Here is a 72,089-nt window from a genome sequence, read left to right as displayed (position 1 = left end):
TAGTTGTGCACACCAGGTTTACTTTGGTTCTAATTATCTTCCTACCAAATAATAGTATAGGGCTTTTCTATAAAACAATGCTACTAGCTGCCACATTTCTAAAATGATCAATTGCATGCCACTATTGACTATACTCTTGCACCTATGCTTGGTGCAAGCACTAGTATATAGTACTTAAGATACCACTGAATATCTAAATCATTGTTTTTCAAAGAAGCTGTAAGGCACAATTTGAGTGAATTTAAATACTTGAGGCAATTCCTGAGTGCAGATGTTTCAATTCCTCAGTGTCAAAACTTGAATATATTTCATGCTTATCATTTCCTCTAGCAATTCTTACGTAAAACATCATTAAAATAATTGTTCCCTTTGACAGTGTCAAAGAGTGTATATATACAATATTTTTGAAGTTGTTTTGTGCTAAATGAACCTTTTGTGATCAAGTCTTGTAAATATCTTGGTTGGTACAACTGCAAATTTCTTACTGGCTTTGTACTAGTACCCAAGATTAACATTGATGACATTAGTAGAATTCCAAGTTTTGCTCTTGTATTCCTATTAATTGTACTTGATTGTCGAATATGTTAAAGAAGAAACAAATGCCAGTTAATTTACAGACTGTAATTGACCTGAATTGCTTGATGTATTTTTTAAATGTTGAGATGCATATACTAAGAATTTTTTGTTGCTGCAGGCCAAGCCATAGCTGGCAGACAGGTCAAAGCTTCTAACTAGTGTGGATCCTGTGATTAAAGAGTTGTTGAACTTGAAATATCTCCAGCAAGTAAGTTGCATGCAAAATATTTCTTTTGAAGGGAATTGACATTATTTTTAAAAATACATTCAGTTTATACAATTTTACTCATGTTTTGGTGGATAAAAACTTAACATTCTTCCAGATTTCTTGCCCATTTTATTGCATATCTGAAATAAGACATAATCTAGCCATTTTCCAATAGCTAAATGTCTTTAACTTTGATTGGAATTTGGCATAAAATGTATTTTTTAGGTTAGATTTTCAGCTAGTTCTAGTTGATCGCCATTTGAAAATTAGAGGTGCTAATCCTTTCATTGAAGATAAAATTTATAGTGCACTACATATCATCACACTTACCCAAAAAAGTTGAGCAAAACATTTGATTATCTAGATTGAAAGTCATTGTCCACTTCATAATCTTAGCAAGAAGAACACCATAAGCACTTGTGAACCAAGTATTTATGATGAAGCAAGAAGGAAAGAAAAATAAAAAAATGTGTTGAGTCGAGAGATAGATATTGGAAAGAAAGCCATTGATTATAAAAAGTATTAAGATCAAGTTTAAAAATAATGTTTTAGTTTACAAGCACAAAGCAATATTAGTAGCTAAAGAGCAACAAATTTTCCTTGTACATCCGTGCACTATCTCCATGATTCCATGTTTGGTCCTTAGCCTCTTTGCAATAACCACATGATCGATGATTGCCAAATAGTGCCAACATAGTATGTGGAAAGGCCCTTTCTAGATCATATTTCAATGCAACAATTTATCAAATGATGGCGCTTTGAGGGGACAATGATCATCTTCAACCGTGTGACTTTGGCTCATTGCTTCAAATTTCTTAAAGGATATAGAAACTTACTGACTGTAAACAACATGTATGTTCTTAGAAAAAAAACCCATACTCATTGTAAACAGTAGGTATGGACTTAATGCATATTTCATGAGTTGTGGTTCATAAAAACCCATACTCATCAGCTTGAATTGTTTGTTTAATACCCAATGCATTGAGGTGACGCTTACAATTTGAATTCATAACAACCATTTCTCATCAACTTAAATTGTTTGTTTAGTACCCATTGCATTGACATGACACTTACAAGGTTGAAGTATTGCAACTTCCTAGAAGGCCTGCCTACTCAATTCCATGATTATCCAACTTTCCTTGATCCTTGGGAGAATGATGCAGGAGCATCAAGGTCAAGGTTGAAGGCATGAGAAGACATTAAGGTCTCAAGATAACCAACATGACCATGTTAGAACAGTTGATGTAATAAGACCCTGTGAAGGTCCTTTTTGATATGTTTGTAATCATTTTAGTTACATTTGAAAACATTACTTATCAAAAACCATATGTGCAGATATAAACATTAATCACAACATGTCCAATTTATTTGTAGGTATATTTTCCTGTGAAGAAAGACCACGCCTGACAATATGAATCTAGAAGAAAATAATGAGATAATGGCTGCATTGTGGGCTCAATTTCGAAGAAAACCTGATAAATGTTATTGTCCTTGCAAAAAGTGTAAGGGTTTAAAGAATCGAAGAATTCTAATCACAACAGCCCAGAATCATTGTAGGAAATATGGTCATGTTGAAGGGGACCATGATTTTTTTCCATTGCTAAATGTGGATTTCCTATTGGAGGAACATGGAGGTGTGAATATCCAAGTTGAGGATAACACTCCCATGGAAGAAGATGATAATGTGCCAGAGGACATGATTGAAGAAGATGGTATTGAGGCAAGTGATGAAGAGGCTCACAATGATGGTACTAGCGAATCTGATAATAATAATGCTACATTTGAGTATCTAGCATATTCAGTTAACATCGGAAGTAGAAAGGCTAAGTCTAGAAGAAGTTATGTAAGTTTTGGTAATGTTTGTTCTAAGATAGAGTTTATAGAGGCATGTTTGGGTAAACTTGTTATATCTCTTAGCAAATTTGATATATTAAGGATCAAGGTTAAGGACTTGGAGAAGACATGTTAAGGATGACATGGCTAAGCTCACTTGTAATAATATTATGTGTACAAAAAGTTATTCAAGTTGCAAGGTGGAAGATTTGTGTTATCGCTAAGTGTAACATGCTCTTAATGTGGTCCTATAATAATTAATTGAGAAGGATTAACAACCAAATCAAGGAATTGCTTAATGGACTTGGTATAAAGGAAGGATATTTTCCTTTATCATGGCATGGATATATGTGAATTATGAATGTTTGGAAAGTAGCAGAGAGTATGGAATGTGAAGTTGAGCAAGCAGTGCTGAAGTAAAGGAAACTTCATTGCCAAGGTTTTTCTGAGTGATCCAAGGTTTGGTATTTGGATTTGAGGTTTACGACCTGGTCTACAAGGTCTAATAGTAATTGGTCTTGTTGATAGGATAGAGGAAAGAACAAGCAGGGAAGATAAATAACAATAAATTACTTGTTTGAGCAATGAGCTCTTCTCGTAGTTGAAATTGCATGTTTTAGCAATGGGATCTTCTTGCATACATTATACCACAACTCCTAATAGGGTTAGCACAACTCCTAACAAGGTTGGAATCTCCTAACAAGGATTCAAAGTCTCCTAACAGGGACTAATTTTACTAAATGTTGTAACAGACTCCTAACGGGGTCTATACTCTAACAAGGAATATTTATATTAGTAAATAATCTTGCGGGCATCATTCCCACTGGGGTTTTCCCTCTGATCAAGGGTTTCCCTAGTAAACATATCTAGTGTATTTGTTTATGTGAATCTTTCTATTGTTGCTATTTACTTTGGTTGAATGGTTAAGTTTGTTTAAAGAAGATAAGTGTTTTAATTATTGGATAACTAATTCACACCCCCCCCCCCCCCCCCCTCAGTTATCTTGGTGGACTATTGTTTCTAATAAGCCCGAGGAGAAATTGTCAATAAAAACACTGGTTACCTTACCAACAACTACTACTCTTCTAAGTCAAGCACTTCAAAGGTCGAGTATAGAAGTGACACCATTATAATCACCAAGGTCTAGTACATCCAAGGTAGGTGAGGTTACATCATTTATTGATGTCAACTTGGATGAAGTGATTGTCCTACCAAAGTTTGACCTTGCAACAATCACAATTGAACAAATGGGCATACTACAAGATGCACTTGCAAGGAAAAAGCATCAAGAGCTACTCAGAAGGGAGCATAGGTAGAAGCAAGCATTGCAAGACATCAAGAATATATTTATTGATGCATTCAACCTGCCAGCACCTGAAGAAGACAAGCCTATCATGGAACAGTTGGTAATCATTATAGAACACATCAATGATGCAGACCTAGATTCAAATGTCAAACTACTTGAATGGTCTGAGAGAAAATTTCAAGGAAAGGTAAATGACAAGGTTTCAAGTTCTATTACACTTAGTCAGGTTGAGTTAGCAACCAAGACTAAAAGTGTAAATAAAATCTTAAAGAATATTTTCTTACTTTACACCAATTTGTGTGATACAAATTTATTCACACAAGAAGTACAGTACCATATTGACAATTTGGAGGCAAAAATGAAGCTAACAAGTATTACTCTACCCAATTCTCTAGCTTAGAGTTAGAAGCACTTCAAGAATTTGGTGAATTCCCAAGGTCAATTGGTTGACCTACATGCTCAAGAAGAAAATATTTGGGCCACACTGATTAGCATCCAATCCATGTTGACCCCACACATGGAAATACTTCACAAGGAGCTAGCCTTTGTAGAGACACTAATGCAAAAAGATCCCCATCTTTCTATACTAGAAGGCTTAGTTTATCTTGTTGCCAATTTGGCCATCCAAATCAAATCATTGGAGGTAGCTTGTGATAATTGGGATGTAGCTTTGAAGCTAATACTTGAGATCCATAAATCTTTTTTGGATAAACACACTATTCAGGTATAAACCTTTGACATAAGTGTCAAAAAGGGGGAGTAATAAGATAGGAGGAGAAATAAGAAAGGGGGAGCATATATAATAAGTTTTTTAGTGACATTGACTCCAAGTGATGAATAGATATAGTTTTGGGGGAGACAAAATAAAGGAGGAGTCAAAGACATAAAAAAAGTATAGCATATGCATATTTACTTAGCAATAGTATTGATTCAAGATTCAAGATATAATAATCAACTCAAGGGAATTTATAAGATTTTGAGGTATGATAGTAAAGTCAAGTTTTGCAAAATTTTGAAGTTTTGAAATTTTGTATTATACTGAGTAAAGATGGTGATTATCTAAGTTATGCTTATAAGTTAAAGATATTCATGCATGACCAAGTGTTTTTTCCACTCATGTCAAAGGGGGAGATTGCTAATCTCAAATTGGTTTTGACATATGAGTGTTTATACACTTAAGTCATTTACAAGATTAGTTCATGTCGAACAAGTAATACATTTGGAGCATAACATGTCAGATAGTGCATATCAAGTGAGATTCTTAATGTATGTTGAGTAAACAGTTGGTGCCAATCCACTCAAGTGTCAAGTAGATAGATGATGTTGAGTGATTCAAGAGTTGAGTAATCAAAGGATGTTGAGTTATTCAGATGTCGAGTTCTGGCATTGAAGTTGTAGTTGATGTTGAGCATCAGGGACTTCTAGTGTCAAGTTATATAGTTTTGACATAGTTGTTTGTAATGGCACAAACACCTATGTAAATTATTTTGGAACCAACTTAAGGATATATTTTGAGATCCTAGATGATAAGAATGAATCTTGATTGATTATCCCAATGCAACACATGCAACCAATCAGAAAAAAGAGAAGGATTAAGCAACAGGTGAATCACAATCGTTGATTCATACCTAACCCTAAGTCACCAAGATCTTCATAAGGAGGGTAAACCCTAATATAGAATGTAAGTAAGGAGATGAGTAGAGAGAGAATTTTGTGCATGCAAAAAGAGAATCAAGGTGTGACTAAGGAATTGTGATCTAGAGACATGAATTATAGAATATGTTAGAGGAGAACATAGTAAAGGAGTTAGAGGATATAAGCGATACATCTAATCAAAGAAGGATCAAGAATACATGCAAAGAGGTGATCTAACATCAAGTAGGAGTGCTAAAAAAGGATCATTGTTGAGACATTTTAATAGGTGAATCATTTAAATCTCTTAACAGAGTAGTCCTAACATGCTGAGATAAATCCTTGAATAGGGTGCTTACTTCATTGTAAGTTGAAGTCCTCTTACTAGGCACACTTCTAATAGGGTCTTGAAATCCTTTAATAGGGTAAGAAGTAATAGGCTTTGTAAGCCTTTAACAAGGCATACCTTTAACAGGGTAGATCATATTTCATGATCAAACATCAACATTCATTTGATATACTTTATAAATGTAGTAGTGAAGATGTATGGGTGTCATCCCCACCCCAGTTTTACCTTCTCATTAGAGGGTTTTTGGGTAATCATATCTTGTGTCATATGTGTGAATTTTTACTTACTTTCAAGCTATGAATAGTTATGCTTAATTTGGTATTTTAGTTTACATGCATAGATTGTGAGATGGATGTGTAGTGAATGATTTTAAGGATGAAATTTTCAAGTATTTTATTGGACTTAGTATTATCATATATTTATTGAAAAACCTCCCTGCAGTAAGTCAATTTCATCAAACACAAAACAAAAAAAGTAATGATTCACTTGACCCCATGCCACATGAATTTTGGGAAGGTTGGTGTCAGGTTGGGATTATAGGGACGTTAAGTGGATTAATGTTATTTGTATGGGGAGATGTATAAGTAAAGTAAAATGTAGTAAATAAAAGATTTGGCTTAAATATTGTTATTTTTTAAAGTATATAAGGGTTAATGGCTAGTGGATAGGGAATTAGTGGTAAAATTAGATAAGGGGTGGTAGGAAGTAAAGCAAGATGTAAGGGATAGTTATAGTATAGTTTAGGAATGGTTAGTAGAAAATGTTAGGAGTAAGGAACTGTATATCAGATTACTAATAGAGATTATTTTAATTGATTTAATATTCAAATACTATAAGAAAATAAATTAAACTAAGATAATATACATGTTTATATATATAATAAATATATATAATTAATCAATTTACAAAAAAAATAAAACACACAAATTATAGCATTTATAACTATTCACATAATTAAAAAATGAGTAGCTCAAATTAATATAAAGATAAATTAAAAATCATTTTTATCATTACAATACTAATTATTGCATATTCTCATTATTTAATTGAATTAATTTTATCTTAGATGCTAAATATTTATTATAATTTATAAAAAAATTGAAACTAAAACATGCAACATTACAAAGAGAATGGACTAAATTAATACACAAATCTGCACACTTATTTTTCAACTAAATTACTTATTTACAAGAAATTTTTTATCTACTCTACCTTTCGTAAATATTTCGATGGTCGTACCCTGTCATTTTATGTATAAACTATTAATTAAAAATAGTAGTAATATATAAACCCGCTTCTTTTGAAAGTTTTCTACTAAACTATTAAAATAGTCAACAGTCATTATCGAACTTTTAATAATATTTGATGTTTTAAAATCCAATTTTCACTGTCAGAGTACGTTTGGATCGAATAGGACTGTAATAGTACATTTGGCAGGTTAGAGTACGTTTTGTTTTGGATAGTTAACAGACAGAAATGTAACGGCACTGGCTAGCTGGTGCATTATCGGGCATTCGCTATATCGCCGCCGGCAAATTGCAAGTATTTCCTGTTAGCGACTTGGCGAATCGTCGGTTAATTTTGAACTCCGGTGAGACCACTTGCAATTTTTTTCCCACATGCATTCCTTCTTGAAACTGACAGGTCTAGGACGTATCACGTGGTCATAAGATTATCCTGTGAACACATTTTGCGGCATCGAATTCCACTTTTCAGTATCACAGGTAATTTTTCGTTGATCGCTATCTCGCTATGAGTAACATATGAGCATCTTGCCATAGCGAGTATGCGACAATCGTGGATTCAAATCGGATCCGACGGTAGGACTAAAACCCTTTTTCATAAGACTCAACCACGATGTCCAAATAGGTGGGAGAAGAATATCCATTCTTCGCCCCTTTTTTCAAAAAGAATTCGCGCTAGGGTAAATTTTAAAAGCCAAACCTAGGGTTTTTCACAGACTTTCAAAGGTATCAAAATACACTAGACAAAAACCTAAAACCCTATGACTTACCAGAGGATTCTCATCTGATTTTTTTTATGATTCAAAGAAAATTTGATACGCAAAAAATTAGACCAACATGAGCATTATCTTTTCTTATCATAGTATTTGTGGGAAATAATTGCCTGTGTGGCCTTCCACTATTCTCTAGTTCACGATTTGATTGTGTCATTTTGTTCGAAGCAAAGCTTTATAATTACAAATCTAGGATATTTTAATAGATCATTTACTTGTGTGATGGGATAAAACCCATTTTGGTGCCCTAAAATAAGATAACTATATATAGAAACTCAATCATTGAGACATTTCGTATGGACTTGAGCTATCTTGATCTAGGCTCAGATCTATTTCTATGCATTTTCTATAACTATTTATGGGCTTTAATCTACAATGTGAGATGCTTATTTTGTTGGCAGGTAATTTAAATAGGAAGCATTTTCTACCACTAATGTCTGAGAGTTTATTTTATAAATGATATCTAAGTTTATTATTATCAATATGATTGAAATCTTATAATAGGAGAATATTATCAATATGCATGAAATCTTTAAGATCATACAAGATTTGCTTTCATCTAGAGTTGCATAGGTGTTGAAACTCCTTTATTATATACAAGTTGTTCCTGGAACTAATTGTTTGAAAACATCATAATGTGGGTTATTTTCATATTGCAACACTGTTAGCCAATCAAAAAAGATGTAGATTTGAAATCTGTTTCACTTTTTTTTCATCCTAAATTAAAATACATCTACATTATTAATAGTCATTTTTTGTGTTTTAGGTGCAATTTATCAGATAACCCCCTTTTTGATATGTCTTTTGAGTTAGTCCTTTGCTCAAATAATAAATTAAAAGATCATTTTATTGTAGGGCCCTGAAGTCAGAAGTGGAGATCTACCACAGCCTATCATGCTCACAAAGGGCCAAGAGTTTACTTTCACAATCAAAAGAGGAGTGGGCTCTGAAGACTGTGTAAGCATGAATTATGATGATTTTGTGAATGATGTGGAGAAAGGAGACACACTACTTGTTGATGGTACGTTCTCTTGTGCTGGCTTGAAAATTCATTTATTAGTTGAAAAGAACATAGTTACTAATGTTATTCACAACATTTTCATAGCTTTCTATTTCTTATCGTTATTTGAATTTCTCTAGGGGGGATGATGTCACTACAAGTGAAGTCAAAAACATCAGATTCTATAATTTGTGAAGTAATCGATGGAGGAGAGCTTAAATCACGATGACACTTAAATGTGCGTGGAAAAAGTGCTACCTTGCCTTCCATTACAGGTTAAGACCATTTTATCAACTCTCAGGCATGCATAGCAAATTAGATTTTTGTTGCTTATTGACATGTACATCTCAATCTACTTCTTTCTTAGGGACTTTGATTTCATTGTGATTTCCCTTTTTTGTACCTAATATTGATTGATTGAAGTTACCTAGAATATAATTGAATGATATGTTTATCAATCTTGAAATATGTGTAATATTTGAATTTTTTTGTTACTTGTATATGTGATGAGTTGTTTTGACCAACATAGCATCTGAGATAGCTTAATTTGGTATTTGATAAAATCTATTTCTTGTCTTTTTTTTTTCATAGATAAAGATTGGGATGATATTAAATTTGGAGTTGAGAATGGCATAGACTATTATGTTGTTTCCTTTGTTAAAGATGCTAAGGTGGTGCATGAGTTGAAAGATTACCTTAAAAGTAAACCTTTGAAGCAAAATTTTAACTTTCCAGTGTAATATAATCCTTTGCAGACAGTATTGGGCTTGATATAGCATGTTCCCTTAATTTATATTTTAAATCAGAATTTAAAATGTGATAAAATATCAATGCATATGTATTTGTAATTATGTGAAGGTTGTGGTGCGGATATCCATGTGACTATGAAGATTGAAAGTGTTGATTCAATACCAAATCTTCATTCAATTCTTTCTGCATCAGATCGGGTAAGTACAGTCTCCCTAGATCAGAGGTTTTAGTTGGATAAGTTGTTACTTTATGATTGGTGATATTGGTTTGAATGGGGTTAATAAATTATGTGAAGTCATGCTTGTCAAGCATTATATAGAAAGTTAAATGCACATGCTACTTTGTTTACTATTTAGTCATGCATGTATTTGTTTGGATGTTGGTGCTTTTCCATTGTTGATTTTTGATGGTTTTTGTATGGCTTTGATGTAAAATACAAAATATAAAAGCTTTACTTGTGAATATGTTATAATCTTCTTTAAATTGTTGGCAAGGACTATGAGCTTCAGTAAAGATGTTTTTAAATCAATTTTTTTGATTGTCTATCATTCAGTGAAGTTAACTAGAATGAGACCATCATTTAGCTGCCTGACTGATTCCTAGCTATTGAGTTTTCAAATTGTAGTTTCCTTATAGAGCTCAAGATGGTTGTGTCAAGAAACGAGAGATCAAAACTTAAACGTGGATAGTAATATCTAAATTGACACTTTGAAAGGAGGGATAGATATATTCTTTATGCTATAATTTTCACATGAAATAAATTAATGTAATTTTTTTCCTGTGTGAGTAAAATCTGTAAGGCCATATAGCCTTTGGAGATTTTTCTAAATGCGACATAAGTTGGTTAAAATGGCATAACTCTCAACTGTGAAAATCTTGACATCTTCCTCATTCTGAGACTGTTTTCTTCTAATGGGCATTTTTATGTCATCACAACTTCTCATAATTGATTGTACTAGGTACATTCCCATGCAAGACTTGTTGGTATCTTATGCTTATGAAATTTTAGTGTATGTATTTAAACATGGCATTCTCTTCAAATTCTACTGTCATAATTCATAAATTTGACATTAGTTCAACCTCATAAATTATGCCTTTCTTATCTTCGTCCTCTCCATCTTTTAGCTTCACAACAAAGGTCTTAGAAGTTGTGAACTGTCAAGAAACATTTTTTTGCGAGAGGAAATGCACTTTTCCAATTCCTAACAAAGATGTTGTGGCATGCAAGGGCTATGGGTATTTTTGTGCAGCTGTCATACCATGCATGGGAAAAGATCTTCTATTTGCCATAATTTTTGTCAATGCTGCCTTGAGAAGAATTTAGGGTTAGCTTTAGGTTCATTCTAGCTATGATTCCATCTTGTCACCTTTTGTTTGGGTATGAGATGCCAGATTTTGAATACATAGGATACAAGCTAGGTTTTAAAAGCTAAGAAACATTGTCTTACAAGTTAGATTTCAACAGCTAAGAAATAATGATCTTATTGTTTTGTTAATTTTTACCTTTTGAACTTGGTATCCAAGATTTTTTGTTTTGTCTCTCATAAACACCACTTAACAGTATTTGGCTAGTCTCTAGCATATCTCACACACCCAGATATTCAATCAGCTTAGTTGAGGTTGAAAGATACCACCTAGAGGACTGACCAAGACAGTCTCCCAAACAACAACACCCTTGTCTAGTTTTGTCCCTATTCAGGTAAATATTTAGCTTTCCAGATGTCCAGAGTCCATATAGCAGTTTATATGTCAATCTGATTAAACTGTGAATGATCATGCATCTCTTAGTATTCAGGGCTCCACTATTTGTGCAGACACCAGTGTCAGACTGTAGAATTATCGTGGAGTAGTGTTTCTGCAAAATAGTTTGTGTTCTCGGTCTGTAGGATCTCCATTCTTTAGTACATGTGTCCAATTTTTTGATTTGCAGAGGGAAGGGCACCATTCTTTAATGCAAGTGTCCATTTTTGATGGCCATACAAGGTTGGAGCACCCAGATATTGTGCAAGTGACCTGTAGTGGTGAATATAAGTTGTGTGTCTTTGTCCTAGTCTCTGTCCTGCAGAAGCATCCATCTTGAATGCTGGTGCTCCATTTGATTCTCCAAAATAAAAAAATTCTTGGATCCTTGTTCTTGTGTTTCTATTCCCTTTTCTTCTATCTGCTACTACCTACAATATACAGTTGTATAAGCTTACAATTTTATGAAAGTACTTTGTTGGAGGTTTTTTGATATTTATATGCTAGTGGTCCCTTGGACATTATTGAATGTTTTCTTTCATTTAGTTTATTTATGACAAGCATTTACACACTGCTTGCATGTGAATGGTCATAGCCACCTTCATTTTTAGCCACACTCATTCAAGTTATGCATGTATTGATTTTTTTATGGTATTTGTATGTTGTTTAGGATTCTAACAGTTGTCTCTTCCTTCCTCTTCTTTAGGCTATGGTAGCTCAAGGGGATCTTGGAGCAGAGCTTCCTATTGAGGAAGTTCCTTTACTCCTGGTAATTTTATAGAGTTTTTTATCATCAGTTAAAATGTTACACATATCAATGAAATTCATTTCTTGAATTCTATGTTTGTAACCATTCTTATTGAATTCCCTGTTTACTACCCAAGATCAGGCTAATATTTCAAATCACACTGGGTATGATGCAGTCTTCCATGCTGACACAAGCAGTGTTAACTTGGAAGGGCTTTCTATGCTTCCCTTATCACAAGGTGCACCTTCTTCTGCCATAGAAATCCAACTAGATGCTCTTGGGCTTGGAATTCAATTAAGCTTCTTGACATTATTCATCTTACTTTTTAATTATTTGCAAGCCAAAAAAGAAAAGATGGAGCCCAGTTTCAAAGTGCCCTCTAATTTGTCATCTTGCTTGGTTTTTTAAAAACTTTTTTTATCCTTCATTGTACTCATAATGCAATTTCCTAAATAGAATTTAGTTTTCACTTGCTTGATTTGATAGAAGAGCAAAATTGAGTCTAGAAGAATATAATTTAGTGTTAAATTGTTAATTCAGCCAGCTGAAGAGAACTACAGATTACTTAGCAATCAGGTTTGGAAGCCTATCATTGGATCCATGATGTAACCTGCAAGAGTGAATGGCAAATTTACCATTTAGACTTCGATCTATATTTTAATTTATTTTTTACAATTTCTAAAATGAAAAGTACTTTTATCTATTTAGTATGTAAAGTTTTGATAATTTTTCATAGAAAGTTAAATTATGATACTTCTAGAACTAGAATTTAATTGTGTAGTTTTTCAATTAAATTTGTTGGTCTATTTTTCATAAGTAATCAGTGATAAGAACCCACTTAACTGATCCATAATAACTTGTCCATTTATTGCCTTCCTCTTTATTTGTCTTTTTATTGCATCCATCTACTACCATCATTCTCATCGGAGAGATTCTTGTATACAGCTACTCATGAGAAATGAGTTCATAAATTCAACTAAAAAGTCATAGATTTTTATATACAGTCGATCATTTATTCATGTAAATGAATCAATAGATTGGATTCAAAACTTATATAATTGAATCCTAATAATTGTCTTATAGTTGGAATATATTTATACATAAGTAGAAAACATCAGTCCATAGTAAATTGGTACATATGAAACTAAGTTTAACTATATAAAGCTTTGTGATGCACAATTTGTTTGTTAAATTAATATGTACTGAGAAGTGTTCTTTTTATTTCTTACCAGGCTAGTCTTTGCTTGAGAGCGGCAGGGGAGGTGGAGGAAAAGCTCATGGAGAACATCAATAAGCTAAAGGCAAAAATGGTGAAATTGGAGGAAGCGAGACACATGAAAAGACTAAGAGATTATAGAAACAGATGTGTGAGGATGAAGATTGTATACTATGATGCCTTCAAAGAAGTATTTTCAAGGAAGAAAAAGAGGAGCTAGATTTTCATGCCAACCTTAGCAGGCTTAACCTTGTTTCCTTTTATGATAAGTTAGAAGATATGGTGGAAACCCATGATCGAATGGGGATTATGAGTCATAACAATGGGGATAAATATGATGGGCAATGGCTTGATGGGTTGAAGCATGACCATGGAGTCTACAGATGGGCAGATGGGAGTTGTTATATGGGGACCTAGAGTAAGGGGCTCAAAGATGGGAAAGGTACATTTTATCCTGCATGTGGCAATTAGACTAGGCTATGCCACCTTTTGAAATCCTCACCTTCCAATGTGGATCAGCATGATGATCTCTCCGTTGATGACCAATCTTGTTGGAAGGAGAGAAGCTCTTCTATGTCTAATTTTGAGGTTTATTTGAATACTTCTTATTCCCCTAGCTTCGAAACAACATCCTCAAAAACCCTTGAATCCGGAATCGTAAGAACCTTTTCCTTTGATGGGATAAGAAGCTCAAGTAGTGAGGAATTTGATGATAATGATGAGGGTGTCAGAACTTGTGATCCCAAAATTTTTCCTGTGCAATCTGCTATCAAGAGAGAATATGTTCAAGGAGTTTTGATTAATGAGGTATCTAGAATAAATGTGCCTTCCAAGGCTGTGAAAAGAGGGCATAAATGGCAGCCAAATGAAAGTAAGAGACCGGGTGAAATTATCTATAAAGGGCACAGAAATTATGACTTAATGCTCAATCTGCAATTGGGAATCAGGTTCGCATATTTATTTGCATATTCATGCATATGACTAGCGACTTGCTCAATATTTTACATTTATATGGATATGCCTTGTAATGTTTATTGATTTTGCTAACAAGAAATTCAAAGTCAGACTAACAAGAGAATGAAAAATGTATATGTGTAATATTTGAATGATGAAAACAATATGATTTTAAAATGTGTATTTATTTTTAGTCAATTTCTTGTTATTGAAGAAGACTGTATTGAAATATACTGTTGAGTTTGTGTGTTTGTCCCTAGACATATTTGATTCACAAAATTTTTAATTTGCCACACTTGGTTTTGGGTGTACAAGAGATTTACATTTTAAACACCATGCATACTAATTTAGTCTCATCTATGCAATTTTTGCAATTAGTCGAAGAAAGTGGGAGTTATTGTTCTTAGTTTATTTGGCAATTTTTGTCAGCATCCTTGGAAATTGATGCATCTTTGTATCTTAAGATGCTAGCTGTAACTAAACGAGTCCTTTAATCTATACATTTAGGTGTGGTAGCCAACTAATGCTAGTTGTAAGGTACACAAATTTTATATTGTGAGATTCCTTAGTTTGCCTTAATGTTCCACAGGGTTTCAGCATCTTATTGTTTTTCTTTTCTTCATTGTTTACCAGTGTGACCATTTTACAGGTACTTCTTCGTATGCTGCCAAATTACTATAATCATGTTCATACTTATGAAAGACATTGATCACTAATTTTTTTGGTCTACATAGTATCAAAGTAGTAGGAGGACAAAAGGTATTTTCTATACCTTCTTACTCTGTTTTCCATTTAATCGTTGACATAATATGTCAATTTTTGGTAACTAGACGTTATTTTCAAAATTAAACATGGTGAGTGGGCTTAAAGTGGCAACTTGGTGGGGCAAGTTGGTGAGCCGACTTAGCGAGGCCACTTAGAGACGCGACATGGCAAGCTGACTTAGTGAAAAAGCTCGATGAGTGGACCTCGAGACTGACCTTGATGAGGCACTTTGGTGGGGTGACTTGATGACCGAACTCAAAGAGTCAAGTCGAGCATACTTGAACAATCGACTTGGTGGGGCAAGTTGGTGAGCCGACTTAGCGAGTCCACTAGGTGAGGTGAGATGGTGAGTCGAATTAAAGACTAACCTTGATGAGGCGCTTTGGTGGGGTGACTTGATGAGCAAACTTAAAGAGTCAAATTTGTGAGCATACTCGAACAGTCGACTTGGTGACATGACTTGGTGGGCTGGCTTGGTGATCCGACCTGGCGTGCGTACTTGAACAATAAACTTGGTGAGCTGACTGAAAGAGTTAAATCATTGAGGTGACTGGGTGGGAGTGACTTGGTGAGCTCACCTAGAGAGTTGACCTAGGGGATGGGCTTGGTGAGCAAACTTAAAGAGTTGACTTGGTGAGCACACTTGAATTGGCGACTTGGCGAGCAGACTTGGGGACTTGGTGGGACATGCAGGTGAGGTGACTTGGGGAGCTAACTTGGTGAGCAGATTTAAGTATTGACCTTGATGAGGCGCTTTGGTGGGGTGACTTGATGAATGAACTCTGAGTCAACTTGGCAAGCACACTTGAACAGTTGACTTGGCGAGCGTACTTCAATTGTTAGCTTGGTGAGTTGACTTGGGGAGTCAGCCTGGTGAGCTAACATGGTGAGTGGGCTTCAAGTGGCAACTTGGTGGGGCAAGTTGGCGAGCTGACTTAGCGAGGCCACTTAGAGATGTGACATGGCAAGTTGACTCGGTGAGCAAGATCGATGAGCGAACCTAAAGATTGACCTTGATGAGGCACTTTGGTGGGGTGACTTGATGACCGAACTCAAAGAGTCAACTTGGAGAGCATACTTGAACAGTCGACTTAGTGGGGCAAGTTGGCAAGCCAACTTAGCGAGTCCAATCAATCAAGAGGAAACAACTGAGAGCTTAGAGTGACACAATTTTTAGATGATCATATGAAATGAAATGGACGTGCGAGTAGAAATAAACTAGAAAGACATTGTGTACAAATGAAGGCATGAAATGGATGGTTTTGGAGCACTCAGCACAGACACTCAACATTCAGTACATATCATCATTTGAGATCAAATGAGTGTATGGGATTATATGCATAGTGAATAATAAAGGAGGGAATTTAACCCTCCTTGAGGCTCATAGTTGTTGAGGTCCACTTCAGCAATGGCCCTTCCTGTGAAATTTCCGTCTAAAATCTTTCTAATGAGATAATGTGTTATGAGCTCTTCATCAGTGGGATGGAACGTGAATCCAGGAGGTAGTTGTGCATCACCCACAAATTTTGACTAAGCATTGGTCAAAATTTTGACCAATGCCATGTAGTTTTCTACCAAGCATTAGTCAAAATTTTGACCAATGCCTTGTAGTTTTCCACCAAGAATTGGTCGAAAGTTTGACCAATGAATGGCAGAAAATGTGCTGGCAATCCCAACATTTTTCAACCATCGTATTGGTCAAAATTTCAACCAAAATTTTTTCGACCAAAGCCATCTAGTTTTCTACCATGAATTTCGGCCAATGTCCTGCAAATTTCTACCAAGCATTGGTTGAAAGTTTGACCAATGAATGGTAGAAAATGTGCTGACAATTCCAACATTTTTTGACCATCGTATTGGTTGAAATTTTGACCAACCTACTGGATGGTCAAATTTTCAACGAAAAAGTTTTTGACCAATGCCATCTAGTTTTCTACCATGCATTGGTCAAAATTTTGACCAATGTCCTGCAGATTTCTACCAAGCATTGGTCGAAAGTTTGACCAATGAATGGCAGCAAATGCCCTAAAAACTTCAACATTTTTCGACCAACGTATTGGTCAAAATTTTGACCATCCAGTAGGTTCGCCCAATTTTTGATCGAAAAATTATCGACCAATTCGTTGGTCAAATTTGGTCGAAGTTTGGTCAAAAAATGGGTCAAAATTTTGACCAATAAAGGTCAAAAAATGAGCCCAAATGTACTAGTGCAATATCCTTCAAATTTTTGTGTATGCATAGTCATAGTTCTGTATTCATGTTTCTGATGACCTTGTTTGTTACACTTATGATAGTGAAGCATGCTTTTATGCTTGAAATTCTGATTTACAATCCTGCTCCTGCACACATTAGCAGTATGTCCTTTCTTACCATAATTATGACAAGTAGGTTTAGAGTTCTTACCTTTGTTGTTCCTTTCTTCAACACTTTTGGATGACTCTCCTTCTTTAGTGTTTGTGTATCCTAGTCTGGATGTATCATTATTGGATCTTGGGGATCTCAATAATTGCTCAAAGTATTTGATGGCTTCATTAGGTTTATTGAAACATTCAGCAAATTCCTTTTCCCTTTTTAGGTCACTCTTCAATCACTCATTCTACAATTTCAATGTTGTTAGCTCAATGTCCTTGACATTCAATTCATAGTTGACATTCATCATTTGACTTAGAGTATCCAATTGCATGTTGGAAATCTTAGTTGGCTTTGATGATTTCTCTTCAAGTCTATTGGTCAAATTCATTTTATCCTCTTCAATCATGGCTTTATCTTCCATAGCTTTCTTCTTTTGTTCAATCACTTTATATAGCAACATGGCTTGTGATTCTTGCTCCAGCTTGAGATTTCTGATTTCTTCAGCTTGGACTCTATTCTTTTCCATTAGATCTATAACTATTACATCAATATCATTAGAGTCTCCATTAGCAAATAGCTTAGTAGTGTTCATTTCTATGTATTGTGTGTCATTCTCCTCAATAGCAATTTCCTTCCTTCTCTTCAAATATTTCTTTAGTTCATAGCGTTCATTTCTATGTATTGTGTGTCATTCTCTTCAATAGCAATTTTCTTTCTTCTCTTCAAATATTTCTTTAGTTCTTCTCTTGCTTCATCCAGTTGATGTAGAATGAGTTGTATTTCAATTCCTTGATTCTCAATGATCTTTCCCAACTTGTAGATTTCTATTTCAAGATCTTTCCTCAAAGATGCAAACTTCTCTTTCAGAGAACAAGGCTTTGATACCAATTGTTGGAATTACAATAGGAAAGGTAAACTTCTAAGGGGGGTGGGGGGTGAATTAGTAGTTTAAACTTTGACCCTTAAAACATTCGCCACACATACATCCCATACATTCACTAAGTAAATTGAAATACCATGTAAAGCATGCACTTCTAAATCACAAAAAATAGGTAAACATTCACACATATATGACACGAGATATGATTACCCAGAAACCCTCTAATGAGAAGGTAAATTGGGTTGGGGATGACACCCAAAAATCTTCACTATTGCAGTAATAAAGTGTATCCAATGAAGGTTACAATATTTTGATCATGAGACATGATCTACCCTGTGAAAGGGTGCCCTATTAAAGGCTTACAAAGATTGTTAGGTCTCGCCCTGCTAAAGGATTTCAACACCCTGTTAAAAATGTGCCTTGTTAAAGGACTTTAATTTAAAATTAAGTAAGCACCTTGCTAAAGGATTTTAATACAACTTGTTAGGACTACTCTTTTAAGAGATTTAAGTGATTAACTTGCTAGAATGATTCAAAATTGATACCGTGGTTAGCACTTGGTTGATTGATGATAGATCACCTCTATACTGATGTATTCTTGATCCTTCTTGATTAGATATCTCGTTGTTGTATGCTTTTCCTTTCATCTATTCTCCTTTAATTGATTCTACAATGTAATCTCAAATCACAACTCCTTAGTCACCATGAATGATCTACTTTTTTGCACACAAACTTCTCTCTTCATTCCTTCATGTGCCTTAGAAAGTTTAGAGTTTTTCCTCCTTAAGAAGACTTAGGTGACTTAGGGTTAGGCATAAGGATTCCAACTTAAGATTTACCGTTATCTTCAAAACATCATAATTCGATCTTTAAGTCAGCTAAAAAATGGTTTACATAGTCATTTGTGCCATTACAAACAACTATGAAAAACTATCTTGCTCGACATCTAAAGCCTTTGATGCTCGGCATATATTGTTCTCTATACTATGACTCGACATCTGTATCACTCAGCATGCTCTGCTTACTCAGCTCTTAAATCACTCGACATACACTATCTGCCTGACACTTAAGTGACTCAGCATTCATTGTGAACTCGACATGCACTATTATATACATGTTGTGCTCGGCATGTACCATTTGTTTGGCATGAACTAAATAGATGACATAAGTGTGTAGACACTCATTAGTCAAAACCGACCTGAGATCAACACCTTGTCCTCGATGAAAGAAGAGAAAGCCTCATATCATAAGATCAGGACTACAAGATCCATAGGATGCCAAAGATAGTCAGGATATGACTATTAGCCTTTATCTTCAAAAAAAGGAGAAAAGAAAAGAAGAAATGAATGTTAAAAACCTTGTTTGGTGATGAATGTATTGATGGATTTTTATGAATGTTTCTTATTAATGGATTTGTATGAATGTTTCTTATTAATGGATTTTTATGAAGGTTTCTTATTGATGATGAATGTTGATGGATTTTTATGAATGTTGATGAATTTTATGTCATGTTATTGAATATTGTTTTGTGATTATAATGATTGACATGTTCACAAATTATTGATGAATGTTTATAGGTATTAATGAATTATATGTTGCGCTAATGAATACTATGTGAATATAATGATTGATGTGTTCACAGATTATTGATGAATGTTTATATGTATTACTTTAATTGTATGCTATGTTAATGTATGTTATGTGATTATAATGATTCAATGATATACTTCTAAAATGAATGAATGAAATATTTACTTAGTTGTTAATATAAAAGTCAGAGTTTATGGGGGGGGTGGCAAATGAGCTTCCACCTTTGTGTGGTTGGCCTTGTTAAGTAGAGAATATGAAAGGATTCTCGAAACCAAGTGAAGCTCAAACTAAACCCGTTAAAAGCATTTTAGTTACAATTTATTTTTGTATCATGTCAATATTGTCTCTCACATTTATTATTATCATTATTGTAGATCATGGGGATGCTCAAAATTTGAAGTCTCCAACATGGTACTTAATTTTAGTGGATGAACATAGCAGGTTCCACATGAACGCCTTAAAATGGCCTTAACATAAGTACTATGAATTACAACATGTTGCTTTCTCTATAAAGTGTATGCAAATTATGATTTATTGTTGATTACCAATTGCTTCTCTAGTAGAAATGGACATGTTGCTTTGTTTATAAGTTGTATGTAGACATGGAGCTATTCTCACAAGATATTGTGTATCACACTTGTCCACCAAGGAGGAGAAGTATTTGATTGTCAATATTAAGGTATATTAATCTTCTAAGTTTATTGGCTTCAAGTTTCTTATACTGTCTTTGTTACTGTCAATATCTTATGAGACTCTCTAAAAGTACGAGCTATGAATCTATACAAGTCAAATGAAGGTGAATGAATGTAGATCGTAGGATGAAAGATGACTCTGAGATTGGAGGGGTATGAGAGCATTACGCACCAAAGACCATAGAGTTTATTTAGTTGATACCAAGAGTTTCTTCTAGGTTTTAATTTATTATCATCCTTATTTTTCCAAAAATAAAAAAGAAACCTGAGATCCCTATTCTCTCCAAGCTCATTAAAGTCTGCCATAGAAAAAGTTATGTCTATATTGAGAGAGAAAAGGTCTAGAAATCTACAGGTTGTGAAGACAACAACATGCCTTCTTTAGTATGCAAAAATTGTACATCATTACTTTATTGTAGTTATTGTCATAACCAATGGCAATGATATATAATGATGTTTATTTTCTGTTTGCCACAATGGTGTTGTATTTCATGAAAACATTTGATTATTTATCATTGAATGACCCTACGAAGTAACTTGCCACTGTCATTTTTTAAAAGGACTCTCATATTCAAAGCCCTCCTTGATATACTTTGACATAAATGGACTTATGTTTTCATAGTTCTCTAATTCAATCTTGCTTATTGTTAGCATGTGCATTATTCACATATATTGATGATTGACATGCTACATTGAAAATGTTTTCAAAACTCACCACTATTGGACTTGGAAAATGCAGTCATAAGATTGGCCCTTGAGCACAAAACTATGACTCTAGTTTCTCATTCAAAGATATGGCCTGCCAATGATAATCAATTCGATTAGTGTCAAAGGGTAAGATTTTTTTTTAAAACTCTGACTAGCGTCGATATTTTGATGCTTACTACCATTGACAGTATAAGCAACCCGTCGAAACATCTCTACAAGTTGTCACTATTTTGATGCATCCTACTATTGAGAGTATGAAAGACTTCTCAAATCATCTCTTGCGATTGTCGATAGTTTGACGAATCCTGCCATCGATGATGTGCAATACCCGTCGAATCATCTCTTGTGGTTGTCGATATTTCAACATTCCAAACTAGTTGTCTGACGCTGCCATGTGACAATGATGGTAATAATTTTTGACATATTTTATTGTCAATAGATTGACACCCATCTGGTGCATCAAAATTTCTACTCTAGTTTATCATCAATCATTTTCAATGTTTTTGAGTCGCAATTTTGATAGACGCCCGTCAAAAAATAGGTCCAAATTTACTAGTGAAAAGAAGTAATATTCATTGGTCTCCACTTTCCCAATGGTTTCCCTAGAACTTGAGTTTGTGTGGGAATGCGCCAATCGCTTCGATTAAAAAGCAAAATCAGTCAAAGATGTTAATGAGAAAGATGTTTTGAGTTTACATCTGGACATCATTGCGAAGGTTTTCAAAGAGTAAAAAACTCTAGTATGTGTAAATCTAATAAAGAAGAATTCACAAAAACTATGAAATGAGAAAAAGATAGATTATATCAAGTTTTCAAATAACAAATGGTAATTCATCAGTAAGGAGGCTATCAAAAGATACAACTCCATAGTTATCAAAGTGAATGTAATAGCTTAGAATACAGGAACACTCAATCCTACAATCAACCACAATTGCATTGCCAAATTCAATGCCTTTGTTGATAATCTACAAGATTGATTCATTCAAATTCAACAATTTCAACATTTTCATAATTTTGCTTTAGTCTATTTTCAGCTTTTTGCTTGTACTTTAGAAGACATGTTGCATAATTGATTTGCATGCAATCGAATTACATGTGCCTTCAACAATGTAATTGAATAAGTCTTCTTTCCTTTTTTATTTAGTCAAGGTGGTTGAGTTTCTCCCACCTTTTTCTCCTCTTTTCTCTCACTCCTTTGCCTATATAAGGGAGCGTCTTCCATTATAAATATCATATTTTATATGCAAGAAAACTCTGTAGAATTGGTGCAAGTATAACTATGATTTATTTGTGCAAGTTTCAAAGAGAAGTGAATAGAAGAAGCAATTTGTTTCAAATTTGTGTTTGGGAATAGTTGTGGTGGTGTGAATTGTAAGTCATGTCTATTTAATTTGTATTGCTTTCTAAGTTAGTTCGTGCAATCTTGTTTATATTCAAAGTCTTTGTAGAATTAGTTACTTTTAGTCTATGTGCTAAAATAACTTATAGATCTAGAACTAAGAAATCATTGTTTATGGAAGTCTGTGTGCTCCATTTGTGGTAGTGGAATTAGAATTAGAAATTATCTACTTGTGGAAGTCTATGTGCTCCATTTGTGGAAACTCATTTTTGAATGATTTTATAGGAGTTTGTGAGCTCCCTATTCATCCTTATAGTTTAGAAATTAGACATAGATCTAAGTCTATATTCTTATAATCAATCTATAAGTTGATTTGAGTTTATTGGTATCACTGTTCCAATTTGAGATAGAAGTGTACTTAGAGTTTCATTGTTCCTGTTACTCATTTAATGAGTATTCAGATTCTTTCCCGAGAAAAGAGAAAAAATATTGGTGACATCTCTTTTTAGATTCTCTCAACTTCTTGCTTACCTTGAATTGATCCAAGTAACAATATGAAAGGAGAGTCTTCTCTTTAAGATAGGAGAGATTGTGTCTCACATGTTGTCGTTGGAACCACTATTTTGTAACATAAGTTCTAAAAATTGTAAGTTGCAAAATATCCACCCAATAGATTGCTCTTTTGGTTCTATATAACAATTTCTCATCTCTTTGGTTCCTATTGATGTCTTTGTTCCTTTCATCGGGTTTTGTTGATGTTGTTGTTCACAATCTTGCATGGTTTCTCTCCTTATGTTGAGATAAAATATTTGTTGTTTGTTACATGCTTTGTTATTTTATGTTTGTGTTTTGTTGGCTTTATGCGGTTCAAATTTAGATGACAACATGGCATTGTGCAGTCCCAATTGGCTTTTCAATTAGGTTGTTTCATCAAAATTTTATGGTTGTTGATTCTCTTAATTAAGGCCTTAGCTTTTATTATTAATAGTTTTCTCAGCAACGTCAACTCTCTTCAATTTGGGGGTGTTGTTTCATCTGAGATATTGCCATGTAATTTTGTGGCTCTTTCAGTGCATTGGTTGTAATTTTGTATAATTTGCAAAATGCATTCTTACAAGAAGCTTAATCACTGTCTTCTAAGTTTTTGGTATTGAATTGAGTAACTTATATTTGCAAGAACATTGAATCAATATTATTATTATTATTGTAGTAAGTAGATATGATGCTCAATGTGTGAGCAAAGTTCAAAAGTTTTCTCTGTGTAATGATTTATATGCAAAAATACTATATATTTGTGTATTGCGACAACCCTTGTAATGCATTTTTCTCTTAAACAAAGAAATTTGAGGTGAAAGCCCTTGTAGTGTGTTTTATCTTTGAGAAAGAGAAATTTGAGGTGAAATCCCTTGTAATGCATTTTTCTGTGAGATGGAAAAATTTGAGGTAAAAGCCCTTGTAATGCATTTTATTCTAAGATAGAGAAATTTGAGGTGAAAGTCCACGTGTGTCGCTCTTTCCACTCATGGAGTAGCCATAATAGATGCCATATTGAGAGACTCCATGACATTACGTTGAGTGACTGCACGATGAAAGCTTGTGATTTTTCCACTCATAGAAGCAGCCATAGTGGATGTCATGTTGAAAGACTCCATGACAACATTGAGTTGACTGATTCCCTGATATAAACTTGATGTATGTTCAAATTTATTACGTATTAACATTCATTGTTCATTCTTCTTGTATTGCCAAAGGTTCAAAGATTATGCTGATTGCATGGCTTCTAAAATTTGTAGGAATTCAAAATAGAAAAGTGAGTAATTATCGTCAATTTCTCTTTATACTACAAGCTCTGTCTCTTGGTTTATTCCTTTGTTATAGACTTTTCTCAGCGGGTTTACCATGTCTGGTGTATGTCGTGTTTGTGAGAAAGGATTGTATCTGCAAATAATGCTTATTTGTGTCTGCTTCATACATCTCTATTTCTGCTTGTTGTATTTGCTTCAGACTTGGTGAAGGTTGTGCGATGATAAGAGTAATGTAATAGTCTTGATTATTGTTTCAGTGATATATATATAATGTGATTAGTTTTGGGTATGTTGTTTGTGATTCAAAAGGAAATTTGTAGCAAAGACTGGTATAGTAAAATAATGGTGTCGTTCTTATTCTAGGAGAAGATTTTGTTGAATATCAACATGTATCTTTGATATATCTTTGACACTCATTATGGGTGCATGACCTGTGCCAGTGTGTGATTACTCTTGATTGTATCATTTATTTTGTCTGTAGCATTTGTGAGATACATAAAGACTTGTATGGATTGTAGATGCTTAATCTTGTGCATCCAATAAAGAAAGGATCCCTTTTGGTGAGGTTGGGTTTTTCAACCTCAATTGGAGGGTTTTCCCAAGATAAAAATTGTGCAATTTGTTCTTGTATATTTTTTGAGTTTCAAATTATCACTTCTCTACTTTTCTGATTCTAAAATTGACAACCAATGGGGTTGGGATATGTTGCTCGAGATTCAACCTGGCGTTATGTAGCAATTAGAGCCAAGACATTGGGGATAGGAACAAACAAGGGGGCTCAAGAGCAAGTAGCTTGCTTGGTAATTCCTATGAAAAAAAATATATTAGAAACTAAATTCTACCTTGAAGGAGACTCTTTAACTATAATTAAGCTTATAGGGTTTGTTTAGATTTTCTTGCAGTCAGATGATGATAAATAGAAACGATGCCAATTTTTTCCAACTTTCTTTATTAGGAACGAAGTCAGGCTCAGGTAGTGTACGGTTTTATCGTGGCATAGTATTTCACACAAAATGTTACATTTTTGCAGATTACCCAGAAAACTGCGGATTTCTTTTTGGGAAATCTAGGGTCTGGAGACATGGTTCCTAACTGGGATTTGATGCTCCTTACAAGAAATTGTATCAACCTCAGATACTTCTGTTGTCGCAACAAGGAAACTGTGTTCACCCGAAACAGAGAAAGGGGTGGATGCAATAAAGCATGCTCTATGAGAACGTTTTCCAGTACATTTGGTTGATCAGATCTTTCAATTTTCCATAAGAAATGGTGGATTTTTACTATCTCACATGTTATTTTCCTTCTTGGTATGGTCAAGGTATTATTTTTGTAGCCTCAGATAACATTTGCAGCCATCAAGATAGTATCATGAAATTACATCTGAATGAAAACACATTTATTCATATTAATAATTGAAATTAGTAATTCACATAGCAAAACTTTTTTTGCCAAAAATGTTGACGCATTGATGTGGAGATAGTTGTCTAGGAAACATTAGTCATTAATTTTTATTTGAGCCTAGACTTTTGTAGATCATTGGTCAACTTACATTCACAACCACTTTGCTTGAGTGATGTGATATACAAACACCTCCCATTTTAAAATTTGCTCCAAACTAATTTTATGTCTACTCTCGATATGCTCTCTTTGTGGGAATAGGTTGCACTATTTTCTTTGAAATGGAGGACTCTGCATATAGCCACAACACTCTTGTGGGCAATGTCACTCACAGTAGCAACTTGAGATTTGCATTTCCATCTTCACTTTGCATATACAAATGTTTTGATAAACGTCACAATAATTTCATTGTCTTCTTTTTCCTTTGTTCTGTTTTCTAAATGTTAATAATTGTCTCATCACTTTCAATATATTTGTTAGTTACATGAAGAACCATATTTAGTGTCTTAAGAAGGTTACATGACATTTCAAAGAGAAAACATTATGAATATTTATCCACCAAGATCAGTCTCTCTCAGGTGGGTTTATTCAAGCCAAAAACAATATATATGCTATTTTTAAGGTTTTGGATAGCCCTTTGCGATCAATAAATTTTGAACTTTTTAAAATAAATATTCAAATGTTTTAATTCAAATATTATATGCAACATATAAGTCGATTTAAGTATTATTCTCTGGAGATAGTAGTTTTCATATCTATTCATAGATTGTAAGGTCTCTCATGGTATGTTTAATAATATTTAATTTTATTCTTGATATTTTCATATCTATTCATAGATTGTAAGGTCTCTCACAATATGTTTAATAATATTTAATTTTATTCTTGATAACATCTGTTCTTAATAACGAAATCATATTGTGAGCTTATTAAACAACCCACTTTTTGGATAAAGTGTCTGAGCCAAATTTAATTTCTTCACAGATAGAAAGTATAAATTAGACAATTGAACAAAAATATATAAATAATCATAAAAATAATGAAATGGTATAAAATAATTAATCTTAAGAAGAAAAAAAAAATACTACAGGAAACATTGCAAAAATACCATTGTTCATTCATTGAATTTAAAAATAGAACAGAACAAAATTAAATATAAACCTAAATTGTTAATATAAATTTTTATATTTTTTAATTTATTAAATATTTAATAGATCGTTAAAAGATGATTAGTTGGAAAAGGGCAATATATTTAAGGAATTGATTAAATTTTGAGTAATAAAGATATAAAATACAAGAGATTTAAGGTATCTAATGATGTATGAATATATTCTATAAGAGAAAACACACATTTCTATGCAATAACATAAGAGATGGATTCCACCCTTTGGATATCTCTACTCTTTAAAAGTATTCAATATAAATAGTTTTCTAATCTTAAATTGAATGCTTTTATTTTTATATTAAACAATTATAATTAACACAATTAAAATTATTTTTATTTTCTATATTTATCACTATTTTTCTTGAAAGATTGTTTGTGAGAATACAACTATGTCAAATATAGATATGTTGCAGAAATTATTATCAATTTCAAGCTGTATGTATTAATTTTATTTCATATGGACCATTTAAACAAATCAAATCTTAGAAATATAAATCATAATATCTTCTGAATTTAATTGTGTTAATAGTAAAAATGTTCAAATTAAAAGTTTAAAGAATGTTTAAGCATTTTCCATGTTTTCACATCATTGAATAAATCATATTTAATTATTAATAAATAATTTAAAAGAGTAGAAAAACTTATTAGAATATTCTATGTTGTGATAAATATTTTAAAAGCCATAGACAAACTTATTAGAATATTCTATGTAGTGGTGAGAGATTAGTGATTCCAAGATGTAATAAATATTTGATTAATATTTATTTTGATCAACCTGTTCATAAGAGGCTCACAATTTACCATTGTGTTGTAGTCTCTTGTATCTTTGATTAATGTCTTTTAATTTAAATAAAATTAATAAAAGTATTTTTGATGAATAAAAGTTTGGAAATTTTTAATAATTTTTTTTATTATAGATGAAAAATAATATATATATAACTATTGGCCACACCCCATGAGGGAAATATGATGGAGATTTGGAATGATTTCTAAGACATTCCCTTGGAGTCTGCGAATGGTGGCAAACCAGCTTACTGCATATGCATTAAAAAGTTTTATATTAATAACAATATATAATCTTTATTGATAAAAAATATCATAAATATATTACAAATTTTCAATCTATCTTTTAATACATCAGGACACTTTTAAAGGGGAGAGGTTAATCTCGACACGAAATGTACTACAAAACAAAGTCAAACTTCTTTTTTTTCCAGATTCATATAGTATTTTTTTATACAAATTTTTCGACTACAAACTATGAAGATGATGAAAATCAAATGTGAATTTTCAGAAAAATCCATGATATTTCAATTTTTTCAAAATTGGATAGCCTCCTCCTTTTAAAGGGGGGCTGGACCTACTTTAACAGCTCCTGCTTAAAAGCATTTTTTTCTTACCAAGAGAAGAATCTGTAGGATAGTTCATTGGGTGTTCCCCTTAAACTCTTTTGGATTGTGTAAAATGGACACAACAATATTAGTCTCCCAGAAGTTGTAATATGTGGTGGAAAGACTCCGTGATGTTATTTTCATCTCCTGTCACAAGCAATCCCTTTTCCACTTCACTGTGTTGACGGTTTAATTTTCCAAGCCAACCATCATTTCTTCTTTCAGCTACACGATATACAGGTGCAGCAAGGAATGTAGAACATTTTCTGAATACACCTATCCATATCCATTTACCTTTTTGAATCTCAGTTGAAAATAAGTTATCAATTGGATCATCCACACTTGTGTAGATAGGATCATCCGAGCTTCTGTAAATAGGATCATCCTCACTTTTATAAATAGGATTATCCTCCATTATAGTCAATTCCATGCGTGGAGAGGCACAATTAACAAGCAAGCATAGCATTGTGGCATTTTCATTGGAGGAACTGTTTCCTCGCACTTTTAGATCTAAGAAAGGTAAGATGGCAGTTCGCCAAGAGTCAGAGAACTGTATTTTCTTGTTCGCAAAGGAGTGGAGCACAGAGAGATTGGGAAAGACCAAAGATTTTACAAATGATTCCGCACCAGGGACTGCCTTAGTGCATATTATTGTTTCTCTGGGCCATTTCTGTTTCTGCACAAAAATGATCATAACATAAGATAAAGCATTTATGATGAAAATAACTAGAACGTTTTATTTTTAATAGCAATTATTACTGTGCTATATAAAGGGAAAAACTTCTCATAGACTGTGCTATGATGCTCTTTTAAAGCTCTGGGTTGGATGACGGATGAAGGAAAGGGAGAAGGATCCTTGTACTGTAGTAAAACAAAAATCTTTGGATCAGTTTTTTCAAATCACACTAATTTTGGATTGATGATTTGCTAGGTTTTGCAATGTAATGTCTTGTGTTTTTGTTTAATATTTCACCTCTATAAAAATTGCTCATATTTGCAATTTTGTCACTATCCCTTGGCAGAATTGTAAATATAAGCAATTTTTATTGAGGTGAAATGTTAAACAAATTAGAGTTCTTATTCTCTGACATGTCAAATTAGCTCTAATGTCAATTGTAAATATATAGACGGGCAAAGAAATGTAATCAGATCGGATATTTCCATAATAAAGATTTCCTTGTAGACATAGACAAGTTTTACCAAACCACGATAAATATTGTCTTATGTATTCCTCTTCTTTATTTATGTTTGATTCCATTTCTTTGCTCATCTATATATTTACACTTTTGTAGTGTCATTGTTGCTCCTATCAGTTTCTTGCTGTGTTAATCTTTCTCTTTGTACAAGGGTCTGGTCCCTTTCAAGATCCTTGCTTACCTTAATTGAGAACAATTATTACCTGTATCTTTGGCATACAAGGCTCAAGCGCTGCTCTCTTCTTTACAACAAGTTGCAGCATTCTCAATCTATGCATCTGCTCCAAACTCTCTATGCCGGGCACCTCCCAGGAAGTATTTTCCAGCACTAGCTGTTCCATCGCCAAGCAGTGCTCTAGACCTTGTATCTTCTCCACTTTGTTGCCCTTTCTCAGTTCAAATGCTTTCAGAGAAGCTAATTTTTCAAAACTTGGGAGTACATTCAAATTTGGACAGTCTGTTATCAGCAGATTCTCCAATGATGTGCAGTGTTGTAAACCTTCTAATTTCTTAATATTGTAGAGACCTCGCAGTTCAAATATTTTCAAAGAAGCTAAAGTAGAGAAACTTGGAAGCTTATCCAATTTTGGACAGTCTATGACTTTTATTTTCTCCACTGTTGTTGGCAGGGGTTGGACCTTCGTTAATTGCTTAATATGCCGAAGAGTGAGAGTTACAAGCTGGGGACAGCTTTCTTCAGAAATTGAAATCCTAGACATTTCTGTTTTGCAAAGATCTACCTTGGACAACGAGGTAAATTGCCCTCCCTCCAAATCCAGTTTTCTGATTGGGCAACTGGTAATTTCCAGAGTTTCAATATTGATCAGTTGTGTAAATGATTTTGGTAAAGATTTCACATTTAAAGAGTCTAATGTCAAATGCTCTAAATGATTGAGACTCCTTATAGACTGTGGTAAAGATCGGATTTTGAAATGTGAACCAATCTTTAGAACTCTCAGGTTGCTCAGTTGACCGATGTCCATTGGGAGCGCCCTTAAGTAGGATTTCTCTGAATAAAGCTCCTTCAAAGCGGGTTGATTTGTGATGTGAACAGGCAAGTGTCTCAACTTGCAGCAATTTGAGAAATTCAAATACTCGAGCTTTGTCATTTCCTCCAGGATGTCTGGCTGTAAGGCAAGCCTTTTACACCAAGTTAGATTAAGATGTTGCAGCAACTCCAAATTCTTAAGCGAATCTGGCAACAACCTCAGATTATAGGAGTAACTCAAATCTAGGTGTAGAAGGTTTGTCAATTTGCCAAAGCTGCTAGGCAGCGATGATAGCTTTTCACAGTGTTTTAACTGCAGATCCTCCAGCAATTCAAGATGACAAAATTCCTCTGGCAGGCCCTTCACATTTTTGCATCCATACAGGGACATCTGTTTCAAATTCTTGAGACGTTCTATGGACTTTGGAATTTTTCCCAATTTAGAACAATCAGAAATAATCAACACTCTTAATTGCACTGGAGCCTGCCACAAATTTGCAATTTAGTTACAAGGAACAAAATAGAACAATAATATACAATTATAATTACACATTAATAAACTGCAGAGTAAGTCTACTTACTTTGAGCATATCTTTCCACAAGCTTACTAACTGCCTGCACTTGTACAATTCTAAGACCCTTAAATTTTCCAATTTCATTGAGAGATTTTTATCAGCAATTCCAGTACAGCTAAGCCATGCCAAATTTGCCCAAGATTTTCCAATGGGTAAGTTGTCCCTATAATTCCCCTTGACCACAAATATTTTAAATTCAGGAAGGGAAGTCTTTTTGTATTTAAGAGGAAACCGGGAAATTCGTGCACACCATTATTTACTGCATTCAAGATCATTCCTCGGACCTGGAGATTCTCCTGATTTAAAATGGGAAAGGTTAGACACATGAGTAGTCAAACAAATGAAAGTTTTACGCCATGATATGCAACAATATTAAGAAGTCACCTCATCTTGTTTCTGAATGCCTGTAATCTGATCTCTGGACCATAGACGGCTGGGTAGTTGAGTATTTGCAATTTGCCTTCCTAAATCTCTGAAATGGTCATGCATTCTTATTCGATTGTTAGTGTCAACATCAACAAAGCATTTATCTACAAGCCTCTCCCAACCATGCAAACCACTCCAACCAGATCCCTCCCAAATTGCAATGGTTTTCTTGTAGTCTTCTCCAATTAAAAAACAAGCCACATCCAAGAAAATTTGTTTCTCTTCTGCATCTAATGAATCATAGCTCACTCTCAATCTATTTTGGATGTCTTCAGGCAATATTTTAGAGATTTTAAGGAATATATCCTCCCATTAATCTTTGTTAGAGTAATAATAAAGCTGACCTCCAAGTACTTTCAGCGATAGAGGTAGCCCATTACAAGCCCTTGTGAATTTGTCAACAAGTTCCTCAAACCCTAACTTTGGAAAAGGCTGTAAAAATGCATGCCAACAAAAGAGTTGTTTGGCATAAAAGTAACTCATTATTTTCATTTTATAAATGGAAGAAATGTTCCAATACGTAAGGACTTCTTGTTCTCGTGTTGTAACAATGATTAAACTATCTAATGCAAGGGTATCCTTTGTGGGCAATAGAGCATCTAGTTGACTTGGATGATCTACATCATCCAAAACGAGCAGCACGCGACTAGATCTCAAACGGTTTGACAGGATCTCCTTGCCTTTTTCTATATTGTCAAAAAGGTGGTATGTTTTTGACAGCAAGATCTTTCAATAAATATTTTTGTTTTTTATGCAACTCCTTTTTTGATGCCGCATCTCTAATATCAATATCAAAAACAAAACTTGAACCACCTACATATGAGCGTTTTTTGTTATATAGTTCTTTTGCAAGAGTTGTTTTACCAGAACCTCCCATGCCCCAAATTCCCACAATTTGAGGCATCCCAGATTCATGCACAGTTTTTTCAAAATCTGTCACAGCTTCTTCAAGACCCATAGGATGTTTTGCTACAATTAATGGTACCACATCAATTTCTTTCAATACATGATTCACAATATTCTTCAACTTCTCCTGCTCCACACTGCACAAATGTAAAATACAGTTCTAAAATACAGAAAGAACATAACTAAACAGTAAAATGTCAATTTTTACATAAAATTATTATAAGATAGATTACAAATATAAAAATTCATTGAACTTTTTACATGTAAATTTACTAAAATCCATCAAATTTGATAGCTAAGGCAAAGGATCTAATAGTTAAAGACAATTCAAAAGTTATACTATTTGTTGATTTAATGTTCAATGATTTAGATATTGTAGCACTGATATTTGTGAATTTAAAGTAAAAACTTGAATGAAATGTATTCCTCAGATCTAAAAAGTAACAAATCATTGATATCGCATCAGCACACTAATAAAACATCACATGGTGCACAACTATTGGTTGAACAATTTTTTCATCTCGACAAAAAAGAGGCTAATGTGGCATTGTATCTGATGATGTAAACCTAAAACCTTAGTGAGAAACAGTGTATTTGCCAGCTAAACTGCTGTAAAAAATTGGGAGTGATTTGAAATTGTAAATAAGTAATAAGACTGTAAAAATTTGGAAGTGATTTGACATTGAAGCAATGAATAAAATTGTAAAAATTAAGACTAATAATTTGAGAGGTGCAAAATTAGTGTGTTCCTCTGCCTTGGAGGAAGAAAAAAAAATAGTAAACAATGAGAAGTATGATAATCGATGTGGAGTATACAGGTAAATCTTACTTACTCATTGTTAGTGATTACTTCACCCTTGTGATATGAGACCCTGCGGAGTGCCTTCTTCCACTCATTGATCTTCTGTTCACTGTATCTACCCTTTTCATGATGCATGGAAAAGGCTTGGGCATATATTCCTTTCTCCACCCATCGCAGATCGGTGGGCTGAACATCATAGAAAACAGGAATAATAGGCTTGCCAGTCTTAAGCATAAACGAAAGCTCTGCTAGACACCAAGCCGATTGTGCATAGGTTGGGGAGAAAATTGCAACATGAAGGGAAGAAGAACGCATTGCTTCTTCTAATGCTGCAGGCAAGAAGTCCCCCAACTGAAGCTCCTTCGTATCAAGAAAAACCCCAATGCCCGTGGCATACAGGGCATCGTAGATTGCTGTGGCCAATGTCTTTTTCACATCGGGTCCCCGGCGATTAATAAACACACGGCAGGGCAGCTTGTTTTTGTCTGATGAGAATGATGCAGATGCAAAAGTAGATGTTGAAGCTATTTCATCAAAAGCATAAGTAAACTCAATCTCTGATTGAGCAGCAGGGCTGTTATTGGAAGCCATGGAAGCTCTGGGAAACTATATGATGAATTGTTGGGGAGGCATTTATAGAGATTAACCTTGTATCTCACGGAACTGTTTAAGGATTACCTATGATATCCTCCGTTCCATCGTGCAAGTTGTTTGAAATCAATCAAGAAAACCTTTGAAAGTTTCAAGATTTGACTGTGCAGACTGAAGGAAAATGTCTGACAAAGACAAATCAGGAGATTTCAAATGAAATCGAGTTATTTATAACTCCTTAAGGGCCCGTTTGGTTGCTGGAATATAAATTAAGCATTGGCATTCGGAACGCTGGCTTTGGGATTCTGGAACTTGGAATCCAGATTATGATTAGGGAATCCAATTTGGGACTGTTTGGTTGACCAAGAATTCATTGTGAGAATACAAATTTTTTCCGTTTGGTTGCACATTGTAGAATCGGAATACTAGCCAAAATAACATGCAAAATATTATCATCCAGCTGTAGCATTATCATCATGCAAAAAAATCAATACTTATTTGGTTTGTTGAAGTCCAAACATTTTTAACAAGTATAAAAAGATCAAGTCATGTTGAAAGTAAACATTATCATAACGGATGAGGACAAGATTGTACTAATGAATACTAAAACTTTTATGACTCTTGCTCTATAAAAAAAATACCATTGATTATAATTCACATAATTACTGATACGAAATATGTATATTGTTCAAGTCTCATTGAATGAATCCGAATCACAAGAATTGATGAAATAAGAGTCAGAAACATCCCATTAAAAAATATATATTTGTAGAGATCCAATAAAAAATTTGATCATCACGACATTCAAACTCACAGGTGCAAAGTCTAAATTTTTATATTAAATTTTTATGAAATCTTACCTGGAAACACTTTTACGCCAAAAAAAAATCAATAGAGTAGATTGTTTTTGTCCTGCATACAATTCATTTAACTGAGAAACAATGTATGTGAAAAAGTTATTTCACCAAACTTTTTTGTAGTAACTAATGAGGCGGATCAGGTGGAAAAAGCCTGATAAATTACTCAACAGTGGCAAATATATGAGCAAGTAATAGCAAAAAAATTTCTCCCCATTTAAAAAAATTAATTTTAAAAATTAGTGCAAAAAAAAGTGCCCCCAAATGGGCATCCGAAAGTCAAACCCAATCAAATTTTACTTTAGTTGAAATCCTCATTTTCAAAAAATGGGATTTAAAATGGGAATTAAAATGGGAATTCCAAATAACAAGTATTTGAAGGAATTTGGAATCCTTGTTTTGGGGGTCAAATGGGGATAACGGATTCCACTTTTTTCCAATTCCAATTCTGATTGTGCAGATCCAAACAATGGATTAGAATTTTTTTAGAATTTCGAATGCCAATTCCATTCTAATTCTAGCTACCAAACGGACCCTAAGCATTGTCCCCGGGTTTTGTATTGAAATCATGGAATGCGTAGGCTGTGAGAATCTGGGAAGATAAACCAACACGGTGAAATTTTTGAATATGATTGGTCGCTGGAAGCTGTGGTGAAGATGGTCGATAAAGATGTTTAACTTTTATTTTCCCTTATATCCGAGGTCAACTCTATAGAGACTTCTCATCTACTCTCTTTTAAATTGATATGCGTCGTCAACTCTGTAGTAGGTAGATAAGATAATGCAACAATCTTAAAGTCTATGCTAATTAACTAGTTGGTCTACAAAATTAATACTTAATTAATTAGGTAATATATAAAATCGACCTAAAATTATGAAATTAGGGTATAGAGTATGGAACTTAATAAAATGCAATATAGGTTGATTTAATTTTTTAAATTATGAAATTTTAGTTATGTATTTTATTTTTCAAAGTTTTATTGGGGAAGGATTAGTTTTTCATTTCAATTTATAATTTGATAATTAATCTTAAGTTGATCATTCATATACTTGAAGAAATAAAACATGCCCCTCTATAATCACCATCCTCTTCCTTTCCACAAATATTCTTACTAGCACTTGCACCTTTAAAGGGTGCAAGGGTTAAGCCGATAGTCCTGTCTACCTTTCGAGATGTTCTTGAATGGTTATTCATAAACTCTCCATGTATACTTCTTTACCCTCACCTATATATCTTTCTCATTCACACACATAAACAATCCTTTCTCCCTTCTTATCTCTAGCTTTTATTACTCCTCTTTATGTTTTTCTCATACAAGTATCTAGATTCTATACCCTATTTCCTCTATTTCTCTTTGATCTACTCTATGTATGTGGTCTATCTATATATCTGTCTATCATCTTTCACCTCTTATATCTTTATCATTCCCTATCTTCATTTCCCCCCTCTCCTCTTCTCTCCGTCCCACTCCACCCCCTCTTTGTCTCTCCCTTCTTAACTATCCTACCCTTTAATACTTGATTCTTATCAATCTATCTCTACATATTCTCTTGCAATATTTCTCTATCTATTTTTATCTCTATTAATTTTTTCACCTCTCTACCCCTATTCTTCTTTATATTTTTAATCTTATGCACCCTCTCTCACTCCCTCACTCTCTCCCTATCTTTCATTATAATTATCTACACCTCTAACTATTATTTCCTATATGAAATGGACAACCTAACTGTTTGAAATCAATAATTTAAAATTGTCTCTATCTAATCATATATCTCTCTCCCTATCCATTTTGCTCTATATTTCTATATCTCTTTTTTATTTAATATCCATATTTCACCCTTTAATACACAAACTTTCCCTATTTACCTCCCTATACTTTTCTTCATATATTTCTACATCCATATGCTGATTACTCCCTCCTGATTTTCCCATCCTTCTATCCAACTTTATCCTATCTGCATCTTATGCATGTAGAGGCATATTTAGGGGAGGGTGAAACATCAAACGTAGCATCTTGGTGTAGAGACATAGAGTCTTTCTTACCTTTTATCTACCTTATCCCTCTCTTCACCATTCACCTATCATTATCTATATTTTATTTTCACTATTTATCTTTGGTCTTTTCTATGTATCTATTTATATACTATTGATCACCTTATGTGTCTTTATCATTATATCTCTTCATCTCCCCAATCTCCTCTCTACTCTTCCTATTTCTGTCCCTCCCATTGTCCTCTTCTTTTCCTTTCCCTTCATACTTATTGTCCTCGTACATACACTCTCTCTCTTTAAGGAAGTGATTCACCTACAGTGAACAAACTTTTATAGATTGTACCTTAAATTTCTAAAGATATACATATTATTTATTTATCCACAAGTATTTATCCTGAGGATTCATATCTACCATGAAAATCTTTATTAGAGATAAAAACATTTAATCTAAATCTTATGACACTCTTGAATAGATTGAATACAAATGATAACAAGACTATTGTAGGCATGAATGAATAAATATTAATGCAAAAATTGAAGATTGTAGAGATCAATTTATTCATCTTCATAGTAAAACATTTATCAAGAAAGCAAAATAAAAAATAATGTCTAGTATGTTTGAGTAAATATAAAATATTTTTTTGATCTGATTTTATTAATATAGGGAAATTATATATTAGATATATAAAGAATTTAATATTTGAATAATTTGCATTAAAAATCTATACATACATTTTTTTTTTTTTAGATTAATAAAATTATCATTTTAATGATATATAAATGAATTTACATTAAAAATGTATTTATAAATTTTAGAATGTTTTCCTATCACTAACATTACCATTTTATTGGTATAAGGAAATTATAATATTTGTCTACAAATATTCTACATGGAATATAATATCATATAATTTATGTCATAACATTCAAAAAAAATCTTCTTACAACTAATAGAGTATCCAAATTAAGTGATTCACTACAAGGAATTATAATGCCTTGTAATCTATCGAACTCTACCTTTTCATTCTAATGAATTGTGTATGCCAAAATATTTCATTTAAAATTTCAATTTACAAATGAAACATACTAACAAAGAGAAGCTTCCAAGTTGTGGCTAGAAGAATACGATAAACATATGCTACAAAATCCTTTTGAATTCTAGTTTAATTTCAAATTCTTATAATAACTCTGATTCAATGACTTTAACTCATGCAAACTTCAACTCCTAAAACCTAACCTTAACCAAGAGAAAGTTAGGATCTAACTTATGAGTTAGGAGAAGTGACATAAATCACTTTTACAAAACAATAATTTGAAAATGGTGACTTTGAAGGAGAACAACATAATTTATCTTGCTGAAGCAATCCATTAATCTCCATCGGCTTCAAATGACCAAACTTCTTATCTAATTGAGTCTATGTCTTTACATTTGAAAACAAAAAAATCATCAATAGAAACTTTGGTGTATTATCTCTTTCGACATTCTTTATTTTTTTGCAAATTGCCTCTTGTTCAAGCTTTCTCTTTTAATGTCTATTAAGATATGGAACCAATTTCTCCTATATGGATTTCCCTCTTAACTTTTCTGCACCATTTGAAATAAATCTTCAAAGATCTTTCGAATGTATCGCTTGTTTGACGACATTGAGGATCAAAATAAAGTCTTCATTAATATTTGATCATTCACATATATTCTTCAAAGGTTTCACTGGTTTAATCCGCAATATAATACTAATTGTAGTTTCACTTTCCTTGGTGCCATCTGTTTCTAATTTCTCATGATTGTACAATATTTATCTTATCTTTATCCTTATTCTTTACGAGGATCCTTCATATGAATTGTGGAGTTTGTGCTCTTCATATTTAAGATCCCATTTTGGTGCGATTTTCAAAGATTTAAATGTTGTTGCTTTTGCTCAAAATGTGTGTTTGCAATTGCAGCTCAGTGATAGTCAGAGGTTTTTAACTCGATAGAAGCTTTTTATACAAATTCTATTTGCGGCTTTCTTGTAAATTAACTCTTTGCATGTTTACCATAGGAGAAACATTGAGAAAGTTAATTTAATAATGACACATTATTTATCGAGAGCATAATCTATTTGAACAAGGCCAACGTATGATAATAGATTGGATGACTCGATGATTGCTTGATTCACATATAGTTTATCATTTCCTCGGCGATAACAATTTATGGTGCAAGCAGTCGAAAAGTCCATTTTTCATGGCGTTTGATACCATCAGAATGTCACAACATTCAAGTGGAAAGTCCCACAGAAGTAAGCCTATCGACTTAAAAATAGTAGCTCCTTTGGAGCCCAATACATTCTAATATGATGCAATCAATAAAATAAAATTAAAAACTTTCATTCTAGAATAGTTTTTCATTCTAGAATAGTTTTTTATCAATATAAAAGTGTAGATAACCTAAATAACTTACTAAGACTACATGGGAGTATCCCTAATTTCCACCAAGCTTCCATTGTATTTAGGTTGTTACTTGTTAATAATTGTCAAAGGAAGTGGTGCAACACTAGCCTATGAGGGCTTTTATTTAATAACGTTCCAAATATTTTTTGTAAGCTAATTCTATATTGTTAGTATTTGTCGAAGGCTAAATACTATTGCAATCACTTTTCATTAACGAGTGATTAAATTTTCTTATTTCAACCAATAATAACTCAAGATTTTTGAGGGAGATCACATCTGTCATGAGGGGTTAATGGTTTTAATAATGAACCTTCTAAAATGAAGAAAGGTGGATAGGCCCACGAAGAGCAAGAAATCTCTAGATTGTGAGACAAAGGGTAGCGAATCTAAGGAGGATTTTGATGAGGAAACATAGGATGAGGTGGCTGAGGTTGAAATGAAGAAGAGGAAGAAAGGTGATCTTGGAAGCTCTTCCAAGAAGACAAGGAAGGAAAAGGAGAGTGAATCGAAACAAGATAGTGATTATGAGGAGGAGCAGAAAAAGGGTTTTGAGAAGAGAGGATCTTTGGGAAAGGTTTTGGGAAACAGGGGAAATAATGTTGAAAGAGATTATGTCCCCTTTGATGATGAACTCTTACTTAAGAGGATTGAAAGAAAAAGAAAAAAGGGTGATTGCTCAGGATGTGAGTGATGAGAATGAATTTAAGGAGGTCAATCTAGATAGGAACAAACAGGGGGAGCATGAGGACTACTTTGAGCATAATAGGGATAAGGATGACCAAGGGTTCCTAAAGGGAATCATTGGTAACCCGGGGACAATGATGAAGGATATTGGTACTCTAAAACAATAAATACATGTTATATCAAGGGACTTTGATTAGTTCAGCAAGACGGCGAGGGAGGAGAGAACACTTGGTCATCACATTGATAGACTTTGTGAGGTTATTGACAATGCGGAAGAGGTAAAGAATTTGATGAAGCGTGTGCCAACACTTGAAACCAAGAACAAGAATTTAGATCAGTTAGGCAAAGATCTTCAAAAAAGGATGGATGGTTTGGATTCTAGAGTAAGTAACATGGAGAAAACAATCAAGAAACTGGCTGATCAAAATTGCATTATTTTGAAAACCGTGGCTGACAACTTTAACAACCCTGACGAACAAGTTGGAGCAAAGTAAAGGCCAAGACTCCCATGCTGTGAATGAGGATCAGGGCCTGAGCAAGCACACAATGGATAATTCCAAGAAGAATGAAGGAGTGGAAGCAAAAAAGTTAGATAACATGAAAGCCTTTGCGGAAAATATGAACATCTTGGTAGACCAAGTAGCGGACCTTTTGAAGACTCTGTAGCTGTTTGGTGGTTGTCTTTTTATTTTTCTTTTGCTGTCTTTTATTGCATAGTTGTTTTCTGGCCTCATGTTTTTTTGGCTTTTTCTTTCTGTTCTCTTTTGGCTTTGAGGCCTTCTATTCTTTGAACTTTTATGTTCTTGTTTCTCTGATGCTTTGTTAAAGGTTTTGGGTCCTTTAAAACCTAATTTTATGTATTCAAAACTTAAGATTTTTCTTTCCTAATTTCTAAATTTATGTTTGTATAGTATACTTGTAAAGAAATTGCTTTATAAAATTATCTAAATTATTTTTCTTGATTGTGATTGGTTGATATGGGTGAGGTCTTATTAGTGAATTTCAAGCAACCACTACACATTGATGCCCCTTTTTAGAATGTACATAAATTTTAACTTTATATCACATTCCTTCACAAAAAATCATTCATTATAATTTTTTTAATTTTTAAAAGCATTCTTAATTTTTTAGGATACAATGTTAATTTTTAAAAAGCATTCTTAATTAATTTTATAGTATTTAATTAAAAAAATTAGTTTATTTTTATTTTTAGAATTCTTACTATATTCAATTATACTTAATATTATTATTCAACTAAATTTATTTTCTTATAGTTATTAAATTTATTTTTAAATTCTTAGCGACTAATTCTTTATATATACCTTTTATTAAAAATGTTTCTATTATACCTAATTATATTTAAAATTGTAATATAATTAAATTTAGTTTACTATATTTATCAAATTTATTTAATAATATACTTGAACTAAAGTTTTCTTATTGAAAAATACTAGCCACTATGTGGCATTTATTATTTTTTAATTTCTAGATTCTATTATGTATGTTTTTTTGTTTTTTTTTGACATCAACGTTTCATATGTTTATCTGAAACGTTGATGTCAAAAAAGGAAAAAAAGAAACATACACAATCGAATCCAGAAACAAAAAACAAATCGTTAGAAATGGATTGTGGAAATCTCATATTGCCAATTCTATATTATCTCTCCACGAACTAGATTAAATCTCCCAACAAAATAAGAACACAACAATGAATAATGCCATATAAAGTTTTCTAAAGATTGAGGTGATTATTATTAATCTTTTAATAGCATACACAATCAAATGATGTTTTTATTGTCCATGTTTAATAAAATGAATATAACATTAGACATAAATGATCTCTTATGCTAACAAAAAATATATAATTAATAAGAGTAAGTACCTCATACCATCTTTTTTTTATTGGATTAAGAATAATAAATGAGATATACAACTTAGAATATAACAAGGGAACAACAACAAGAATACTGAATTGATGTCCCTTTGAAACCAACCACTCAATTAACAACATTCAAACCTCATACCATCTTTGAATCCATTATTTCATCATTCATGAACCATGGCCTAATGGACATATTGATGATTTACAAACAACTAGTTAGATTATAGACATAAAGGGAAATGACATAGAAAATGCACTATTTTGTAGGACCCTTGCATGTGCCCTTGTTATTAAGTATAACACATATCAAACAGAGATAATGAATGTGTATCAATGGGTCTTGTGACCTATTTTCCTGTAGACATCCTGCAAAATATGTGCAAGATGAAACATTAAAAGCTTCAAGTAAAAAGGTTAATTGTTGTGTTATCTTGCATAGGGTTGTTTGAAGAAGGTAAAGCTTACTAATGATTGGAAGATGTAAGTACTTGAGGTCTTAGGTCAACATATGGGAAGATGATAGGTTTAAATATAATAACGCAATTTGTTATACTTTTGGACTAAATATGTGTACAATTTATTTGTATCATTGTTTCAAATCAAAGCATTATTTTTGCATATTATAAAGTGCTAAATTAACTTATAATTATGTATGTAACATTTATGTATATATATATTTATTTGAAGTAATTTAAATACATGTTTATGCATTGTAATACCCCTCCTTTTCTATCATTGTAGGTTTTATTGCTTAAGCCCTACCAGGCCTTCTACGAACTTGTGAACTCTTAGGAATCTTTGAAATGCAATATTTGGATAGGTAGAGTAATTGATTTATATTAGTTAGTGTTAATTCCATACTCGTATTTATGATACTTTAATTTCTCTTAGTTAATGAAAGTACCTTCATAATGATATCATGTGAGGTGTTTTCAAAAGATTTTTATTAAGTCCTTGGGATGATGAGATGTTAATGTTAGAATATGATGTTATTTATATTCAAGACTTACTAGTATACTTATCTCGTACTTGCATGGTATGATGTGTGTGGTTGTTTTACATTTTTTTTTTATGTGCCTGATATGGTTTAGGGAGGGAGTTGTAGTCACCTGTGAGTTAAGAGCTACACAATGTACCACTCCCCATCATTGCATATCTAGCTTAGATATATATGCACATGTACATGCTCGTCTTTTATACAAGTTTGTAGGTACTAGGCATCAACTTCCCTAAATTGTCAGAACGAATGTACCCTATGCAATAACTCAATGGTAAGAATGAGGAGATAATATTCAGGTCTGGTCTTAGTCGTAGCCTGATTGTGATATTGTTATCAAGATTTAACTGTGCATTTTTGGAGTCAAACTCATTGACTCACGTCTCATGAGTAGTGATTCACACGCAAATCAATCTCTCATGAAAATAAATAGAATACTTAGCACTCATTGGATCCAGGTGATGCTTCATAGACAAATCCATCTCTCATGAGAATAAATGGAACACTTAGCACTCATTGGATCTAGGTGATGCTTCACGAGAATAAATGGAATACTTAGCACTCATTGGATCTAGGTGATGCTTCACCGTTGTGTGCTAAGTGTCCCATTTATTCTTATGAGAGATGGATTTGTGTGTGAATCACTACTCATCAAACATGAGTCAATGAGTTTGACTCCAAAACTACATAGTTAAATCTTGATAGCAATATCACAATTTGACTTGCTATGGAAATATCTCCTACTTATTGATTGATGAGCTTAAGGGGCTTTCTAATGAATGGTTCATAAGGCACAACACTTAGTGAAGGTTTTGCAAATGGAGTTGCAAGCAGAGTGGGTTTAACCATTGAGGGAACTCCATAGTTAAGCACACTCGAGCTAGAGTAGTACTGGGATGGGTGACCTCCCAAAAAGTCACAGTGATTCACCTTTGTGAGCATCACCTAGATCTAATGAGTGCTAAGTGTTCCATTTATTCTCATGAGAGATTAATTCATGTGTGAATCAGTACTCATGGAACATGGGTCAATGAGTTTGACTCCAAAACTACATAGTTGAATCTTGATATCAATATCACAATTTCACTTATTGTGGAAATATTTCCTACTTATCGTAGCCTGATTACTTGTCTTGAGAAGGAGATATATGTGACTACCTATCCAATTTAAATATGTGAGTTTATCTTTGCATGTGTTGTTTGATTTGGTTTTTGTCGACCGTGCTTATGTTACTTTTATGTGGATATGACTATGTGATTTACTTGGTAAATAATTTAACTATGACTTTTGGATTAGAATTATTAATTACTATTTGATTAAAAATATATTAAAATATGATGATATATTACTAATTAGAAATTAATTAAACGTGTAGTTTAATTGATTTGACAAATTGGATAAAAAGAAATAAAATATTAAAGATTTAATATTGATTCACTATAATTATTTAATTAATTCATTCATTATAATCAAATTAGAATTGCATTTAAACAATGGAATTTACTTATTATTATTACTTAAAATAATAAATTATGCTTTTTGAAAGATTTTTGCATAAATAATTAAGTGGAGAAAAGAAAATAAAAAGAATACTCTAATTAAAAGATGCTTTAAGTGTGCATGGAGTAATAAATAAACAGATTTATTTGATATTTGAATAAAGGTGAGTTTGTTTTTTGTAAATTAGATATTAGAAACTCTAAGTACGGTTAGGCCTTTTTACTAGAGGCTTTTTGGTCATTTGAACACACACAAGTTTTGAGAGAACAATTTGAAAATTGAAATTAAAGAATTGTTGAAAGCTTAAAAGTATTTGGATTGCATGTATTCACTAGATTGTCCAGAATCTCACTTGTCAGATTGAGGTAGGGTTTGATAACTCTTTTATGAAAATTATTTTGAAATATCTATCTACCTTGTGTCTTTCATGTTGTGAAATTTATTTGTTCAAATTTATGGAATAAAATATGTAGGACAATTCTGCAAAAAGAGGGGTAAAAATTTATTAAGACAGAAAGGAATACAACAAGGAGAGCTCAACAAGGAGCTCGATCCTGAGCAAAAGATCATCAAATTCTTGCACCATCTCAAAGGACAGTTGCCCCCTATCCCTAATATTCCAACCCGGATCATGACTAGAAGCCCATTTGGCTAAACAATCAGCAGGTCTATTCCATTCTCACGGAATATACTTGAACCTAATGAACTGAAAAGAGGAAGAGAAGAAAAGAATCTGCTTAACAACGGTGGCCAGCTGCCAACTAACATCCTCAAGCTCTTGCGAAGAAAGCATGTTCACCACCACCTGGGAATCAGACTCATAAATAATCTTACTCCATCCCCACAAGCAACACTGTTCCACAACATATAAAATAGCCTGAGCTTCCATGAGATTGTTAGTATAATCACCCTTATGAATTGAGAAGAAAAATTTAACATTCCCAGAACTACAACGAGCCACTCCGCCAATACCAGCCAGACCAGGATTCCCACGAGAAGAACCATCAGTGTTAATTTTTAGAACTCCACAGGGAGGAGGAGTCCAGTGCCCATCCCGGTTAACCCGACCCTTCCTCTGATGGTGAAGCTACCTGGACATAGAAGGAAACCTATGAGCCACAACCCCATCCTGCAGATGAAAATTGAGGCGATTACAGATAGCAAGATCAACCGGATCCATACCCCCATCAAGCTCACACTTCACAAGAATAGTTTCCTGGAGAGAATGTGATATTTTTCACCAAAGATGCAAAACACCAAGCCGAACATGTTGGAATATGCGACGATTCCTCTCCAACCAGATATGCCAAAGCATGAAAGATGGGCCAGCAATCCAAGCAGCATGGAGAGAAGAAGACTTGGAGGGAGCACTACCCAAGCGAGCCCAGAACTCAGGCAAAGAGGAAGCATGCCGACAAGAGCAACCCCAAGCGCTCCACCAAAGGTGCCATGTCTGAGTAGAATAGGAACAATGGAAGAACAGATGGGAGACAGACTCCTCTCCATTACCACACAAAACACAATAAGAGGGGCCCTGAAATCCACGTTTACAAAGATTATCCCAGGTAAGACAACGGTTGTGAGCCACTAGCCACATGAAAAAATTGCACTTGGACCAAGAAACTTTATTCCAGACTTGCTTCCACCAAGGGACCTCAGCATCCCCAAATAATTTTCTAGTTATCTCCTGATACCCAACAGAGACATGATATTTACCAGACAAGGTACCGCCCCAAGCCAATACATCTGGACCAAGCAAAGAGGAACACTCTCTAGAGGCCAGAATTTGAGAAAGCTCCTGACGATCCATGTCTGTACCTCTAGGAGGCCAATCAGAGGAATGCTTCCATCTATAACCAACAACAGGTCCCAATTGATAAGGAGTCTTGTAATGAGCCACTTTATCCCATCCAGCGGCAAGAAAAGAGTCACAAAGAGGCTAAAGATGAGGGTATATGGATAAAATGGAAGGGAATCCATCCCAAGCATCAGACCAAAACAAAGCCTGAGAACCTCCTTTACATATCCATAACAGACCCCTCTTCACCAACATCGCACATGTCTTCAAAGTATGCCAAACCATTGAGCCACGAAAAGGGTTTGTGGTAAACCTAGTGTGACTCGAACTAGAGTTGATGCGTAGCACCGGGATCATTAGCCTAACACTACGCCTCACGACTCACCTTCACACCAACTCGGCTACTCACTCACCCTTAGGACAATTCTGATTTTCAAATAAGAAATAGAATTTGATTCATGTGTCATTTGGAAACTGTTGTCAAATGTAAACTATAAAATCATGCTACTATAAATTGATTTAGATAACCTGGTTTTGAGCAGCCACTAAAAATTCAACATTAGATTTTAGAGATCAATGATTATTATTTGTTGGGGTTTTAAAGAAAATTATTTAAAAACTTCAACATAAACCCTCGTAAAAATTCATCAAACAAAAGATATATTTGCATCATATTTAAATAGAATTATTGGTTGAAAATATTTCTAAAAAATAAATAAATTCCAGATAGAAAATTAAGAATATTATGATTGCATGTTTCAGAAGATCTTAGTCATGTGAAAATAACAATTGCATGCTTATATTCATTTTTTTCTAAAAAATTAATGTTTAGATTTATTATTATCATTTATTAGTTTTTAAATTTTTAAAAATAAAATTGATTTTTTTATTTATTAATTTTGAAAATTAAATAAATATTACTCATTTATTTATAATTTGGATGTTAGTATTAATGCTTTCATAAGTCTAGTTAAACTAAAAGTTGCATATAAGTGATTATATGTTTATTAATGTGGGTGGAAAGTTAATAAATATATATTTGTGATTTTGTTATATTTTACGAGAAGTTATGGTGGAGTTCACTATGTAACCATCTAGTTATGAATATTTAGTATTAAGATAATATTTAATATTAGGAGAGAAATTATAAATAATATAATTATAATTATAATTTCAAGTTTTGGTTATCTCTAGTTACATTATTATTATTTTATTTTTTGAAGAAAGGGGTAAAAATTTATTCAATCAAATCCAGATTACAAGGCAAAGGCAAGAGGCCCACAACAACACTACATATTCCTATCTTCCATTAATAGCCCAACTATCCACATCCTCTGAAGCCCACTTCACCAAACAATCCGCAACTCTATTCCATTCGCGAGGGATATGATGAAAGGAGACAGAATCCAAGGAACTACACTTAGAATTTGTCTAACCAAAGAGGCTAATCTCCAATTAATGTTCTCCAAGCTCTGGTTATTTAGTATATCAACAAAAATCTAAGAGTCAAACTCACATATGATCTTTTTCCAGCCTAAAGAGCATCCTCTATCTACAACAATCTTAATAGCAAGGGCCTCCATCATATTATTAGAGTGTTGACCCTTGTAAATAGAGAACATAAAAACCACACCACCATCATTACCTCTACCTATAGCTCCAATACTAGCATGACCAAGATTTCCCTGAGAAGACCCATCTGTATTGATCTTCAAGATCCTAGCTGGGGTAGGGATCCATTACCCATCCCTACAAACATGTTGGTTGCCATGGCACAACCTTTTTCCAAGAGTACATCCCTGATTATTGCCATCTAGGTTCAAATTCCTCACAATAGTTTGTTCCCCAGGATCTATAATTTCGAACATGTCACACTTAGCAAAAATAGTCTCTTGCAGCCTACTAAGAATCTTCCTCCAAAACTGAAGGCTATCTAACTTAGAGTCACAAAATATCCTATGATTCCTCTCCAACCAAAGGTTCCGGAGAATAAAAATTGGCCCAATCATCTAGGCAGTCTGCAAGAAAGAAGTCTTCATTGGAGGTCTGCCCAAACTTTCCCAAAAGTCAAAGAGGGAAGTGGCATGAATATAGACATGACTCCAAACCTCCCACCATCTATGCCATATTTCCTTTGAAAAGGGGCAAAGAAAAAACAAGCGAGAGATAGACTCCTCATTAAGTGAGCATAAGAAACAAACAAAAGGTCCCTGAAAGCCTCTTTTGCGAAGATTCTCCCATGTGAGACATTTCTTCTAAGCCAACAACCATAGGAATAAATTACATTTGGGCCAAGAAAAGTTATTCCAAACCTTCTTCCACTAGTGCACTTTAGCTAGACCATGTAGGTTCCTGTCCAGCACAACATAGCCTTGAGCCACAAAGAATTTGTCGTTTGGACTAGGATTCCAAGCTAGAACATCCCTCCCCTTGAGAGAGCTACAAAACCTATTCTCCAACACATGAGCAAGAAGAGCGTGATCCTCATCAAAGCCACCAATAGGCCACTCTTGAGAATCCTTCCAGAAAGTCACCTCCACCTATCCCAAATGCTTGACAATCTTAAAATGCTCCACCTTAAACCAGCCAGCATTAGTCAAAGTGTGGTAGAGAGGCTAAAGCTGGGGAAAGCAAGAGATTATGGGCAGATGGCCATCCCAAGAGTCTTTCCAAAATAGAGCATCTAAGCCTCTGTTACAAATCCAAAAGAGGCCTTCCTTAATCAACTGAGTGCCCTTTTTAAGGGTATTCCAAATATAGGAACCTTTACCCAACAAAGCCAAGTGCGACACATTTGCACTATCAACATGAGGAAAATACTTGTGAGTAAGAATCTTGGCCCAATCCGAGTGTTAATTGTTGCTCCACCTCCAATACAACTTAGCAACTAGGTTTGTGACAACAAGTGCCATAAACCTAAGACCCAAGCCCCCCAACATGCTTAGGCCTACAGACGCCACTTTGATGAGAGAAGGGTACCAAACCAAAGAAACTACCGAGAAAGAGCATCAAAATCCCTCACAAAGGTGGAAGGGGGAACTTGCACACAACACCTGTAAATAGGGAGAGACTGCACCACAGTCTTAAGAAGAACCACTTTTCCAGCAGAAGAAAACCACCTATAAGTCCAATGACTGACTTTACTCCAGAATTTATCCAAAATCCCCTGCCAATACACTCTATACTAAGATCCCAAAGCCAAGGGGACTCCAAGGTATAACAGGGGAAGAGAATTGATCTAAAATCTAAGGATCCTATCAAATCCTATTTTTAATAGGTTGGGGGGTATTGAAGAAGAAAATGGAAGATTTGTCATCATTAATACACTGACCTTAAGCCTTCAAATAAATGTCTAAGGCTCTCTTGAAATTTATAGCTTCACTAACTCTAGCCCTATCCATGAACGCAATATCATCCACAAACTGAAGGTGAGAGTAGGAACAAAGAGAGTTAATCCAACTCCAACCTTGAATAAGACCCTGCCCCACTTGAGATTTAATAAATTTTCCAAGACCCTCAGCTATGATAATGAATAAATAAGGAGATAGAGGGTCCCCTTGCTGAAGTCCTTGAGAAGGACTAAACAGATCTGATGGTTTCTCATTTATAATGACAAAAAAGGAAGAGGAGGTCACATAACTCAAAATCCAATTAACCCATTCCTCAACAAAGTCAAATGCCAAAAGAACTTTCTGTAAGAATTCCCAACTCACTCGATCATAAGCTTTAGCCATGTCAAGCTTTATGAACATAGCCCTCTCCTTAGAATTAACCATGGAATGAATAGCTTCCATTGCAACCACAACACCATCCAAAATTTGTCTTCCCTCAACAAAACCCCCCTGCTCTGGAGAGATCAGAGTGCTGAGAAGTGGCTTAAGTCTCTCTACAATTAGCTTGGTGATAATCTTATAGACAACATTACAAAGTGCAATAGGTCTAAAATGAACCAACTGATTAGCCCCCTCTTGCTTAGGTATGAGAGCCAAGAAAGTAGAATTCATGGACTTGAGCTTCTGCTTATTCCTATGACATTCTTGTACCACCTCAAGGAGATCTAACTTAATTATTTCCTAGAATTTCTAAAAGAACTCAATCAGAAATCCATCAAGGCCGGGAGCCTTACCTTTTTCATGTTAAACACCACTTTCTTCAATTTAGATAGCAGAATAGGACGTAAGAGGGCCTTATTCATCTCCACAGAGACCAGGTGAGGAATGCAATCCAAGATTGCCCTCTCCTCAGCCCTAGCATCAAGATATTCCTTAGAAAAGAGATTTGAAAAATAGTTGACCGTTGCCCTGGAAATATCAACATTGGAAGAGAGATGAACCCCTTCAAGCGAGATCAAAGAGGATAAAGAATTCCCTTGTCTTCGAGCCTTGACTAAGTTATGAAAGAATGCAATGTTCCTATCCCCCTCCTAAAGCCAGTCAATATGAGATTTTTTCTTCCAAAAGACCTCCTCCCAAAGCTCCCACTCTTCTAATCCTTTAAGATCCAAGGACTCAACTTCACTTAGATCAAAGGTCCTCCCTTGATCTCGAATCAACTGAGTGATGTTGTCTAACTTAGCTTGAGTAGCTATCCTTTGAGCCTGTAGGTTCCCAAAACATTATTTATTCCACTTCTTAAGCCTGTACTTAATGTTCTGAAGCCTCTTACAAAAAGTAAACATTACTGTCCCATGAGTAGGCCTCCCCTCATACCACCAATCCATCATAAGATCCTACAAAGACTAATCTCTTAGCCACATTAACTAAAATTTAAAAGAAGGGTTCTTGGTGACTCTGTAAGCAGTAACCGAGAGCTTGATAGGCCAATGATTAGAGCCTCTCCAATCAAGAATTTCTAAATTGGTGATCAACCTACTATTCATCCAATAATAGGAAACCAAAAATCTATCGAGCCTTTCTGAGATAGCCTCAGCACCACACCTCCTATTATTCCATGTAAAGACCCCATTAGATGGCTTCACATCAATGAGATTCAAGGAACCTATCATATCCCTAAAAATATTTGCAGAGGGATCCAACCTAGCAACTCCTCCATGTTTTGCATCTAAGCTATTAACAGAGTTAAAATAACCAACCAAGATCCATGGGAGAAATGGGTCCAAGGCCCGAATGCAACTGATATGAGCCCAAAGATTTAACTTGCCTGAAATATCAATAAAGGCATCTTTCCCCAGTCGCCAAACAAGATGCAACCAAATAAATAGAGGATCAACTAGAAATCCACCATAAGGGAAGAACTTTTCTCGGGTTCCAGAAGCAAGCAATCCCTCCTGAACTATTTCAAGATCCCACTCCTTGCTAATTGCCCTAGGGCCAGATACGCAAAGCACAACTGACCAAACCATCCACTGTAAGCTTGGTTTCCTGAATAAAAACCACGTCAGGTACCTAAAAATCAATTAATCTACGAACAACCTTTTGTTTAGGTATTTTGCTCAACCCCCAAACATTCCATGATAGAAAAATCATTTATGGGGGTGGGAGAAATGGGAATCAATGGGTTGCACAGACCTAGACTCAACCAAAGTATCCCCCATAATCTTGACCTTCTCTTGATCAGTCTTTCTACCACTCCTCGATGGTTTCTCCAGAGACCCCTTTTTAAAGGATTTCTACTGTAAACCTAGAGTAGAATGGGCTTTGCCTCCCTTGGCCAAATTTGAAGCCCCCTTAGGAGCAGGAGGATTTGGAACCACCACAATTGAACTCATTAGAACCTGTGATCCCTGGGGCTCCCTGGTATCTTGAACTTGAGAAGGTAGATCCATATCAATATATACACTCTAAGAATCCTCTGGCGATAGTAACTGATCCTCCCTCTTTGCCTCTTCTTCCTGAACTTCATGCAGACCCTTATCCCCAGAAGAAAGCTCAACCAGAATACCTTCCTCCTGTACCAGGTCTTCAAGAACATCAAATCTGTTAAAAGTACCATCATTGTGTCTCTCCAGCTAGGTTCTCTTCTTACCCTTGCCTTTTTTTTGGGTTTTAACCTGAGTAAAGCCCTCATTATCTATAGGTTCAATAGATGCAAGAGCCTTCCCCTTTTCCCCCTTAAGAGGTCCTGAGGCATCCAAAGTAGTGGGCTTAAATCTAGGGCATTTGCGAAGCAAGTGACAATATTCATGACAAATTTGACATCTAAAAGGGAGAGTCTCATAATCCAGCTGTTGGATCCATGAAGAGGATCCCAAGCATATTTCAATAGAATCTAGTAATGGATTAGTTAAATCAACCTCAACACAAATATGAGCATAAGAAATTGCCTTACGATCTTGGGTTTGTGTAGCCGCTCCCATAGGTTTTCCAAGAAGTAATGAGATTGAATGAAGAATATCATCCCTCCAAAACTCCAAAGGAAGTCTCGGCAAATGAACCCACACAGGGACCCACGATGGAATCTCTTCAGCTGAATTGAAGCCCATATGCTAAGGATTGATGAAAAGCCCCACCTAGTTAAAGAAGTAAGGGCCTCCTTCAAATTCCCTATTCCTATCCGCCATGCAAGAGAACATAACTAAAAAATAATTATTCCCTACCAAAATGATCTCCATATCGCCTTCGGGATTCCAAACTCGACGAGCCCAGGAATCCAACACAGGTAAAGAGAGATGAAGGCCCAAAAATTTGTAGATAAGGGCATGGTTCTGCCAGTATTCAAAATCCTCTAAAACTTGCTCTCAAGTTGGATAACCAGAATAGGCTAGTCCTCAGATCTTTCCAAACATCCATTTACTTTTTTAATTCGAGGCATCCCATTTGAGGAGGAAACCCCATCTCCCATTGTAGGTTTATTCATCTGATTTCCACCATTGACATATGCTGAAGACAATGGGTTAGCCATCTCCATATCCTCAAAGGCAATCTAAGATACCTCCAAACCCTGATTCACCATGGGGCATGCTCAACAGTCCCACCAATAAAAAGTTGGGATAGGAAACCCACAGTCTTCGATCCCATACCAAAATCCCATCCAAGAGTGTTGCAATTAGAGAAAAGCACATAAAAGCAAACAACCCCCCCCCCCCCCCCCCCCCCTCCAAAGATTGGACCCGCCAATTCATCCCCATACCACGCAGCACCAAAGTGATCCTTGTGCAAGCAAAGAATGCAGACCAAAGTTGCAAGAAGGAGCAGGACATTGGGGTAGAGGCATACAGAAAATGCAAGACCCAACACGTAGCAACCCTAGCTTGTAGTAGATCTACACGCAACGACATTCGCGGATCTCCATCGCGCACTAGTCATCTTCAATCTCTTCCCATCTCTAGTTACATTATGAATTAAAGGAAAAGTAAATATTAATATTAGACTTAAATAGAAGTCAAATTAATATTTCAAAAATAAAATTGATAATAATATTTAATCTACTAATATACATTTATATTATTAATTAAGTCATTTATGATTTTTATGGTGCTTAGCTTCTGGATTATATTGTGTTGATATTTTTACCATCAACATTTTGAATCACACTACATGATCCATCATCAAGATGAGAGAGCAAGAGATGTAAAACAATGTAATTGTAGATTTTGCATGATATTTTATATGCACAAAGAGACTTGACATTTTAAAAAAACTATTAGCATAACAATTTATGTAAACATGTATATTTTTACTTTATTTCTATACACATCCTGATGACATAATCTAAACATAACAAATGATAGAATTAAATCATATGACTAAAAACTGTGTTTCTTATTTATTTTTTAATGTCTTGTGATATCTATTTTGTGATGGTTTTATGTGCCTTGTATAGTTGGCCAAATTAGGATGTGCACTAGAGGCTTTTTAAGATTTCATTTATGGTTATTTGACTGTGTGTCATGATGTACTTCATGATTTGAATTGAGATTTATGTTTTATTAGCTTTATGCTATTGAGCATTTATGTGACTTGAGTTTTGAGAATCAATGCTTTTTGGGATTGTCTATCATGGACCAAATTTGATCTTTATTGTTTTTGCAGTATGGGACACAATTGTGGTGTGTCAATTTTTGTGAAGGTAGTCTAGGTGCATTCTATGGGAGTGGCTTGCAATAGGGGTCGAGGCCCAAAGTGGCTGCCAGGGTAACTCATTGTAAGTTGTGCAATAAGTGATAACATAATAATTAAAATATTTAGATACACATTAAAAAGACAAATAGAGATGTTGACTTTTCGATGTCTTGAGTGCTCATAGAGGCTAAGGATGGAAATGGGATGATATCTAGTGAGAGGTATGACTCATTTTCCTTGTCTTCATTAGATGGTGTTCTACTTCCACATGGGTCATATTAAGGGTCCAGGCTCTAGAGTAACCAGTCCAGGGTAACTCAATGCTTGAGGGTTTGGGGTCTAGTGAGATACCAGTCTAGGGTAAATCAAGTAGCTTGACCATATGATGGCACTCCCTAGTATGTAGTCTGAGTCTCCTTTGTGGTTTTTTAATATTTTCCTTTGGTGGTGTACTTGTTGGTGTATTTGTTGTGAGTTCTTACTTATTTATTAAATGTCATTTATTGTTGACAATTGACTTTTATTGATGATTTTAAATTGTTCATTGGTGGTGTTATTATTGGAGTTATTGATTGGAGATTTACTCTCTTTGATGATAGATGTTATCTATTAGTTATTGTGCTTTTGACATTTGACACTTTGTTTACACATGGTTATTCTTTTAGTGTTGTATCTCTTTGGTTTCAATACTTGATTTATATTTGGTATCTATATTGTTGACTTTGGTATGTGGTGCTGGAATTGATTGATTGTCCTTTTGATTTTGGTTATCTTTCTTTATCAATAGTTTGTATACCCTTAACGTAGATTTGGCTATTAGGATTCCTTGCCTAGGATTGATTTTGCAATTTGATATATGTATATGGATCGTACATTATCTCTACTACACAGTGGGAGTGGGAGCCTGATTAGGTGACCACACGGTCAGAAGATAGTGACTTATTGCCATTTGTGTCCCTCGCATATTAGTAGATATAGTTGTATCATTATCATTATTATTCTTATCCTCAAGATTTCTATTCAAATGTTGTATCTTTGTATTCATGTATCTTGTGCCTCGAGATCCTACATGGTAATGTATTGTATTTTATTGTACTTGTATTTATTATTGCATACCCTATGACATGTGTAGTGGATGATGTTATATGGGTGTACTTTATCATAGTAGTTGTAAGTATTTATGTGTGTATGAGATTATATATTTGTTTATTCATTTTACAATTAGAGGAAGTGTACTTGAGACTTAAACTGATTAATAAAACTTCTTAAAAGTGACTCAACGCGAAGGAACCCTTGAGGAATGAATATGTATTGTTATTGCATATGTATGATTTTCGTGTATGTGTATATTGCTTCTGCATTGTTACTTTGATGTTGATTAAACTTTTAAAAAATTAGTGCAGTGAATTGCGTAACATATTAGGTTTATTTCTTTTGGGTTCCCAAGTGAGGCGTTACATGCATATTGGGGGTATAGAAAATGGTCGTACTTGTATCTAATATCATATCTATATTTGTATTTGTATATGTGTCCATGCAACAATTAAAGCATGCAACTCACTCACTTCCATGACCAACAATGTTTTTCAATAGTTTTCAAAGCATACAGATATGTAGAATCATTCTACCTTTTATCTAAAATAGATGATATAATCCCAATCAATGCACTTGAAACCTGTCATGTAGATCAACAACAACATTTGGACATTTTTCATTGAGTGGAGATATAGAACGAAAGTTCATTTAAGGCTTCCATAGAAAATCTTCTCACCTTTTCCTATTTGTCTCAAAGAGCATTTGTTGGCACAAAAACCATGCCCAAACTTGTCACTTTATCTTCAATATTAGTTGCACATTGAATTAGAAAACCTTTTAATGAAACAAGTGAACACATAGGCCATTTGATTCAGATATTATCAACATCTTAACAAGCATGGACAATATGGGGCCATTGGTTAATATGTTTGTTGCATTCACATTTCTTCTTAGTGTTTGCAAGAGTGAAAGGCGAGATCATTTTCTTAAATGTAAAATGCATCTATATCTAGGGACACCATTTAGTGATTCTATCCTCTAGTAGACTAGAACTCTCATCTTCACTTTTATAGGACCTTTCCCTTTGTATTGGTGAATTGACCTTTGTACTTTGTTTGATGTTTCACTCAACCCAAGACTCCCCTTCAGGCTATCAAAACCTTTCCCTTATAGTATATCATTTTTATTATGTCACTTGACTATCATGCACATGCATATTTTATATTGCATCAACATTCTTTTTGATGGTTCGATGTAATGTTATCTAGGTCTGAAGCTCTATAATGTTGGTTAACTTCCCAAGCCAGTGGATTTTAGATGGGAACTTCTAGAAAGAACCATGAGATGCCAACCAAACTCTAAAACTACTAAAAAATATTTTATCCTTAGCTCACTGTAGTATGCTACTTTTCTACTTTGAAGATTCTTCATCTAGAGAAATTAACACATTTGATTTAGGACTGGCACTTTTTGTTGTTATCCTTTTGTATCATCATATTTCATTGCTTGACTAAAGTGTTGAGACCGATGTCTCCTTTGTTCTTCTATTTGAGCACACTTTTAATTTAGGACAATAGATTTTATATTGGAATTCAAGGGTGGTAGGTTTTCAAAGTAGCATTCTTGCACAAAATTAGGGTAAGGGTAGCAATATTTAGATAGTATGAAACACCTTGTGGCTTCTTTATTACACATGAGTTGAATTAATATGTCCTTATTGGTTCTAGTTTGTGTAAAACACCTTAATTTATCACCAAATATAATATAGATTGATTGAATTGAGAAGTGTTTTAAAGCATGTTTAAACAAACTACAGTTCAATATCTACATGGACTTGGATTTTGTGCACAAGATCTTTTGTGTCAACTCTGATTTTAACCATGGTCTAGTGGTATTGAAAAATCATGTATATGTCTAATGTAAAAATGGACTATCATTTTTGTTTAGATGAATTTTTTTAATTTAAAAATGTGAAATCAATCTATCATTGTCATTCTTTTACTACTAAGTTATTTTAAGTACACCATTATGACCCTTGTTCATGATCTTGTGACTACAATAATTCCTTTTTAAAGCTAAAATTACATTACATAATATGCTCACATCTATAATTTTATATTACTTTGCACTTTTTTTATATAATAGGTAATAGGATATTCTTTTGCATTTTTGCATTTGTGGAAAAACCTAAATCCAATTTAACTGTAGGTGAGGAAGGTTGATCTCTTGGAGGATGTTACTGTGACCAAGTTTGAAAAGGTCAAGGACAAATTGATATTGGATGGAAATGATAGTGAGCTAAATAATTTTTTCTTTATGATTACTTGATAGTGTGTGTGTGCATCACACATAATTTGGTAGACTAGTGTGTGATATTGTTAATTTAGGAAAATCACTTTCAAGCCCCTTAGATATACATGGATGTATGCTATATTTTAATTCAAATATAGGGAATATGCTAAGAAGAAGATAAAAATGCTTGATTGGTGATATGTATTTATTGAAATTCTTAGATGTATTCTTTTGTCTTTGTTGTCAACTTGAAAGAGTGTTGTTTGAAACACATTAATTGGGAAAATTATAGGAAACAAAAGGTTAGATTCAATATAGGTTGACTTTCCTAATCTCCCACTGCATTTCTAGGAGATATCTTGCTATGAGGTTGTTGGGAACTCCCTTGGGCAATTCTTGAAGGTGGATAAAGCTATGACAACCTTGGCCCATGCTACTTTTGCTTGTATTTTGATTGATAAGGATATGTCTCAGCCACTCCTTGGTGATGAGGTTCTCATGGATGGGGACCAGAGGTGGGCACAAACACTAGAATATGAGGACCTCCCCCTCCGTCGTCAGTGTTGCTTTGCTACCAATCACTTGGCTCCAGATTGTGCTCTTTTATGCTACAAAGGTGTTTCTTCTTGATGGAAGGTTGCTTGTTTTGACCATGGATCCTAGACTATTATTAAAGATTTTACGCATGTGAAATATCTTGTTGAGGTAGTTGTTGTTGTTCATGACCTAATTGAAGTTTTCATTCATCTATGTGCTTCTTTTGTTGTTCCAATTCTTCCTTCTACTATTTCCCTTGCTATTGTCACCAACTCTGCTAGTTCTCGTCCCTCATGCCAGCAAGGCACTTTTGTTCCCTCTTCTTCTACGGCTGTACACTATGGTTTTGTTGATGTTGCTTAGCATCGCCAATACTCTAGTCATTGTATTTTTGGTTTCCATAGCACTATCTCCTTTGTTGGGGAACCCAAGGATTGTATCACTTGGACGATTGTCCAAAGGGAGAGAAGGAACTCCAACCCTCCTTTCGTGGTGTGAGTTTGGCCCTCTCTTGTGGGCTTTCCCTTTTTTTTTTTGTCAATTTTCTGGAGGCTTTGGTTGTTTCTCACATGCCTTCTCTTGCGGTATGAGTTTTATCACACTTTTTTGGGGCAAATGCCTCATTATCTTGTTCTTTTACTTCTATTTTTTGTCAACATCCGTCGTGTTGGATTTGTGTTCTTATTGGTATGTTGTTGTTTTCTAGGTCATGTACTTGTAGAAAGGACCAACCCACTTATTTGGTTGCTTCCATTTTCAAAAACAATGTGTATCGATGTGATCTAATATGTATTATCATTTTAAAAAAAAATTCTTGCAGAAATGCCATGTGAAGATCAAGGATATTAGGAATTTTTTGCGTGGTATTTATGTGAGCAAGAAAGGCAACAATATTGAAGAGTGAATGACATTTGTTTAAAAGAAATATTTATCCAATTTCGAAGCTACAAAGTTGGCTATTTGTTTAGGATTTAAACTTTGTTGTCTACATGTATTTGAGAAAATGGATGTAAAACTACCAATGAACATTTCCCAATTTTTTACTTAAATGTTCAAGTGGGAGAAAATAATTTGTTTCAAGTTAAAGAAGTAATATATTTTTGTTTTGTCAAAATATAAGTTTTCTCGATTTTCTTTCAATTTTGAATTACAGAGTAACTAAGTTTCAATTTTTCTTTTAGAAATGACTCAGCTAACTAAATGGGCTATTTTAAAACATCTAAAATAGAATAATACATAATGGTAATCAAGACAATAAATTTTAGATTCGACTATTTATTTCTAGTGTAATGTTTCCAACTATACATTAACAAGCTTTTGGCTCAATCAGATAAATTTATTACATAACTATGATGTTCCCGTATAATTCTAAAGTTGAATCGCCAAATTATATTGCCATGAATATATATGATCACTCCAATCTACAAAAATAATTGAATGGTCAAGTATTGAGTTTTGTTGTACTCCCACATTCACTTTGAACATGGGTTTTCAAAGTCCATAACCTATAAAAGTACATCATCTAGCTTATAGTAAATTTTAAAATATTCTTAAAATAAGACAAATATTTGAATCCATAAAGTGATTATATTTAATGTTTAAGTTTAATTTTAAAATCAATTTAAATTAAATAACAAATAAATAGTAGTTGTCGTTTTGACTAATATTTAGTAAGAATTAAATGTTTTAACTTTGTTTTAAACTTGTGAAAAATGAGACATGAAAATAGATTTTGGAAAGTGGGCCTATAAAGCACTATTTTTTTCCTTTACATTTGTCAATGATGTCAATTTTAGGCTAGATTTATTTGTGAAAGGAATTCCAAATTTGAAAGGGCATAACTAATTATTATTGCAAATTAAATATGAGCCTATAAGGTGCTACTTTTTATTTTAACTTTATTAGTGATGTCAATTTTGGATTTGGTTTTATTGTGAAAGAATTCCAAATTACAAAAGGCATATTTGACATTATTGTAATTCAGTTTTTTTTAAGTAGAGGCTTAAAATTTTTGAACCCAATTAATTGTGAAGTTGATCCTAGAAGAATGTCGCAACAATATGCTTATTTGGTTTGTGATTTTTATTGCTTAAGTAAAACCTAAACTATATTTGAATTTATAAATCGTAACATTTATTTATAATTAATTTTTTGAAAACTACAGGTTTCATAGGAATTTCGACGAAACCAATCTGATGTTCCTATGAAACCTATCTGATGAACAACAAAATTGTTCGACGTAGTTGTTGTATAAGCAAAGATAAAAAAATCTAATGTTGACGAATATTTGGTGCTTTTCATCACAATTTTGACAAACTTTCTGTGTTTTTCATTGTAATTTGGATGAAAGTTTTATTGAGTTTCTGATAAAAACCAATGTCAATGACCATGCTGTTGTTTAGGTTTGTCACTTTTCCAAAAAGAAATTGTAAAAAAAATTCTAAGATCATTCTATTAGTAATCCGATGAAATTTTATCTATATTTCGACAAAAATATATCGAAAATTAGTGCCAAATATTGTAGTGGAAAATTCAAATGCTTCGAAGAGCCAATCATAAAAAATGTCATGTGGGCCAATGCCAATTAGCGCCAAATGGACCAATTTGAATTAGGCATTTATTAATCAACCAATGAGAAAATTTATGACCATGTGGACCTACACAACCTCATCAACTTGGGAATTGTGCTCCTCATGTTCATCCTATTTTTCATATTCAATGAACCTAGACACAATCTCATTAATCATCTCCACGGGACTCCTGACAAGTTTTATTGCTTGATAAAAGGGTTACCACCTCAACATGCTTATCTAGAAACTTGATAAACACCCCATTACTCGTTGATGAGAAATCATTATTGAGCCTTCAATTGTGATGGTTCATCTTCCCAATTAATTCATCTTTGTGGATTTTCTTCATCTTATTTTCCTTAGAGTCTTCTAAGTTGTTTGAATGATTTGATTTCGATTTAGCCTTTTTTCCAGTGCCAAATCTTTGTTGGTGTGATGATGGACGATTTTCATACCACGAATACTTTGATCTTCTAAGTTGTCTCCTTAGATGATTGGGTTCTTCATATTGATCTTGGGTTTCCAAGGGAAATCCAAAATAGAATTCTCCCATAGGTAGAAGTCTTGTCTTTTTTAAAACTTATTGGAAGAAAAAACTTATTGTACCTTTCTTCTTAATAATATGAAGATTTTCCCTATAGTATTCTTTGATCTATAGTGTTCTTTGATCATCAACCAAATGCCATCATTGAATTTATATCATCTTTCCTACAACACTTTGAAATTGTGTAAGGTCTTCTCGGTCTAGAAGTCTTTTGATCTTGGTCTTGTACTTGTTGAGTAACAAATCCATTTTGGCAACATCTTTTGTCCTTCATTAGTATATATTTCGTCCTTCGCTATTAAGTTATTCCTTTCCTTTGATTCAGGCTTTGACCTTGAGATTTTTTTAAGCTCTGCTCTCCATATCTAGGTCTACAACATTCTTTATAATTAAGATTTGGTTTACTTTAAAATTTGGACTACAAATCAGAGATGGGTAGAGTCTGAAAGATTAAATTAGAACATTTAATGCTTATAGCAGACCTATTGCACAATCAAAACATTCAAAGTATTGGTTTTCGATCATCGCTAAGAGTTCCTTTCTCATGCTAACTTAGTCTTATCTACGTTGAACAAAAAGACGAGACTAAAATTTAAAAATGGGTCTGATAGTTATGGAAATGGAGAATGAACCTTAGTGATTCAGTGATTGATGCTAAAACATTATGATGGCAAGATGGGATCAAGTTATCTCCCTGGGTCTAAAGCTTGCAAGAAGACTCAGATTGTTAAATACTGAGGTCTAACCATGTTGAAATAAGGTTAATATTAGACCTGCAAACAAGTGAAATGTGTTATTGAAGGGCTCTCTGAGATCCAAAATCAGGATTTAAATGATTTGAAACGAAACGTCCTTGATAATGGTTGCCTGAAATTGACTTCTAATGGTGTCTTGAATTATCGATGCAGGTGAAAAATAGCGGATCGAAACTATGTTATTATCAACAATCAAAATAAGTGAAATAAAATTTATGTAATCTTTGTTAGAGTATTAAATTAATTATCAAATCCATATGTGGTCGGCACAGACCCAACTGTATATGGCCGACATAGACCAAACACCATGCTTTCCACATTCCATGCATTGTTTCACCTAAATATCATTAATGTTGCACCAACCTTTAGTTTGTGACTTCTGTAGAAATAAATATATAATCTTCTATAAATTTGATGAATGCCAATGCAATCAATTGAGTCCTTTTTGGGGTTTCTTCTTGAGTTTCTCTCTGGTGTTATGTTGTGTTTGGTTTTTAACTTGGTATCAGAGCTAAAATTGTTATAACTTGGTATTAGAAGTAAATTGTTGTCATGGTATGAAGGTATGTGTGTGTTCTAACTCAGTATCAGAGCTAATGGTCAATAATCTAAGAGTACGGAAAGAGCTTATATTTGGGTTTCTCCACGGCTTCTCCTCTCTTATAGTTTCTTCTCTTCTTGGTATTTTAAATATCTTCCCCTAGAAGTTTGAATTTTGTCTTTGTTTTATATTTGCAATGAAAAATACCTTCAAAATGAAGGCTCGTTTCCTTGGTTATATAGTAAAACATATAGATATGCGGTAGTTATCAATGCAATTGAACTTTAAATGCCTGCAATTTTTCATTAAATGGAGATTGCATCAAGTTTTGAGTCCTAGGGGTTTACCATTTACTTTATGTCCTTTTGAAAATTGCAGTCAAGATCTTGCATTAGGGGAAGAGACCCGAACTAATTTCACGTACAAAGAATTCTTAATCTCTACGTCAAAATTTGCCCATTTTTTGGTTGAACTTATGTAGATGACTGAAGAGCTTAAAGCTAATCTTTCGACTTTTTTACATCTATGGAGCTCTCTGCAAACTTGTAGAATGTGAGGTGGCCTAAAAGTGCCATTTAAAATGCCCAGAACTCATTATGTTCACTCCCTAATAGCCACTCACCGAAAAAATAGTGCTTTTTGCACAAATAGACCAATCAACAACCAAGAAAACTAAAAATTAATCAACTACTAGTACATGTATGATCGGCTATTAGCATATGTGCTATCATTTTTTGAGACTTTTTAAAAGCGATAATTAGAAGATCTATAATATATACCATAGCAAGTCATTACAAGGCTTGCATCTAGTTTCTCAGTGGTACACATTTCACTCTAGGCCTAGGTCTAATCAAGCTTAAATCTGATCTGTGTGTATTTAAGGCTTGATTTGGAGTTACAAGGCCACACATTTTCTTAAAAGAATGCGCTATTTGAAAATAAGGACCACAGACTACAATTTAGGTGATTATAACTAATCTTTTGGGCCTACACACTATATTTTATTATTAGTCCCTACAATAAGGTAGGAGACTATAGTTTTCGTGCTTCTTTTTGGTAATTGTCTCTTTTTTGAAAATTGTGAAAACTAAAAAATATTTCCTATACACTATGGTGACCATTTAGATTTCTATTTAAATGAATTTTCCATTGCAAAATTCATGTTTTTTCATTGCCAGAGCTGATTTTTCCTAGGATCTTTTTATTTTGTAGCACACAAAATTGTATGGCTAAAAAGAGCTTGGAGAATCCTGTCATCTGGTGGGGATGGATGATGTGTTGTTGTTTCTAGGTTCCATGTGTAGATTAAACCATGTGTTGATACAATTAGAAATGCATCAACCCTGACCTTTGGTGGAGGGTGCTCCTCTTTGACATACTTCGTTGTTATCAAGTTGTTTGTGGTGTCTACGCTTATGCCTCCCCTTCTTTTGGTATTTCCAGTGAGGATTTTTCTTGGAATGTTGTTAGTCAATGGAGAACACTCCTCTTCCCAAACTCTTCCTTCCAAACTCTTCGTTGAGTTGTTGACACGAGCCCTACCCTATCTCGATGTGGGTTTTTTCCCATTCGTGTAGTCTATTAATGGCCTAGGCAATCCGATAAATGGTCTACTAGTGGCCCATGTAAAGCTATAATATCCTTTTTTACCTATGTTTCTTTCCCTTTGAGGTTTTTATTTGTAAATGGTCAACACCCTAGTTTTTTGTCTTTAAATTAAAAAAGAATATCCAATATGCAATAAAGATATCATTCTTTTAGCACAAATAACCATACACATCTAAAAAATAAAGATGCTAAAAAAGTTTAGGTTATTAATTTTCAAATCATGCAATAGTTTGAGTCCCTCGTATAGAAAAGGACATCTGAAAATATTCAAATTCAGGTTGAGTAACAATGGAGGAAGAAACAATCCTAAAAGTAGAAAATATAGATTTGAAGACATTTATCTCATCATTAGCTAACCCTTTGGTTCAAGCTAATTCCTTTCAACATTCATCGTCATGAAGAGTCAAAGAAGATTTACAACTAGAACAATTAGACACCTTGGTCACATGTGACAATACACAACAATGGATGAGGCTCTTGTGTGATAAAGGAATGAAAGTCATTGATTGATATGGTGAAATGTTGAAGAAAATCAAAGTGACAAAATAGCACATTTTTAAGTTAGAGTACATTGTGATGGGGGTATCACTACTTCTGAGAATATCATGTGGTATCTCAAGCCAATGTCTTTGGGTACTCAAGTGCTAATTAGTTTCATCATTTCTAATCCAAAAGAAAATCATCCTTCATAATGAATATTAACATATAGATTTGTATTCAATAGTTCTATACAAAACAACTAATGATGTTTCTTAAATTGCAATTCCAAGTGCTGGGCATATGCACCGAGTTGTGGTGCCAAAAAGGTGACAAGGTTTTTTTTTTTTCCTAATTTCAATAGCGTGTATGCGCTATTTGCGCAATCAAAAAAGTATATATGATGGGCTACAGACCCGCAACCCATCATTTTTATGTTCTTTTTTTCTATTCCCATAGAGAATAGCGCGTACGCGGGTCAAAAACCCAAGTTTTCACCATCATTTGCCAATATGCCTCCTCGCCAACGAAATCGAAGACAACAAGCACACCCACGACGATGCCGTAAGTGATATAAACTTAACTTTGTGTTGTTTAATATGTTTTTCATATTGTTTTGTAGGTTTTTTATATTGTTTTGTAGGGTTTTTACAAATTTCATCTAGATTTGTTTATTTATTTGGATTTCAATTGATTTTTTATCAAGAAATGTCCATAATCAACCGAAAAATCCACAAGAGCCTCAAAACCAAAACCCTCCTCAAGAAGAACAACAAATTCCACAACCTGAACCAATTGCAAGACCTCTGCCAGGCACACAAGAAAATATAATAAATGAAATAGAGAGAGACAAAACTGAATTAGAAAGACTCATTGCTCGGTTGAAAGAATCTGGACAAACCAATCCAATGAGGGCTCAATTGGCATCATCCCTTGAATCTGTTAACACCCAAATAGCCCCAGTTAGTGGTCAGTTAGATATTTGGCAAGTTAAGAGGGATGAACAAAAAATATTTTATGCAAATAAATTGTCATATGAAGATGTTAAAAAATAAGAAATACCAAAAGGTAGTATATGTGCATTATTTAGAAAACTCGGTGAGCAAAATACTATTAGAGAGGGTACTAAACGATTCCCCATCCATTGGTGCATACACGATGCTATTAGAAACAATTTTTGGGATAGATGGTGGATGGTTTTTTATGCCCCTCCTTGTAACAATCACGAGGTCCCAATGTATTTTTTGAAGAAATTATATTGTGAGTTTGTCCTTGGGGAGATCCCCAATTATTTTGATATATTAGACTCCCAGGGTAGAGGTGGGGGGTCATCATTTGAGAGGTCGAGAGCACGTTGTGACCCTAATGTAGTTAGGGCACTTGTGGTCAAGCCACAATGCGAGCATGTGACTATTCCTTCAGTTGTGAAGGAAAATGTAGAGGCCAGCACTCTAGGGACCATTAATGCTTTGACACAGACCCTCATCCATTCCACGAGCCCATTAGTTGAGGGGGAGCCTTCTGTGCGTCGTGGTCACATGTGCACTTCATGTGGATCCCTATGCACATTTGGCACTCATGCTGGAGATGGTGCGGATGATGGGCTTGTCACCGATCAGTTCCTGAATGACACATTTGGCATTGACACACAGGTAAATTACAATTATAATTTACTAATTTGATCACATTTCATATGTATAGTGAATGATTAATTAATTAGCATCTATTGACATTGTTCCAGGGTCAGAGTGTTGCTGGGCCTAGCAGTGATCCTCCAGGCCCATTTTTTGTCCCTTCCACGAGTCCTAAGGTATGTATCGATTTAATCATTTTAATTAATACATATATTTATTATGTAATCATATTAAGGATTGACAAAAAAAAATTATGCATGTGCATTAGTTCTCCACAGGACCCTCAACCTTTACCACAAACTCAGAGCATAGATATCATACGAGCTTCACACAGGTACAGTTGTTTCATGTTAATTTAATTCATTTGATTATATTTATTTTATGTTTCATGTTAGATGTAATGTGTATTGTATGACATGCAGCTCATGATGTCGGACACACCTCCTCATCTACAACAGTCTGTTGATAGTGGAGTGGCCACAGCTATGGCTAGCTCACAGCCACTGACAGAGGTATGAAAGAATTTTCTTCATTTTAGTTGTTGTTTATAATCTAGTTAATCTCAAAAATTTTAATGTTAACCTTTGTTTATTTATTACTATAGCTTTTATGGTTTTTACACAAGCAGTATGTATGTTAGGCCTACTGATACTCTTTTAATTATGGATCAAAAACTTTTTTTTGTTTTACTAAGTGGTAAGGGGTAGTTTTGTTTAATGGTTATCTGCTGATAGTAGGTCGGTTTTTTGTTCAAGGGTCAGCCCCCTAGTTTTGGCTACTTTTAATTCAAAAACTAGGAGTGAAGGTAGAAGTGGCAGTGAAAGAATTAGATAAAGAATAACTAGGAGCACATATTGAAGTTAGAAGTAGAGAAGAAGTAGGAAAATCAGATAAAGGTATGAGGACTAAGAGTAGGAGATAATGAAATTAAAAGTAAAGATAGGAATAGAAGATTAGTTGTATTCCAAGTCGATTGCAACTAGGAGTAGGACCTACAAGATGGAAGTTATATGTTTTCTATAAATAATAGTCAAGTTTAAAGATATAATTGGTGATTAGATATACTCACCTTGGTCTAGTAGAGTCATAAGTGCAGGAGAATTTGTGTTTTAAATTAATATTATTCATAGGCCAAAGTCAAATGTTGAACTTGATAATAGAACTAGGCATATCCTTAGGATTCAAAGAAACTATAGTTTTTGGAATCAACACCATCAACTCTCCTTCACTATTTCTTTGGGATGAATGGAACTAGCATAACAAAATTCTACATTCTTCCATTCTCGTCCTCCTCCTCCTCTCATACAAAATAAACTTGGATAAGATAACTTACTAGACTTTTGGATTCATGGCCCTTCTCTCTTCTTTTCATACTCTTATAGCTATGCTAGTGGGATAAATCATTGAGTATTTTCTTATCTTTTATTTTTGCTCTTTCTTTTCTCAAGTGACCACTTGAGCTTTTGCTATAACTTTTTCAACACGATGCTTGAGATTGAGACATTTTCTTGAGTGAGGTTTCTTCAACTAGTTGACTTGGAATCTTAGTAAGCTTTAGGATTTTGTTGTTCTTTTATGTATCCTTGCAAATGAATGTAATAGTTAATATTCTTGGTTTTGGAGCTTTTGTCCTTCATCTTGGTGATATTTAATCTCCTTGTAGTTTTCCCAAAATCTTTACCTCTTTCTCTTTTTTTCTTCTACTTTATTGTGTGCATGAGGTGGACACATGCTTCCAATAAAGTGGGGACTAAATGTATCATTTGAAAAAGTAAGAACACTTATTTGGTATTAATTTTAGCCCCATTTTAATATACATTATGGGTTCCTACATTGATTTCACACTCTCCTAACACTCATTGGACCTTCAAATTATTATTTAAGTCCTATATTGATTCATTTTCTTTAAAAACTCAAGGTTACCCTTATCTATAAGTGTGCTTCTCTATTTCAACTTCAATCAAATAATTCCTTTCATTTATTGGACCTTATCTTACCATTTATGACATGTATTTTCTCTCTAAACCCAAAAATAAGTTGTTAGATCAAATTTCACATGCTCTAAATATCTTGGACCCACAATCAAAACTTGGGTTGGAATTGGTGGGTATAAGATGACTTTGGTGATATTTACTTGGGTACAATATTTTTGTTGGTGATATGTGTATTTATAAGTGGTTATATTTATTGAATTGTTGTAGGGTCTCATCACGCGTGATCGTCCACGAGCATTTGAGGTGAACTTACAAAGTGACTATTTGTTGGCAGTAAGAAAATAATTGATTTTGTGTGTACATATATTTGGTTTCAACATATAATAAATATTGATTCATATCTACTTTCTTTGTATCAGTTGGAGCTAGAGAAGAGCCTCAACAAGAGGTCGAGTGAGCGTGTCAGGAGGGCCCCGTCATATCCACTGTCTCCCTCCACACAATGGCAAAGGACGACGAGAGACTTGTTTCCTTCCCCTCGTGGGAAGTAAAAGATGTAGTTGATCTAGACATGTATATATATAGGCATCAGTGGACATATTCGATACACATTTGATGTATATGACATTCTATATTTGATGTATGACATTATTTGACTTATGACATTATTGGTTAATATATGATATGTTTGTTCATATACGACATATGATATGATATGTTTGTTCATGTATGACATTAAATTAGATATGTTCGTGTATGACATTAAATTAGATGTGTGCATGTATGAAATTAAATTCAATACCTAATATATTCAAAACTTTGATAGAATATTGATTAACAATAAACTTTATCATTGTTTAAGCATAAGTTAATCATTTGCAATACGTCATCGTCGTATGATTTATGATCTTGTTCATGTTTAAAGTTTTCCTTCTCTATCATTTGTTTATCAAGTTTAATTCAATACCTAATTAGTTTGAATTTTTGATACAATATTGATTGGCAATAGACTTTATTAGGCAATATCCGTGGACCTCCTAGCAATTGGTCACCTAAATGAGAACCTTGAGATTTATTAGGAACTCCATTAAAGAAATCAGTAGTTTGAAATTACTCTATCCAACAAAATTAGATCAAAAGTTCTCTAAACATTTATGTTAAAAATAATAATAAAATTTGATCACAAGTGGTCACAAAGTTTGTGTAGAAGAAAAAATCATTGTTACAAAAAGAATATAGACAAGAAGAAAAAACACAATTAGCTTGTTGAGCTTCAATACATAACCACCATTCTTTATCATCAATTGAAAAATGTCAGAGATAGTAGAGAAAAGATGGATTATTTGCAAAAAAAAGTCATTTTAAAAATCATAAATGTAACATAATCACTGATATTTTTATGTGTTTTCATACATTAATGATTGTTACATAATCACCAGTTGATTGGAATGTGTTGCTATTATTCTATAGTAACTAGATTAAGGTAAAAATAAAAGTTTAATAAATAGTTGTGATGTATAAGAAAGAGAGATATCTCACATGAGAGGGACAAATCTAAGATGACACATAAGATACTTGTTAATGAATTTACAATTCATGTTATGGAAAATCATAGAGCATCTTTAAAAGGAAATAAAAGAGTATGACAAGTGGAAGGAACATGTTGTTTTGTAGACTCGTATTCAAGTTTGGGTGTCGATTTTCTAATGAAGGATTCAAGCACTGCAATTTGGTAGTTTTGGCTCATGTTATCCTTGTATCTCACTCTCTCTTATTCCCTCCCCCCTCTTCGTATTTCTATTTTTTCCATATCTATGTAGCCATCTATTCTCTTCATCTCCCCCTCACTAATGCAGAGATGTTGAGCAAGAAGTGAGGTTTAAGCACTTTCTTCTTCCTAATCTACCAAACTAAACTTGTGGCCTTCCTAATATCTTACTCCCTTAGGATATCATTTTTGTGGCCTATTTAAAGTGATAGGGTCATTTGTGAACTCCTCCAAGGTGAGTATTTCTCCAATCAAGATCTTGCACCTTTTTGTTTTAGGGACACTAGCCCTATTCCAAGCCAATAACTGTAACTCTTCACCAATGGCTTCACCAACCCTAAGTTTCTATTGGGACACCTTCCTTATGTTGAACTGATTGAGAATCAACTCTTGGTTTAACCCTCCAATTGTCATACATACAAAATGTTGACTATCATAGAATTCCTTATAGGTCTCCTAATCTAATTTTCTGGACTTAAATTCCTCTTAGGTTGAAATCTAACTATTCTATGGGTAGATTCAGACACCCTTTGGAAATTTATTTAAGACTCCAAAGCCTAGGTTCCCAATTCCATTCCTGTAGCACCTAACCCATGTAAAGTACATAGATCTAATAAGGTCACACTAGGTTTGGTTTTCAAAGTAATTACTAGATAATTGGTGCATGAATTGGTGCATGGCCTCAGACCTCCTCTATTCACCAATATTTATCATCTTCAAATTATGATGAAACACAATAATGTTTCCACTTTTTTCTATTATATATTCCCCCTTATGAAAATACTCATAGAACTAATAAACCATTCATCTCCTCCTTGCAACACTTCTCTACTTCATGTCTTTGCTTGACCCATATCTTAACTATAACACTTCTCTCCCTGAGTAGCATTCACCAATAGTTCATTTATCCTCCTTTGTCACATATCTTCTATTTTTACATCAGTACCTTTGATATAAGTCCATTCAATATTTTATCTTCATTAACAATTTATCAATGTTTTAAACTAAATTTCCAATGTTGTTAACTAAATTTCCCCTTTTCTTAACATCTTTAAAGTTAGTCAATATTGATTATCCATTGTCACATAGGAATAGGATGAGGTTGGGGATAGGGTTTACCCAGCCACTCGGAGCTAACGGAGCAGACAATTCGATCCCACGATGAAAGGTGAGAGAGATTTGGCAGTTGGCAACTTTGTACTAGCCAACACTGCAAGTTTCAGCATCACTCGAGATGGCATTGTAAAATGAAAACGGAATGTGATCTCCAAAAAGTGAGAGAGGTTATTGTAGGCCTCTGCAACATGGTCCTATAGGAACTAGAATCACATCCATACCTTACACGAGCTCCAAGATATGCTCCATCAAAGATCGCAGCCCTATGGGATTTAGTGACCCTTGGGGACATTCCGGTTCGGCGTGCCCGAGAACGGTCGAGCATTGAAGGGGACAAGACAAGGTTGAGGATAGGGTTTACCTGGCCACCTAGAGCTAATAGAGCAGACAATTCGATCCCACGACCTTTTTTCCACTAAGTTGCAAATTTGAGCAACTTTTACAACTTTCAACAATGCAACTTTGCACAAAAAGTGCAATTTTTACATTTTTCACTTGATTCCAATTCTATGACTTAGAAAAGGTCCAGAAATAGTAAAACCTCAAAAGAATATAGGAATATAGATAGTTTTATGGTTATTTCCTAAAAGTTGCTAAATTGTTGCAAAAGTTGCTAATGCAACTTTGCAATTTTTGCATTGACAACATTTGGGTGAATTATGAATTTTGGCTTGGAGGGTATGGAAACTGAAAGGTGTTGATGGGAACATGCTAGATAGGGTAGAAAAAACCTATTAAAGCCTAAAAACATCTTAGAGTTGACTGTTTGTAGGATTTTCCCATCAAGACCTAGAAGGGTCACTTGGCACATTGTTACAAATTTTCTCATTTTGGGTTGTTACTTGGGTCCATCACCCTATCCTCTGCATCAGGATTAATCCTAGGTTAGGGATGTATAGAAAAGACCTATAAAGGTATTAAATAATGTAATAAGGCTATCGAAGCCTCTAAAAGATGTAAAAGGCACTAAAAGTGCAATATTTTGTAAAATTGCCAACATTGGCAATATAAGCCAAAATGGGCGTGTAAAGGGTCCAAAGGGAGGTTTCATTTGGTTTTGAGAGTCTAAATGAGTTTAAAACCTCATTCCCACGTGTGGGAGACAAGTTTGGGTAGTCGAAATTGATTGCTCCAAAGGTGGATTTAATGTTTTCTCTAAACAAGAGTTTCATTTTACATTGGAAGTCATCTAATATAACCAAAGTGAAGGTGTTTGAACCATTT

The 72,089-nt window shown here is 34.0% G+C and overlaps 1 protein-coding gene and 1 pseudogene across 2 annotated transcripts; both read right to left on the bottom strand.

The window, feature by feature from the left end:
- Positions 1-28,213: 28,213 nt before the first annotated feature.
- On the bottom strand, positions 28,214-33,963 carry LOC149529576 (TMV resistance protein N-like; annotated as a pseudogene). The gene is made up of 5 exons (XR_016358613.1): positions 33,336-33,963; positions 31,555-32,639; positions 31,177-31,454; positions 29,811-31,079; positions 28,214-29,087 (listed from the first exon to the last, which is right to left on the bottom strand). The product of XR_016358613.1 is annotated as a TMV resistance protein N-like (transcript).
- A 17,870-nt stretch (positions 33,964-51,833) lies between these two features.
- On the bottom strand, positions 51,834-52,475 carry LOC149529575 (uncharacterized). The gene is made up of 2 exons (XM_089808162.1): positions 52,044-52,475; positions 51,834-51,941 (listed from the first exon to the last, which is right to left on the bottom strand). The coding sequence occupies exons 1-2, from the start codon at positions 52,473-52,475 to the stop codon at positions 51,834-51,836; spliced, it is 540 nt and encodes a 179-aa protein (XP_089664288.1).
- Positions 52,476-72,089: the final 19,614 nt, after the last annotated feature.

Source organism: Cupressus sempervirens, chromosome 11 (genome assembly GCF_028749045.1).
Source record: "Cupressus sempervirens isolate cs-2001-9-10 chromosome 11, ASM2874904v1, whole genome shotgun sequence".
NCBI lineage: Eukaryota > Viridiplantae > Streptophyta > Pinopsida > Cupressales > Cupressaceae > Cupressus > Cupressus sempervirens.
Note: the sequence above shows the minus strand (reverse complement) of the source record. Positions and strands in the feature narration are given on the sequence as shown.

Coding starts and splice junctions, on each gene's coding strand:
- LOC149529575 (XM_089808162.1), bottom strand. CDS start 52,475: ATGGGCTTCAATTCAGCTGAAGAGATTCCATCGTGGGTCCCTGTGTGG. Junction 51,942..52,043: donor ATAATGAGGGCTTTACTCAG/GTTAAAACCCAA, acceptor GACCTGGTACAG/GAGGAAGGTATTCTGGTTGA.